The sequence below is a fragment of the Coloeus monedula genome, assembly GCF_965178545.1.
Source record: "Coloeus monedula genome assembly, chromosome: 10".
Taxonomy (NCBI): Eukaryota; Metazoa; Chordata; class Aves; order Passeriformes; family Corvidae; genus Coloeus; species Coloeus monedula.
The window spans coordinates 7276742-7348830 of record NC_138790.1 but is presented as its reverse complement, the minus strand read 5'-3'; the positions used below and the strand labels follow the sequence as shown (position 1 = coordinate 7348830).

At 40.1% G+C, this 72089-nt stretch overlaps 1 protein-coding gene across 2 annotated transcripts; it reads left to right on the top strand.

The window, feature by feature from the left end:
- Positions 1–23650: 23650 nt before the first annotated feature.
- Positions 23651–55950, top strand: SLC25A36 (solute carrier family 25 member 36). 2 transcript variants are annotated; one of them, XM_082288345.1, is made up of 7 exons: positions 23651–23739; positions 32946–33116; positions 36986–37063; positions 39720–39820; positions 47213–47279; positions 48765–49054; positions 49763–55950. In XM_082288345.1, exons 1-7 carry the CDS (start codon positions 23699–23701, stop codon positions 49954–49956), a joined length of 942 nt encoding a protein of 313 aa, XP_082144471.1. In that variant the 5' UTR covers positions 23651–23698; the 3' UTR covers positions 49957–55950. The 2 variants fall into 2 exon arrangements, with proteins under 2 accessions (XP_082144471.1, XP_082144472.1); XM_082288346.1 differs by lacking the exon at positions 32946–33116 and having other exon boundaries at positions 23682–23739.
- The last annotated feature ends 16139 nt before the right edge of the window (positions 55951–72089 follow it).

Sequence of the window (72089 nt, the reverse complement as noted above, 5' to 3'; positions counted from 1 at the left end):
AATAAACCACATCTGATGTGTTTAACAATAACATGTATGTATCTGAAGTGTTTAACACTAAGATGCGTGTTAGTCCCATGAAAGGGTCAAAGAGTTTTCAGAAGCTGCAAAACAACAGGCCCTGCATTGATAAGGAAAAAATGGGATTTCTTTCTCTTTACAAAGCAGTGTTGCTAGAATAATTCCCCTACCAGTGATTCTTTGAGCGATGCTCTGAGAAAACTGGTCTGAACTGGCTTTAAGTCATTCATATGTCCTACTTTGAGCTTCTCTGGCCATGAGATTGAGTGCATCTTTTAATTAAACACTGGTTTTAATAATTCACTGACAGATTTCTCAGGAACTGCTGGTACTAAGCTCCTTTCTACAGTATAACTCATACCTAGATCAGAGAGATAATTGATGCCCAGCTCCATCGAGACAGGCTGTGCAAACAGGGATGACTTGCAGTTTTAGTGGTCCAGTTCTTCACACTCAGAGTGCTGGATGCTGCTTCAGCACCACAGAACAGCCATAAACCTAGGTGTCCTGTTTATGTGGGATACTTTCACCAAAATAAAAAATATTATCTTCCAGATACTTCATGAGATGGACTGCCCTGCTGGGAAATAGTGCAATACAGAATGGATCTCACCATTGGCACTCATGAGGAACCAGTCACTCCAAGTACAGCAAAAATGCAGCTGCAACTTCACCTCCTCCTGCAATTGCTGATGTAAGGCCCTACAATGTGAGGCGTAACTGCTGCCTAATTCAATCTGAGTAAATCTTTAGATGCTTTTCTGCTTTCTATATCTGAGGAAATAAAGCTGTGTGAACATCTGTATTTCTAGGACTCTGATATCTGAGTGAATATAAAGAGAAAACATTTTGAAAAGTATCATTTTTCTATAGAAATCCTTGCTTTACCCACATCTTAAGTACAGCATGCAGTTATGGTCTGCATCCCAAGGACACAAATAATTAACAGAAAGTAAATATAAGGGAAACCAAACAGATCAGAAGGGTGTGTGGCACTGGTTCCTAGGTGTGCATAATTCCTAGAGCTACAGTGATCATGTACAGCTTTTGCAACAAGTACCATTGCCCTCTGTTCTTTAACCCAGCAGGAAGGGTTTTTGGCTGCCTTACTTGACAAAAGGAAAGTATCCCCACAGGCATAAGATTGACCTTAACTTTGCTAATTCCTTCCCTTTCTCTGTCTTATTTATGTAGTTTCCCCAGGGTAGTGTATCTTCAAGGATGGTGCCTGACAGCCTGTGATAGATTCAAACTGGTGTGGTTGCTTCATGAAAATTAGATCTTATTAGCTTAAATCAATTAAAAAGAGCAGGAAGTTCTAAGGGGGTAAGAAAAATATTTTCCCTGAACCAACAGTGTCCCTTTCATTTATTTTCAAATAAATTACAGTATGTAATATTATTTACTCAGATGGAAAAAGGACAGAAGACTACAACTGGTTGAGCTGAAAACCCTCCCATGGAAATGTTACTGGGTGTCACAGATTTGGTTTTGAATAGGCTTGCTCTCACTTTCTCTGGAACATGCATTCTACATGCTTCGGTATATTTGAGGAAATCTCACTCTGCTTTTTAAAGCTGAATATAGGAAATTAAATTCTCCCACACGGAAGTGGATTCTGTACAGATAAGTGAGATCCAGCTCCAAGACTTTCTCAATGCCTTGTACCTGCAGCACTACCATCTTCTGTCTCTGTTCCACACTGCACCCAAATGCGTGACTTTCCTCAGAGCTGGCATGAACCCTTCCCTGATGAATGTTCTTCACAGAAAGGAATTGTTCTGCTAAATTTATAACCTTTCTTAAAGACACTTCAATTTTACCTTTAGAAAAAAAAAAGCACAGGAAATTTGGAGATCCAAGATAGACCTGATTACTTCTGAAGGTCACATAACTGATTTTCTTGATTTAAAAGAGGTGGTTGCAGTAAACTAAAATATCTGTAAGTTTTAGGATCTGTATCAATGTAGCAGGAAAACAAAACACTGGGAAGTTGCCAAGTGAATTGTCCAGAGACTCTGCAGCCAGGACTGACTTTATGAACACTACAGGAAATTCTGGTGTCCCTTAGGCAACAGCTCAGGTGCAAGAAGTGAAGTACAAAACCTAATTACCCTGAGCTTGCAGGGCCTATGCCATCAGTCATATACTGTCTTTTAGAATGTCCATCCTCTTAACTGGATTCATTTCAGTGACTCAATTTTTAAGCCCCCCTTCAACAGTGCCCAAATTAATATGAAGAACTATGAATTCTAGGAGTAGGCCAAATTCAGTACTGTGAACTGGGCATAACTTCCAAACATAGCAGAGATCTGCAACAGCTGAGAATGAGGCTCACTAACTATCCTCCAGTATTTTATGTTATAAAACAGATAAGACAACCTCAGCACCTGGGAATGCTGGAAACATGCAATGGAAGTTAAGAATAATCAGGCTTACACACACAACTAGTTTGCTTCAAAGCCCATACCTTGGTAGTTGTTTTCATTCTTGCCATTTATGCCACTGTCTTTACTCTGGAAGGAGACCTGTTGATCAGAGCAAATGAAAAGAGAACCTGTCCTCAAACATATTTTCTGATTTCTAGCAGAACAGATGAGGGAACTAGAGTTTTTAAAAAATCTCTTAAAAATGTAACTGAAATAATACCATTCTTCCCATACCTACATTCCATCCAGGTTAGCTTTCTTTCCCAATCTGCTGGCCAGGTAATGCCATCACAGTAGCACATTTTGTACCCAAAGTACCTTTGTGATATAAATAAAACCAGGTATCAGTGAACTCAATTATACCAGAAAGCAGAACTGATGTCAAAGCAATTTCAGAGTGCCTTGCGGATCAGTGGAGTGTGGGTCTGTTTTGGAAACACTGAGAACCAAGTACACTATTACATTTCCTTGCTGTTGTGGTCAGCAAACAGCACCAGCAAATACACTGCCTGCACTCATCAACAGCACCAACCTGCTCCTTTCTGCGTGTTCCCCCCAGGACTGAAGGGGAAAAGCACAAGCTGCTCATCTTTAAACCACCAAAATGAATCCTTTTCCTTGCCTTGCTATTATCTCAATCCAAAGAACTGAGCAAGTTGGGCAGATGTCAGGCTGAGCCAAGGAAGTTTCAATAAGCATTTGCATCTACCTTAGTGTGTGTATCTCTGGTTAAAAACCTGCTGTAACACCATCTTGTGAATGCTGGTATTACTCTGAGTGAAGGCAAACAATTCATGCAGTTTTGCTTTAGTTTTTAGACGTTTGAAGGCTTGTGCTGCAAGGCATCAAGGCATGTTTCAAGTCAGAAGTCGGTCTTTTTTTTTCTTGCTAAAAGGTAAGTTTCATCTCATCCCAGCCACTGCTAAATCTATTTTATATTTGGACTCTGTGGAATCTTATTATTCTGATATTAAGTTTACATTGTTTGAGCCAAAATCTCCAGAAAAAGCATGGATAGCACATGAATGAAAGCTTTCTAAGCAGACATTGTTTGATAAATGACATCATTGATCCAGATTTCTTTATAACTCGCAGAGCAGGGTTTATATAATTTGTTACTAATATTAGAAATTAACTGTGGGGTTATTTAAAAAAAACCCACCAAACCTGTTTCCATCTTTATATAAAAAAGATTCCGACTAACAGAGGCTGTGTATTTTTTCCAATTTTTTTGTAGAGATAGCTCTGTGTGTAATACTTTTGAATATACAAATTCCAGTTCATATATGATCTGCTATCAAAGCCTTGTGAAGTCAGCAGAAGCAAGCCTGTTGACTACATAGACTCCAGGTGGACATCAGAGAGCACCATTTTGCAGCCCTTTCAAAGGGACTTCTTCTGAAGCAAAGATGTCATATAGATGAAACGACAGTTTTTACAGAATATAAATGTGCATTATGTCTCAAATCTTAAAATATGCTTCAAATAACTTGGGCTTGTACACATATTTAGCCATTGGTATGAACAAGCAGCAACTTTCCAAAGGCCACATTTGCTACAGCCTCAAGATCAGATCTAATTAGTAGTGGTAGTAGTAGCAATACTGTAATAGGAGTAATTTTATTTTTTAATGCATATTTAGTAGCCAGGAGGTGCTGTTACAATGGTTTTGTAGCTATCTGCTCAATATGTGCCTTACTCACCAATCTCAGGAGTCCTGGTGTTCCTGTTTTACTCACCCCAGTGCTCAGGACCCTTGCAATATAACACCTTGCGCTTTCACACTGCCTTCCCCAGCATTGCTGATAACAACACAACTGGCTGGTTTTCATTAAAGGATTTTTAAAGAACTTATACAGCACATAATTGCATTACTGCTTTTAAAAAGGCTACAGTTTTTAGCTCTGTCCCACTGGAAGGCAGCATGAAACACTCAATAAAGCACACGCTTGTCTGCTTTTGGCCAAATACGTCTTTGCTACAACAAATTAGTTTTAGACCCTTTCTACCACAGGTTGGGCCTGCTTCCAGCTGAAGCTGGGCTCAAAGTGAGTTGGTAAACAGTTCAAAGCTTGGTAGAGAGGAACTCAAAGGCAAGTCAAACAGGTGAAGGGTGGGGAAAGTCCATTAGGATTTAATAATGTCAGCCAAAGAGAATATGTCAGTATCTTTGTGCTGGTTGGTAGTTAAGAGTTCAGGATCAACTACCACATTCAATCCATTTTGCTGTGGATTTGTTTGCTTTGATGGGGAGCTGCAAGGATTTTGATAACTGCCTGAAAAACACTCTTTCCAGTACAAGTTCTGCCTTTCCTTATCATGAGTTGTCAACACAATTCTCTTCAGAGCTGTTACATGTCAGACAGGGGCAGAAGATAAAGGCCAAATCCGAATCCTTCTACATGTCAAAAGGAGGGGAAGACTACAATATGCCTTTAACATTATTTCTGGCCTAAACTAGGAGTTATGAATTCCCATTTTACAATTTTTTGAAAAACTGATTTTTTCCCATAATTTCTGTGTTTTTCCTAGATTAGGTCTGAGACATATCTCCTGTTGAGAAACATTTCCATCCATCTTCAGAGCGAAATACAAGCTTTACACAAACATGCCATCTAACTCCTAAGGGAACTCACCACACCACAGGGCAATCCAATCCAATCAATCATAATCTTAACTTCGTCTATATTAGACTGAGACACTTTGTCCTTCACCTCTGTGATTTTTCCAGGCAGTCCATACAACCACACTCTCTCTGCTCCTCTGTTCACAGCAGCGATATTTTCAGCCAAGCTTTTCCCAATGCAGTTGAAAGCAGGGAGCTTGTTTTGCACAGCTACCACGGATCTTCCTCTCAAGGATATCAGCAGCTGTTAGTGTTAGCAAATCCAAAGTTCAAACAACTGTCTCTAAAGCATTACTGTTCTCCATAAATTTTTCTTTGATCTTGAAATCAAACAAGTTAAGCAAAACAAGGCCTCTAGCTACTCTTTGCATCGAAGACTGTTTTCACTGTTTTCAGGATTTTCAGCTAAAGAAAACACTTAGATATATAATCTCTCATTTTGGCCATGGCTCCATAAAACAAGTTCTCTTTGTGTTAAAAATTGAAAGTTCACTCACTGCTTACCATGAAAAACATATTTTCTCTCTTAAAAAGCAAACAATGCAAAAGTAATTTACCAACAAGAAAATGAACTTCAATGAAAGTGAAAATACTCAATGCTAGGAATAAAACAACATCATGGGCTTTAAACTGTCTGACTTCCTGTCCATTCACTGCTTGACATTTTCCCGCTCCCTGTTTGAGTTACAGAGGTTTTAACCAGAGCCTACCCAACTTTAGCCAAGCTAGTCTCTTCATCATTGCATGTTCTGGCATCCTGTCACTTAGAAATGACTAGAGTCTATAAAGGTTTGGGGTTCTCAGCAGGAGTACTAGCAGGGAAAACTGCCTTTTAGAAAAGTGCTGCAGCACAGATTGTAGTAACAAATGCACTGTGACTCAAGGCAATGAATGTGTGTGGATGGATAGGAGAGGGAAAGTAGCAATGGTAGGGGGAAAATCTGGAACAAATCAATGTTTTATCAATGTCCTGCTGAAAAACCTACCAACTTTGGTACCTTCTTTCTCTGAATACAGTGCTGAACCTAAAGTGCAGCAGAAGAGTGCAGTGACTGTTCTCATGTTGCTGTGCACTTCCTCAAGGAAGGAACTGACTGGTGAGTGTGGGGACAGTCTCCAAGCACTCACCTGTCCTGCACTCACTTCCAGCCCAAGTGCTCCCCATGCACAACAGCTGGTGAGTCACAGTATGGCCACAGTCAGCAGCCAAGTAGGGGAACAGAAAGATAGGGAGGGAAAAGATATCAGCTCATCTGTTTTATCTTCTTGAAGTGCAAGCTGGTTCTCTGCGTTTAATAGGTTTTAAATATTTCTTAGGAAAGCAGAAACTTCTAATTGAACCCAGGTCTTATGGGTTTTGCTGATAACAAAAATAGTTCTTCACTTCTAGTTTTTCACTTTCTTCAAAGCACATCTCAAAATAAGTAATGGTACAGCACTAATCCTCCTCTCCCTTGGCATTCATACCCACCAGAGATCTACTGACAGTGTATTTATACTCAGTACTGCACTACAGCTTAGCCAAACTCAGACTTAGCTCTTTAGCGCTCCTTACTATCCTATGACAATTATAATAAGAAAATTTGTTTTCAGACCTATATTTCCAAATATCAGACTGGCAGTTTAAATAAAACAATTACAGATGACTAAGTCTTTGTTCTGGTAGATTTAATACACCATAAATTCAGGCATACTGGATGCACAGGCCTACCTGCAAAATAAAATTTATCATAACTGAGTTGAAAAGCTAGTCTTGGATATTTTGATAAAAATTTGGAGATATACCTTTAATGCTGGTCATTAATCAAAGTGCAGGTCTGACTATGTAAATGCCCATAATATGACCCATTCAAAATGCATGTTTTATAGGACTTCATGAAAAGGGCACCAAGCAGTGAAAGGAAGGGTAGAAACAGGCTGCCTTTGCTCTGAACCTTCAGGAGTAACTCACCAAGCCTTCCCCTAAAGCATCTGCACAGGTATGGCTTTGGGGTCACCAGATGTGCTTGAACTATTTCCTTAAAGCTTGCTAGTAGGAATGTTTCAAAAAGGAAAATGGGGGAAAATACTGTGCATTGAGCTATTCTCTTCCAATATAGCCACAAATTGATGCTGCTTTTGCAAAACATTTCCACGACAGGCAATAGCTTATGTAAATTAATAATACAATAAAAGCATATGTTAATACAGTTATGAACTTCATCGTTTACTGTAGTTTTCTTTGTGGTCTGGATTGTGGCTAGCAAAGAGTTAAAACAAGGAGCATAGACAGAGCTCCAGGCAATAGAAAGCCAATTTGCACTGCTAATTCATTTGGGGACTCTGAAGGAACTGTTCCACCTTCTGCTCTAATACGTTAAGTGATGGCTGTGTCAGACGTTAAACATAATCTGTGCTCTTGCTGTAGGCAGTTCCACTTGTGGGGCTCTTGCAGAAATGTTGTTACAATGGGTCTGCATTTGCTCCAAACCTTGCCTACATCACTGACTAGGGACAGAAAAAAGCAGCTTTCTTGCTTTGCATACTTGTCATAAGAATGGAGAAAGGAACAAACAGGCAGAGAAGAAGCATCAGTGCAGGGACAAGAAGGCTTTGATTGGCTCAGCACTTACAGAAATGCAGCCTGTCCCTGCTCCTGTCAGAAGGCTGGAACAGGAGCTCCTGCCAAGCTCTGTACAATCAGTAAGTTTCCACTCTCTAGCAGCATAAGCATGCATTTTTGTCTCCAGGAGGAATGTGAGAGCATGAGTGGTGCAGAGTCCAAAGGGCTCCAGCAGGACAGCCACTGATGCTGATGAAAACAGGGTATCTAGATAAGTTGAAAACATCAGTGATAGGAAAAGGACTTTTTTTTATCAAGTCAAATACAAGAAAGGGAACTCCTGTCAATTACAACTACTCCAGTTCCAGGTCATGGAAGTACTCAGCACTGAACCACTTTTCTGAATCCAGCTGGTTTTATCTGAAAGTAAATGCCAAGAAAGGAGGATAAGCAATATGTCCGGCCTGAGCTTAGCTGTCCCACTTCATACTGAATTCTCTGCAAATTTAGAACCTCTTAAAAGCTGTCCTCTTTTATAAGATTTAGTGACTTTGCTCTTCTGTATGGCAAAACTGGATGTTCACTGGTTAGACTCCCTGCACCTAAACCTCACTATCACATTCTCTTTTTTTTTTTTTTCCCTTTGTTACATCTTCTTAAAATTATAGGAAATGGTTATGGCAGCAACTGCAGTCTGTCTTGAAACAGCTGTAGCTTTTTAATATCCTGCACTGTGGTTCCTATAGGAGCAAGAAGCTTTCAGCAATACCCGACATAAAGTGTTGTCCAGCAGAATTGGTCTTGTAGTGCATGGCTCAGCTGAACTGCCCTGTGGCATGTAAGTACTTCACATACTTTGCCAGATGTGTATTTCATATACAAATGCCAAATGCATTTTTGGGTAATAATTTAATCATTCTAAAGGTTACCCCTCACTTCCTTCTGAAGTTCACCTTAAATATTTGATATCATCAGCACTATCATTGCAACTTGCTTGTCTGGAGCAGTTCTAGTGAGAAGCAACATTTACCTCTAGCAGCATTTCCCTGATGCCCACAATGAACCACTAACACAGTGTTGTAAAAAGGCAATTTTGGCCTTGTTTCCTGAACACCTCTCAATAACAGAAGATGAACAACTGGGCAGTCTGGTGGCAATTTGAAAACTTTCAGGGCTTCTTTCAGTTCTGGGACAGGCACTCATTATCTGCAATTAAAATGTGAAGAGCTACCTCATATATGGGGTGATAGTGCACATATGGGAAACTGTGGGTGGCAATAAAGTGAGCAGCCAGGCTCTGCAGAGGTGTTATACAGGAGCACATCACACTGCTGTCACTGGTGTTCTGCTGGCACTGTTGGCATTCTCACAGAAGGACAGTCAGTTCCAAAGCAAAGAGCTAGTCTCTCCCACTGGCCCTATAAAGTCTGATCACTTCGTTCCGTCAAATGGTTCTGTTGAAGCGTTCAAAGTACTGCAGATGACTTATCTCCAGTTTGTTTGACTTCAACTACATCCTTAAGTGCAATTTAAAACACCCCTGACATTGTGGCAAATCTATTGCAATACATTTAGGCTGAAATATATTGCTCAATATTTTGAAGATGTCTCTTAATCTGCATCTCACAGCTCCAGTTGCTCTGCCTTTTCCATTCTTCTGGGCAGGCTGCAGGCAGTGGGACTTGCTGCTACTGTAACAGCAACTCACCTCAACTGCGAGAAAGGCCAAATGGGAACAAATATGACAGCTCTTCTAGCTATTACTGTCACCACAGGACCACAGCAGGAAAAAAGAGGTAGAAAGCAGGAACAGAGATAGGTGCCAAAGTATCAGGTGTTCAGTCCCCTATTTTTCTGTTACCGGCTGGAGTAAAGGGAATCATATCTTGTGCTACCTTTCTACCAGCTGTTCCTGAAGTAGGCAAAACTTCATGTACCTAGAGAACTACATGTGTCTATTTAATATTAGTCAATTTAGACAGTGCTCAACACATCCTGATTAGAAATCAAGCGAGCTGCTCTAGCACAGGGGTAATGTAGCACTGCATCTGGTCTCTCATTCTCAGAAGTACTTAAGCATGTTACAGGATATAGGGAAAAACCCACAATCTACCTGGCCAGTTCTCTAGGACAACCCTGCAACAGAAGAAAGGACCCCTACATGTCCCAAATCATGTGACACACCAGTGTGTGATGTCACATAGCAGAATCTGTATTCTCGAGTCTGCTCATCAGTGTTGTTTCCAGTCAGGCCATGGCTGGAAGAAAGTGCACAACTAAACTTGGACACCCCCACCTAACCCATCTTCTGGAATTGTGACTCCACTTTTCAGCAGTGGCTCACTAATAGGCTGGATATGTTAATGTTTACAGCTCACCCCAAACCATTTACAACTTCCTGTTGTAAAGTTAAATTAACTGTTAAGTTGTTAAGTTTTCTTGAACTTGTTTTACAATACATGCAGAATCCCCCAGCCTGTAGGATCCCTACTGTCTGAACTAATTTTGTTGACAGCAGTAATATCTGGCCCATACAAACCAGTCTTCACCATGACAATGGGACCTACATTTTAGCAGGGTCAGTTATCTGCAGCTCTTCAGCTTGAATTGAAGGTTTGTTTAGCATTTCTAAAAACTAACTTCTCCTCAAGGAAATATATGTGATACATAACAAAGAAATAGAAACAAATTATGAGCCATATACATGTGATTTGTTCTAGGATGAACTAGAAAAGATATACAACATCTGTCCTCAAATGTTACTTTTTTTTTTTTAAGTCACTTTGGAAATTACAGAGTAGCCTAGGAATGGAAGCTTTACAATTATACTACCAACATTTGGCTTCCCAAACTTTACTGTCTTCTCCCTCATCTGAAATTCTCTGTGCTTGCTTTAATCCCAGCAGTGATTTTTCCCCCTTACTTACAAAAGGAAGAGTGTTATAGTACATTAAACTGACTGTAACAAGGGAAGGGAATTTGTTAGGAAGATCCAGTTATCTGTCTGCAAATTACCTTTAGTGCATTTACTCAGCCCTCAACAGCTCTTAGCTGTGTGCACTCTGGGAGCTCAGTTCTCCACAGAACTGTTCTCATTTTATGTTCATGTAAGAGACTTAATAAGGCTAAAACACAGACAAGTCTTTTTAGTCCCATTGTCTCTAAAAAGGCAGTAAGATTAAAGGAGAAAGTTATAACAGTGAATAATAACCTGAACACTTTAAAAAATCTCCTTTTACTCACACCAGAGACAACACTCTTTATACACATGTTGGCTATGAGATGTCATGTTCCCCAGCTGCCCTGGGTGATACTGGCACTCCTTGATCTGTTTCCAGTCCAAGGACTCTGCTGTCTGGAATCAAAGTACTGCTGAATGAACTTTCTTCCCTCTACCTGATGCTACAACAAGCAAGCAGAAGCCTGGCTGGTGTCTGTTTCCTGCTTTGCTGCAGAGGCTCAGCATGGCAGAAGCTCTAACCTCATTTTGCATAGTTTTCCGGTGCTGCAGCATGTGTGAGAGGAAAACGTGGCATCTCTCTTCACACTAAACTTTTCTGGGTGGTGATAGTGGCAAGGTGCCATTGGGGAAAAAGGAAGGAAGTGGTATGACCATTCCAAGTTTGGGAAAGAAACCACATGCACAAGTCATGCAAGATTCTTGAGTTCAGAATGGAATGATCTTCAAGTGCTTCTTCGCTTTTTACTGCTTTATAGACTTCAATGCAATAAAACTCTTTTATAGTCAGAAAGTTAACACAAAAACAACCAACCCGAGTGAATTTATCTACAAATCCAGACATCGCTGTGTGAATAACCTTTGATACCATTCACTCGGCCTTATTCCTGACTGTAATTCTGTACACAAACCTCTCTCTTGGGTGTGGAAACATATGTGGTTCCATCTGTCTCACAGCTGGCTGTGCCTTCTTGCAAAATTATTGTGCAGTATCCAATGCAATGTAAGAAATCACCATCAACTACCAGAGCGTGTTGCCTTTTGGCTAAATTTTCTAATAAAGTTCCTGTAAATCTTCTGAACTACGGCCAAATGAACACATCTGTTGTTGAGAAGAACACAACCCATAAAGCTCTCACATACTTCTGTCCTCTGCAAGCCTAAGATCACCAGCTCTTGGAGTTAGAACAACCTACTTCCTAGTTTTGAGGACAAACTCCCTGCCAAAGCACTTCTCAACAGATGTTCTGATTCAGCGGGTTTTTTTCCTGTTAAACAACAGTCTCAGCAATGGCACCTCTAACTACCAGAGGCATCATTGCTTGGGGCCTATGAAACATGGCTGGGAGCCAAAATATCCACACAACAAAAACAGAGATAAAACAATGGTATTTATCAAGTCTATTGGATTACAAGACAGTGGAGGAAAAGAGGATATTTGCATGAAATAGCCCAGATAATAAAGGTCAATGGATAAATATTGTAGTCTCCCCCACCATAGAAACAATCATTGTTGACAAAGACACTTAAGAGATAGCACACTTAGGTCCCATTACAGCCTGGAAGTGACACATTGAGGTTTGCTCAGTTTTATCCAAATTGAGGTATTTCCTTCACACACATATGCATCACAACCAGCTTTCATTTGGAGTGTTGAAGGCAGGCTGAAATAACTGAAAAAAAGCCACTGGAAAATTAATGAGGTTGAAAAAACTCAAACCATTGTTTTCTGTAAAGAAGGTTTGGACATTGATATTTTCACTCAAAATCTACACTCTGTGTTCTATGAAAGAAGTTTGAGCACTGAAGTTTTTGCCTGCCATGTCTAAATTATATTGCTTGTAAACACAGCCAATGATTTGACTGCTTACTCTAAAGCTAAATTCACACTCTCCTTTAAGAAAGGGAAACACTGTTGCACTCGAAGAAGCCTGCTGTTTATCCTGCTTTTAATTGATGTCTCCGTTATCTAACCTCTCAAAAAAGCTACAAAAGGAAACACCACAGTACATTTCTGACTCGCCTACTCTCTTCCTGTCCAGGCTGATTTATTGATTGCAGTTGAAGATTAGCCAACACTGAAGTGTAACTGATTACATTCAGTGTGAATTAGGTTCCACGCAGAGTCTGAGGAGATGGAAATGTCACATTGTTTGAGGATGGCTCAGTTTTCCAACTGAAGTATTTCCTTCACACGCACACACCAGTGCGTCACCTCCAAGACAGTGAAAGAAGTCACTTGGCCAAAGATCGTTAAAGCCAATTAAGTTGAGCCTCTATAGTGACTGCAATCCCAAATTCCAGCTATAGAAGTTCTTGGAAACTGTAGTCAAAATAGTGGATATGCTTATCTGACCTGGTGGAACATAAGCCTGTCTTTTGACCACCAAATAGTTTTGGTTTTGGGGTTTTTACAGACTGCTACCTAATTGCATATCATTAACATCATGGTATATGCTCCTTTCCAGCATTACACACCAGTACTGTTTAAAAATATATTAGCAACATCCTCTTTCAGCAGGAATACTCTTTCTTCTAAAGCAGGGACAGAAATGAGGAAGATGTTGGAGCTGTATTTCTAAGTTATTCTTCTATCTATTTCTTTCCAGAATTAGGCTGAGATTGAAAATAAACTTCCACAGCAACCCATTCAGATATAACAAGCAAAACCAACTATGTTTCTGGAATGGTACCAGCAGCTGGCAGTGCTTGGAAATTTTTCATGCATAAAAATTTCAGGATATATTTGCCATCTGATTTTAATTATGGTTCCTCCAGTTAGAAAATATCACTAATAACTACAAGCAAAAAATGCAGAAGAGAACAAATTTCAGCATATCCTCGCACTTTCAGTCTTTTCTGTGACTGACTGGAAAAAAAAAAATTGTATCTTGGACTTGGTCTAAGATGGAATTCCTAAAGGCAACTCAGAGAATTAGAAAACAAAAATCCCATCTGTTCACAGTAAATATAATTTAACTGACATTGAAAGTCTCACTGCTATCACTTAACATATGTTCAGATCTCAGGATTCCCACCCCATCCCCCAATAATTTAAATATATCACTGCAATTGGTTTTAGTAACTCTCTTGGAGTTACTAAATACTAAATAATAATATGGAATGACTGCTTCCTGTAAATACCATGGACCCTATTGCTTGTAGTGCTCACCAGTGCATTTTGAACTACTTTTCACACCTATTTTTCAAAGGTGGTTTGAACACACTCTTAATGAGGGTTCTATCAATAGCTCTTTTACAAAGTGCCAGCCTGATAACTGTAGGGGAGTTGAATTATAACTTAGAGGCTTTGTTTCAGTGTTTTTTATAAACAATAGGAAGGCAACGTTCTTATTGTGATAAATCCTTGTACTTGTCAAGCTCCGAGAATAATACATTCTCAATTTAAGCTTACCTGAAAGAAGCAGCAGATATAATAATCTTAGATCCATCTCACCATTAGCTTACTTTTCTGGAAATAATTGTTGCAGAATGGCAAGTAACTTTTCCTCCAAATGCTACAAATTCAGATTTTTAAGAAGGTCAGCTACCAGAGTACTGTCATTCAGGTGCTCGTTCCTTAAAAAAATAAAATAATTTTTAAAAGACCAGAGGTTAAAGCCATTCAGAAAGACCTTTACACATTGTTAAAACAAAAACCTGTCATTTTATTTCTAACATTTATCTCAGAACCCCTCTATCAGTGTATCTACCACCATCCCAGAGATGCAGGCTCTACATATAAATTTGACAATTACTTGAACAAAGTTGTAGTGCTTCCCCCCTTCATCCTCCCTTAGATATAAGAATTGTCCATATCCATTTCTGAGGATGATTTCAACATACAGATTGATGACTTTCATTATTTGAGCATTCTTATTCTTGATACCATAAAAATCAATAAAAGACTGTGAAGGACAATGGGAAGCAGCAGTAGGAGCTGGGCTCCTACTCCACCTTTATTCCAGTGGGGATGTCCCTTCCTTTCTTTGCAGTGGCAGATGGTGGTTAGGAAAGATAGCTTGGTTTATAGTAACTGGTGGTATCTCTAAAAAAAGTAATTCGAAACATCTGCTCTGACAGAAGACAGACCTATGCCTCAAGTTACACAGCAAGCCTCCCCTCAGACGCCAGTTCATGGAAAAATGTGGTCAAATATCTCAAAATTTCAACACTGCTCCGTTCTGGATAAAACACAGTAACAGGCAAGGAATCAAACTTCCCCTAATCTGAACTCTGGACTTGTAGGACACAGAAAACAAAGTCAGCACTGTACTACACAGCTGGATTTAGGACCATTTGAATTCTGTTTGGAGACACTTGAAGTACATGTGTATTGCATAATCTCACACAGACTTGGCTTTGTGAACACATAGACTTCTGCTTTGCACACAAGGCAAACTAAACTCAAGATAAGATTCAAATATAACTAGAAGAAATAATTAAGAGTATATTCTTAGCCATAAATTCTTGTATTTTGAGAGATGGAAATTGAAAAGATTCTTTTAAAAAAGAGAGACAGAAAATTTCATAGTATGATTAAAAATAGGGGGGTTAAAATCTTAGGTCACCATTGACACTGGGTTATGCAGCATGTCTATTTCATTTGTGGAGATAAATACATCATGTTTTATCATGAAAAGATAATAAATTCAATTTCCTCATCACTACATGCCATAGGTAAAAATTAAATATAGTTCTTCTCACCACAGTGACTAACAACCTAACTCCAAATCCAGTCAAGACTTGAAAGATTAATTTGCCAAAGCCACCTCCATCAAATATCACTCATTTCACATCACAAAAACCATTGCTCTTTTCACAAGCCTGATAAGATCAAATTCACCCAAGCTGCAATTTCATCAAGGCTAAGGCACATACAGCATGTTGTGAATGAAACTACTTGAGGTTCATTGTGTCTAAACTTACAAAAAATGCACAGAAGATTTTGTAAAGTATTTTCAAAGAACTAGGGAAAGATAACTCACTGCATTTGATTAGAGAACAGGTTAAAAAATAAGTGAGCTTGTGTTTCACAGGAGAGGAAATAACAGCACTGAGAAATGAAGAGTTACCAGGGCTTTGTATCTGAGACTGTGATGTAACCCCAGAACTTACATGAGCCTACTTGTGCCAAATAAATTCCAGAACAAATGGGGATTTCATCTGTTTGACCTGATGCCCTGTCCCAGAGCCATTAATTGCTCATCATAATCTTGTTAATTTGTTATCAAAGGTCAAGTAAATCAGTGTTCCACAAAGCCTTGAAAAAAATAGAACAACTTGTAAGTGTTCTCTTTTGTTTTGTTAAACATCTTTTAAACTGGCATTGCTAACACTGTACGTAGGTTCTTTCCATTTCTGAAAGTGCCTTTTCTAGGCAAAGGAATCACTTCCACAGGCTGTTCAGGGGCAGAAAATCAATTACAATCTGACCCTTTTAAAAGAACAAATCTAAACAAACTTTGTTCCCCCACCATTTCTGGAAGTAAATGAGATTGTCAGAAGAATCTGGAACATGACAAGACCATTCCATAGTCTACAGGAAACAGTGAAGAGTTTATACAATGAAAATAAAATTGGAAATACTATTTGCCCCATTAGGATAAACAACCTGTTAACAATACTCAACACTCCCTTTGTAGCAGCAGCTGATGTAACAGTTTTCCTTCTAGTATGGTTTCTGCACTTCAAAATTGAGTCTCTAATGGAGCTTTGTGTCATATGCATAATATCCATGAAACAAACTACACTGCACAGCTACACACCAAAACTTCCAATGAATTATCTCTTGCAAAAAACAAAGCCTCCTGGCAATGTCTTTAACTGCTTCATTAGCAATAATGAACCTTATGTCCCTAATGTACACCTGGGTCAGAAAATTCCTTGTCCAGGCTTAGACAAGCTAGAGAAATAACATCTCCTTCAGAGGGACATTAATTATTAAACCACATTTATCAAGGGAGAGCAGCAAGGCAACTGACTCCCTAGGCAACTGCCAGCGGCCTGAAAACACTTCTTTAGCCTCCATGCACATCTAGGATGGTCGGGTTTTCTCAGCTGTCCAAAGCAGGATGCTCACATAGAACACCAAGGGCCAACACAGCCCAGAGAGCAACATGTGCTGCTGTGACCCCTCCTCTGCACTGAGACTCAGCTTCTCCCAAGAAACACAACAGCGACGTGCAGGCAGTAACCACATTACTGCAAAGCTCCCTGGGTTTGCTTACTCCAGCTTTGCAAAACCTATGCAGTCACACATTCAGCTTTTCTAAATGAATCACAATTCCTTCTGCCTTCTGATAAAAAGAAAAAAAGAAAAAAAGAAAAAAAGTAGAAGTTCTGCTTCATTTAGAAGTGAGTAAATATCTCAAATATTTGAAGATTTTCACATCACTCATGGGACACTGTTTACACAGGTCTCTCAAAGTAAGCTAAGAACAAAAGCCCTTTCTATGGTGATGGGCAGAAACAGAATTGCATCGTGGATTCACACATTTCAAAAGGGGGATGCCTTGACAAGGTAACCCACCTATCTCCTCACAGTTTGAGACTCAACTGGGCATAGGGTGCATACAACACTTGAAATCTTTCATTCTACCCTCTACATGCTTTAGAAAAATACATCACAGACTCTCACTTTTTTTCTCTACCTGAATTTATTCATGACATGTGGTGACTCTGCTAATATTGACCTTTGGCTTATGTAGTATTTTACTTCTCTGGTCTCCATAGATTATTCCATTGACATATTTTTCAGCAGAAATCATATCTTTTCTTAGTCTTTATTTACCCAGTCTAAACAAAACAAATCTTCTAAGTGTTCTTTGATATGATAAGGCATCCATTCTGCAGATAATCTGAATGGCTCTTCTGTACACCTAATTCTCTGAATAAACCTGTCATAAAAACTGGAAGCCTAAGTCCTACAAAGTGCTCACCATGGCTGTCATGAGGGCTGACTATCAGGAATTAACTATTTCCTTTATTCTGTAGTAAGTACCTGCATGTTCCTGACTATAAAACCCATATACCACTCTCCCAGTCTTCATTTACATGGTACTGATATCCCACACCTTTTTAAAAGATCAGCTGTTCCTCTTTTCTTCTTTCCCTACTAATTATCCTTTTTTCCTGTCCTCTTCTCCTTTATCTTCTGAATATTCTGTAAGCTACAGACTTCAGATAAGCAACTGAGCAATAGACTTACAAATATGTATTTACAAACGTGTATTACAAAGTTTTTTATGTCCTCAAGGAACAGAGGCTGCTCCATTCTCAAGCAAAAGAAGGCCTACAGAAACTACACAGTTTTTTATCATGCCCTCCCTGCTGGCTTTTTTGGCCAAAAGGTTGTTTTTAAATCTGTCACTGATCTGTCCAATGGTTTTGATTAAACATCTGTCTTGTTTCATTCTGCTTCCTTATTTGTGAAATGGAGTTAAAAATATATTAATAAACAGATTGATAATATTAATAAAATATTAATCAAGGCACTTTTAAAATTTCTCAGTGGTCAACTTTTGCTAGGACAGAGTAGATGTCTTGTACTTTACGCCATTGCACAAATTCACTTCTATCATTTCAAAGGAGCACTGCAAACACACTCATTTTGTTCAGAATCAGTACACTTTATGAGCTAAAAAACATTCCTTGTAATATCTTTCTGTGATTCCAGATTCACGACTTAAAATATGCCCAACTCCTGGCAACAAAAATCCCAATCTCACCATTTATGCTGGTGGTATTTATCCCTGGAGTCTGAGTTGCAGAGGTCAGAAGGCTAGTTATTTATAGGACAGTCTTAAGATTTTACAGTTTATATGTCTAAAATTCTTTTCCCTTCATTGAAAAGCTCTGTGAACATACTAGCAGAGAGAAAAAGAACACTGTGTGAGAACATAACACCATCTCCCCTGTTTTGAACAGTCTATGAAAACAAACTAGATAAAATATCAGGGAAATGGTATTTAAAAGGGGGAAAAAAACCAAAAACCACCCCCCCCCCAAAAAAAAATCCTCATATATATCTCATGTAACATGTACTAAAGAAACCCATCCAGCTTCTTTGCAGAGGCTTACTTTAGATCTAAATTTAACCTTTCCACCCTCATTAGCAATAATGAAGTAGCTCAATTTCTCAGTGTCATTAATAAGCATGAGCTCAAGTCTCATTTCTAAGCCAGACATATCAGGAGATTAATGCTGGCTGTTTAACAAGCTGTACTTCATCCACTTAAAAATGTTGAATCAAAATACTTTTAAAAATGCCTTCCATGGAACACAGAAAATAATATGAAAAAAAGGAAGTCTTAATCACCCACTACTCCTTTTCCAAAGCACAAAAGTTATAATTTAAAGTCTAATGTTAGCCTGACTTCCTTGTGAGACCAGCTCACTGTTTCCCCTCTTGGAGTAACAGCCCACTCACATTTTGTCACTGCCAAGTCCTTGGGCTTTATCTCACTTTGTGTACTTGTAACGAGGCCTCATCTGAGCTGTCCCTGCAGTACAGGCTACCTTTAGTCATTCCAGTTTGGGATGTATTCTCAATACTTAATCCCCTGGAATTTACAGCCTATGATAGTTCTTCAGGCACAGACACTTTGTATTGGTACTAATTCTGGCCCTGAGACAGAATAGATGTTAAACCCTGGAAAACTGTGCCTTCCAGTGGAATATTCCTTCTTCACTCCCTCTTCACTCCCTGTGCAGTGCCTGATATACTCAATCTTATTCCACTGGAAAGAAATACAGGAGATCACACATCCTCAGGATAACCTATACCAAGTGCAATTACACAAAACATTACCTTGTGAAATTTAAAGAAAATCTGATGTAGTCTCTGACAATTTCTCAGATTGTAAGTGTTGAGTTCTTAGAACTAAAAAATACTTAAAGAGGAGAACATGAAGGTAGTGGTCACAATTTTATGAATAGTCTGCATTCACTCACTCTTCTAGAAGCTCTTGAAGTATTTGAAAGACTAAAGAAAATGAATAAAAACTTAACATCATAGGTTTGAATTCTGAGTATTCCTAATTTTTTATTTTCCACATCTTGTCATTCCTGAATACATGTGTCTAAAGGGAATATCTTAAGACATCTCTCCTTGCTTTTCATGATATTTGGAGACAAACAGAGCATGGTGAATGGGATGATCATTTAAAGTAGGCATCAAGGAGATGAGGAAAAGGTAGTTCCTAGGAAGAAAACACAGCAGAGCACCTCAGCCGAGCCTCTTCCTGTGCTCTCAGCAACATCCATAGATTTGCTTGCTCGAGGGAGATTTGTTTCTTCCATCTCACAACTCAGCAGCTCAGGGCCAGCAATTTCATAGTAATTGCTGTGCCTCCTGAGGCCTTAAAAGAGAGGCTGGACTCTGCCTCCACCCTCGGGAGCACCGCAGGCCACACGCAGCCTGCTTTATCCACATGGTGTTCCCTGAGCCAGGCCCTTAGCTGAGCTCTGTGCCACTGTCTGCTGCTCATCGGCCTCAGTGCTCCATTCATCAACAGGAAAGGGGGGGTTGGGTTTTGTTTGCGTATTTATTTGGTTTGGTTTGGCTTTTTTTTCATTCACACAAGCCTCAAAAGTTTATTGGACTGAAGGATCCTCCCTACTTTCAAGTCCCCTGGGGATACAAATCTCCCTCTCTCTGCCTGAGTATGTAATACGTACATCCATTATTGCATGATATCAACAAATAATGTTATCCCAAGGCAGGAAAATTTCATAGAAGGAGAAAGAAGTGGATTTAAATTGTTCAGAACCAAAATTCTCTACTGAATAAACCTTGTTTTCCCATTTCTTGAAGGGAGAAAATATATTTCTGTGAGCTTGATCAGGAAAAGGAATAATGTATCACTTAGATAAACAGAGCATCTAAGAATGCTAAATATTTTAAATAGGTTGTTTCGTACAAATATTGTTTTCTGTTGTTTTATGAGGGTTAACCTTGGTACTGGCAGAAGATAGCAAGTGCTTGTTTGAAGAACACTATAGGGTAAACAAAGCTATGACTACACTAAATCCATGTTTCAGATGGGGAGTAATGGTCCCATTTCCTGTATATTTTAAATTTGTGAAATGTGGTCATATAAATATTAGAAAAACAGAGGGTCATTATAACCATAGTAAGGAGGATGTGAATCCAACACAGTAGTTCTGAAGAGAAAGACAAATGCAATTTTTGGCAACCCAATGGAAAAAAGGCAGCAGAGATTCTGCTGCATGGGAAGACTCTATTCTCCCACCTTAGGTTGCTATAAAGGAGCAGAAAAAAACCAGCTGTTATCAGGTATTCTAATGTATTCTATTACTCTTTTTGACACAGAAAGCCAGTGATGAAATTTAAGAAAGGGTGTGTTCTGTTCAAAGACTACAAGAGGAAAAGTGCCGCACATGGTACGTGTATCTTGAGGAAAAGTTAGAAAAAAACTGAAACAAAGTCTTCAATTTTTTTTTGTCTCCTATGACATCTTTGTTAAGTTCTATTACACATATTCTGCTACATGAAGCAGAATAGCAAAACTAAACCCAAATCCCATCCAAAAAAATTCTATTTTAATTTATTATTTCTAAGAAATCAAGAGGTAAAAAAGACTGAATATTAAGTAGAAGAATTAGTCAGGTTTTTGCAATAAAAGTATGGAAAACCCCAAAATCTTACAAAGTCTTGTATGAATGAGATCTTTTGAAAATGGGATTTCATGCAATTTGGATGTTTTTATTTATGGTCTGCACTCTCGGGTGTGATCCCACGTGTCAGCTCCTCTCCACACTTACCCTGATGGATGAAAGGGAAAATATGCTGTAAGAATCCATATCCATCAAATATTATGGATATGCAGTCCAGCCAGAAATCCCAGCCTAACAAGGAGAATAGAAGTGGTATTAAAGTCAATTCTCAAGAAATAGTGCAAAATAATTTTGAATCAAAGTGCTTCAGACTCCTAATAAAAATTGAAAATATTTCAGTTCAGACCCTTTAAACATTTCAATGGAATGTCTAAATTTTCCATAAAATGATATATTTTTAAAAATTACAAAACATCCATTTATGTAAAGAAAATGTTTCAACAGCTCAACTCATTCTAGCTATTCAATAAGTATTCATGAAAATAACCACATTACTTTTTCTTGTTTGCCACCGTGGAAGCCATGCATGCCAGATGAAGTTAAAATTTCCCAGATTAGGAGTTCACCTATACAGAGACAGAATAAAGCAGAGCCTGTGTCTAGTATTGAATCTTCTTTTGAGTTTACTGGGACACATTCTCCTGGATGGAATCACATGGCCTGCAGAAAACCCATCTTCTGTTCCTTTTTAAGCTACTGAAAGAGTTTGAAAAAAATTGGACCCATGACCTCACATGAAGTATTCGGCATATGACCATCTTTCATGCAGGATTTAATAAAATCACTGTTGAAGCTTTCCAATACTTTCAAAATAATGTATCTGTTTTAATTAACCAGAATATATTTACTCTTTTCAGTGTGAAATCTTGTGCCAAGCAGCATATGATGCTTTCTCACTTTTGAATATTAAATTTAATATATCTCGTACACACATACTACAGGCTTGTGAAAGTCTTGCGTGTTTTTCTACTTTGTAACAATTATTCCTCTGCCATTCGCTAGTTTCAACTACATGCTGTGCCCAGTGGTAATGCAGGATCCCAGCTGCAAAATCATTGTCCTACTTTTACTTGTCTCAGTGCAATGTAACAATTTTCTTCCCCATCATCTCCACATCTCACACTTGTCCAAGCCTTCTCCCATCCAACCTCCTCCTTAACTCCCACCACACTTTCAAAAATCTCACATTACATTTCCAACTTGTCTTCCACATGAGCTCACATGCTCAGAGGAGCATTTCTCATTTAAGACATAGCTTTGAAAATGCAATCTTGTTCTGTTCTGCTGTTATGAAATATCTGCTTACATTTTGGGGGAGGGTGGGGGGGATGTTGTGGATATTCATGAAGATTTTAGCAAGTCATGTATTTGTCTTTAGGTACTTGGATTTTCAACATATTAACTCTGATGACAATTTTACACATGATGTTAAGTGTTTTCCTGTTTAGCCTTATTTATTTTCCCTTATCCGTATGTTTTTGAGGAAAACCAAGATGAAAGCCACTCAGTGAGCCAGGACACTCCCTTCAGAAACACCCCAAGGAGCAGCGTTTGGGTGCCTCTGGGGAGACGCATTGCTTCAGCAGCTGAGGGGATGACCCCTAAGTCAAGAATAAGAGGAAACAAAAACTAAGGCCACCACACACCTTACTAGTGCTGCTGTTTGGGGTTGCTGAGGGCCCTGGGGCTGGCTTTTCATACCTTTTTCCCCACATTTTCTGCACTTGCTGGTTGTGACCTTCCCAGCCTCAGCGGCTGCGGGTGTAACAGAAGGGGTCAGGTTGGAAGGGACCAGAGTGGGGCATCTGGTCTCACCTCCCTGCTCCGGAAGGGTCATCCTAGAGCACAGGGAACAGCACTGTGTCCAGACAGTTCTGGAATGTGAGAGGTGGGACAGGGCCCGCCACAACCGCGCCGCACCGGCTGCGCCGCCGCCTCACGGCTCCCCACGCCAGCCCGACAGTCTGAGGCAGCGCCCGCGTGACGTCACACCCCGGGGCCAATGGCGGCCTCTGTTTACTTGGGGGCGAGGAGATTCGTTGCATATTCACGAGGTGGGCCCAGTGCCTGCCTGACGTCACGCTTCCGTAGCCAATAGCAGCATCGGTTTTCTGGGGGCGGTCGTTGCATATTCATGTCATGCATATTCATAGCCACGCACTCTAGGTGCCGCAGCGGCCGCGGCGAGGGGCGGGTCCGGCTCGGCCCGCCCCGGCCCCGCCCCGCCCCGCCCCCTTCCCTCACAGGAAGCCGCTGCCCGTGTGCCTGCGGAGCCCCGCCCGCAGCGGGAGGCGGAGCCCGGCCCGGCCTCCGTTCCTTCACAGGAAGCCGTGGCCCGTGTGCCTGCGGAGCCCCGCCGGCAGCGGGAGGCGGAGCCGGCCCGCCCGTATTTATGCTGAGCCCTGCCAAGAGCGGCGCTGTGAGCGTGGGGCGGAAGCGCCCGGCACCTCCTTCCTCCCGCCCGGGTGCAGGCGACGAGGATGAGCCAAAGAGACACCCTGGTGCATCTCTTTGCCGGCGGGTAGGTGAAGCCCCGGGAACGGCTCGTGCGCTTTCCCGTCCTCCTCCCCGGGATGCGGGTCTGGCCCCGCTGCTGGCTGGCCTGGGCGCGCGGGCGGCGGCGGCCTGGAGCGGCTGCCTGGGGACATCTCGGTGGGGCTGTGAGGGGCTGCCTCGCTCCTCTGTGCCCGAGGGGCCGCGGGGAGGAGAGAGGGGGCCGCACTCTGCTTCCCGCCCTGAGGCCCTTCCGGGCCCGCTGCGGGGTCGGGCCCGGCCCCGGGTGTTGCGTTGTGTCACGGGTGGAACGCGGGCCCCTGGGGAGGCGGGGCGGAGGCTTCGCGTAACACCAGCCCGCTCCATCTGATTGCGGTTCCCGGGTTTGTCCCTTAATCTGGCGTTTTCGTGGAGAAGCACGCAGGGCCCACTGTGCAGGGGCTACCCCTCTGTACGGAGAGGCTGCCGGGACTCCCCTGGCGGCTCCGCGGGCTGGGAATGTCCCGCTGGTCACGCTCGTGTCCAAGGGCCGCTGTATCCATGGAATGCATTTTAACGCTCCGGTATGTGCTGCGCTTCCGTGTGGAGCTTTGGCACGGTCGTACAGCTCTCCACCCACAAAGGCAGAAGAAATAGGAGGGAAGAATGTTCCCAGAAGTAAAGATGTAGCCTTAGTTCGGTTTGAAGTAATTTTTTTACCTTTACAGCTACTAATGAAGTTTCAAAATGTTTGTTTTTAAGTTTCAAAACTGTATTTCAGAAGCCTGTGGTCCTTCCAGGGGCAGGTTGGGAAGGGCACCCAGCTTCAAAGGGAAAGCTGGGGGACCTGGTGGACTTGACTGTAAACGTATGTTTGGGTAGTGAGCATGGCTATGCAGAAGTGACAGGGGACACACCTTGCATCCCATGAGAGAGCTTGAAGCTGTGATTTCCCTTTATGCTCCTGTGCTGCTTCTGGACTGAGGTGTTTGAGGTGGCAGAACAGTGTATTGATTCTGAGCAAGTCTGAGTGACTTGGATACATGTGAGTACTTTCTCTGCTTTTGGCACACTTTGCAGCATTGTGCACCTGATCCAGTGCCTGTGGGGGGGCTTTGTCATCCCCTTAATTTCTTGCACTCTGTTTAAGAGGGGAGTGGTTATGCAGCAGGAGGCCCAAGATGCAGTAATGTGTACTGGTTTCTTCAGACTTTGCATCCTTGTAAGCATTCAGAAAAGCAATAGCAGGAACTCAAGCAGGATAGGGAGCTGCTGGAGAGGGTCTGGTAGAGGGCTACAAATATGATGAGGGATCTGGAGGATCTCTGATATGAGAACAAAGTGCAGGAGCTGGGCCTGTTTTCTAGCCCAGTTTGGAGAAGACTGAGAGGGGATCTCATTGATGTGTACAAATATCTCAAAGAAGTGCCAAGAGGATGGTGCCAGACTTTTTTCAGTGATACCCAGCTACAAGACAAGGAGCAGAGGCCACAAACTGAAACACAAGAAGTTTCACCTCAACATGAGGAAGAACCTCTTTATATTGAGGGTGGTGGAGCACTGGAACAGCTGCCCTGGGAGGTTGTGGGGTTTCCCCCTCTGGAGATGTTCCAAACCCACCTGGACATGTTCCTATGTCACCTGCTCCAGGTGACCCTGCCAGGGACATTAGACAATATGATTTCCAGAGGTCCTTTCCAGCTCTAAGGATTCTTTGTGTGGCGCCTGATTGTAGACCTTCAGCTTGACAGCTCTGCACTGGGGAAATTACTGGGCAGAATTGTGCATTATGTCAGAAACAGGTTTACAAACCTGAAACTCAAGACCAGATGAAGATTGCTCAGCTCAGCTTGCTGATTCCTATTTATTGCAGAGCAGTCTGGTCAATGGTTAGGTGCTGGCCAGCTGGGTCAGGGGTTATGCTGTGACGAAGAGGTTGAGTACCAGCCACATGTTTCCTGTAACTTTAGTTCAGCCAAGCTAGCACTGTCTATTTGGTCACATTTTGCAGTAGAAGAGTTTTTTGGGGTCATCTCATGACTTTGCAAGCATGGTGCACTACAGATCACCTGAGTGATCTTTAGTCTTCAGTGAAACTTAGAGGAACGGAACTTTGTTTGCATTTAAGTTGCACCAGAGCCTCTATGAAAACAACATGATTATCTGTCTGCTGGCTTTTGGCTTTTTTTTGTTTTGTTTTGTTGGCGTTCATTCTTCAGTTCCTGCTTTCTGTAATGAAACTTCAACAGATGATACTGCTGGCTTAGTAACGTAAGCGGGGCCATTCTGGGATCTCTCTGTGGCTGCCTAGGCTGTATGGGGTTTTTGTGTATCTTCTCTTTTTCCACCACACAGTCAAATAGCAGCTATTATCATTGTAGACATTATGTTGGTAGTATAAACTCAGGTCCTTTTATTGTAAAGCAAGGATACAGTTGAACATGCTCCATTCTTAAATTAAAAAGTAGTGATTGAAATATAGGATGTAATTAACATTTTTTGTTCAAGTAGTAAGTTATAGTTGCTTTTCTAGTTGTTAGACTCATTTAAAAAAGTAGTAGAAAACCTTAATGTTTTGCTTTATAGGAAAGATTAATACGTTTTGGATGTTCTGGCTTGCAGCCATCCAGTGAAAATTCAGGTGTTGGCTACAAAAATAGTGTTCAGGTTTTCATGATTTATTCTTCATTTCCAGAAAGTTTGACAGTAATTCTGTATCATACAAGCTTCCATCAGAGCAGTGAACTTGTGTGAGCATTGTTTCCTCAGCAAAAGGAGGGGATTGGGTTAGGAGGTGGACAGCTGCTTTTCCGAGTTCACAGTTGGATAGTCTCAGGTTTGCTTCTTTTCTTCACTCTTGGCATTTCTTGCAGAAATCTGGCTGTTTTCTAATATAATGTGTGAGGAAGTATAGGAAGGAGCCTCTTTATTTGTTTTGATTATAGAATGGTCTTAAATTGGTCTGTAATTGTAACCGCTCTGTCTGACAGAGGTTCTTGGCAAATCCCTGCAGTGGCTAAAATGGTTAAGGTGCAGAAAATGTATTTAAGTGTTTGAATTCTCAGCAAGATCAGACACTGTTGAAATATATGAAGTAAAGATTAAAGATCCTTGGGCTTTTTCTGATTTCAGAAGATAGTTAATAATGTGTAACACGTATTATGATAGTGGGGGCTTTTTTACTCCCTTTCAGAAAACAGCCACTTGAGTCATAACTGAGTTGCTAAGCACTCAGCTCCTCTCTGCCCTAAAATACATTCCTGGCATAACCCTGGATGTGTTTCAGAACAAGTGAGAAGGAGGTTAATGCTCTTCTGTCCAAACTTGAGGTTATTTTTATATTCAGATGCATTTTTGTGTGAAACAAGACGGTGTTTGTTTAAAGCTTGGGGTTGCTCCATGGGGTTACTAAATTGCATGAAAATTGCTGTCAGTACTTGAGAAACCGTGCCACTGGTATTTTTCTCATATTTCTTTCTAGATGCTTTGAGCTGTTTTTTCTTAATACAAATGTTATTGTAAATATTTATTTACCCTGGCTCCTAATAGAAGCTACACTGTTCATGTTGATGTTTGTTTTGAATAATGGAACCCAGTGATGCTTGATCCTGTGGTGGTGTTTTTCCTGTTTTCACTTGTAAGTTTCTGTGTGGCAGCACATCCAGGGCAATTTTATTTTTATACTGTTAATTAGAAATAGCAAGTTTGATTAGTATTTGTAGTTTAAGGATGTGAGCTTAACTTACACTTTCTAAGTTTCAACAAAGAAACATAATTGATGAGTAAGGTGGGTAAAGGTTTTTGGCTGCTAGTACTCAAGTTGAACAGTATAATAACAGGAAAACCCTGAAAATTCAGGATTAATGAATGCTGTTTTTGAAAGCTGTACTTGCTAAAGCCCTTCTAAACTCTCTAAAGACAGATACTGTAAAATTAATATACAAAGCTGCAACTTTGTTGATGTGGAAGTTAAGACAGCTCATGAAACTGCTGATAGACTTGGGACCTGAATTTGCAGTAAGTGATAAAGAGATAGAAAGGTGCTCTGATTCCAAGTTGTTTGGATAATTTTCTTCTTTTTTTGACAGAGTTTTGAGCTCAGGTTTCTTGCTGTGTCTTTTGACAGCCAGTGTTTGCATGGAAGTTTCATTTTCGTACAGGAAAGATAAGTAACTGGTAAAATACATGAATGAATGTAGACCTAAGATAACAGGGTCAAGGGTTATCTTTAAGTCTTTGAGGCTGTGGTTACAAATACTGTGAAAGGTGAATCTGAACCTAGCACTAGGCAGCCGTGGCTTTTGTTTTTGTAAAATACATCATTATCTCAAGGAATTTAAGAAAATGTGCAATGTCAGTTTCAGTTCTAAGTCAGCCTGCACTGGCATTTGAAATATTAGTGTGCTTTAGAACATTTCTAGGCAGTCCAGTGGCTGAATTTGAGACCCTCATTCATGCTAGAGCTGTCTCTGGTGGTATTTGCAGGGCTGATAGGTACCAGTAGAAGATACTCAGCTGCTCTGGACAAGGGCGGTGACTCCTTAGCAGATACCTTCACCTTGCAATAATAAGAGAAGACTTTCTTGTGTAGCCATGTCTGGAAGGAGAACTTGGGATGTGAAGGCTGAACAGGTTTAGGTTTTTGAAGCATGTGCATATTTCTTTCCTTGGAGTGTCACACAAATAATGCAGGTCTGTCTGAGGACAGTGGTTGTCAGAGCTGTATCTGTTGAACTGTTAGGAGAATTTAAAGCCCGATAGTTCCAGGTTTGTTTCTGTTAAACAAGTGAGGTGATGGTCTTCTAAATTGACATTTGGGATCAAATTAAATGTGTTGTGGGTGGTTGGGGTTTCTTTTGTGTTGTTTTGGTTTTTTTGGTTTTTTTGGTGTTTTTTTTTTTCTTTTTTTAATGGATGCTTTTGGAGGAGAAATGTCTTCCTTAGTTTAGGAGAACATTGCCATCTTCCTAGATTCTTCAGTCCAAGAGATGTCAAGTAGACAACTGTTCTTAGTTTTATTGTTTTTCTTTTAGGTCTGTCATGATCCTGCGGATGGTAACTGCATCTTGTGATGTCCATTTATCTTGTTTCACTGAGTATGACGTCTCTTAAACTATACAAGAAGGCTCAAGTTGAAATTTTAATTTTCTAACTTGACTGTGTTAATAGTAGTGGGATTTTGGTCTTCCTTTTTTAACCAGAGTGTTTATTTCTGTGGATTTACCTACTGATCTCTGCTTTTCTGCCCTTCAAATTACTTGGACCCTACAGGTGGGTTCTTGTAGCCTTTTATGATCAGATGTTTCTGATGAAAGTCAGCTTTGCAAGCTTTTTTTAATACTCACTTGGTAAAGCTGAAGAAGGCTTGTAGTAAACATTGATGAGAGGTGAATATCACATTTAAGATAGATAAGATGAGCAACTGGTCTTCTGAACAGCATTCACTGGAAACTGCAGTAAGCATTCAGACACAGGAGTGTCTCAGGTCTTGCCATTCTTCACTTCCCATTTGTACTGTCAGCAGGAGTGTATTCGCTCACCTATGTATGCTACCAGGTGAAATTCATTTAATCCTGGAGAAAAAGCTACACATTAATAAGTGTTCCTGCAAGTCACACTTGTTGGGGCCTGGTGCATGCATGGCTGGAGAGACTCAAGCCCAGAGTGGTTTTAGGTAGTTGAAATTTCTGAAGTAGTTTACAAAATCTCACCTGCATTTTCCAGGAGAAGAAATCTAATATTCTTCAAACTGCTTAAATAAAGTTTTTCTGAACTGTTCTAGTTCCTAATGTGTGTTAAGCCACAAGCTAAAAATACTCCCCTTAATTTGAGCCAGTGAGGAGGGGAGCAGGAAAAGTGGCAGCAGTCTGCTGGCAATTTATAGAGCACTTGTAGGCTGGAGCTGGTGGCTGGCTGTTAATGGCCTGCAAGGACTTGAGCACAAAAACATAGCTGTCTCTGATGGTATTCCCAGTAGTGTGTTAAATAAGCAAAGCTGGAAATACATTTCTAAGTAAAATACACTGTCATTGATGCTGGTGACAGAACAGCTGCTATGCTTATTTGTACAGTGTGCATATTCTTGAATTGTTTCTCTTCTTTATTTACCCACAAGCTCTGTTTACTGACAGTTTTTCATAAACAGATTTTTGTCAAGCCTTGTGGTGTTTATCTTAAAGGTCAAGTGAAGTAGACAAGTCAGGGTAGTTACTGAATTATGCCTTCATTTAGTAGTTTAATTCAAACTCAGTGGATCTTGTGGCCATGGAGAAAGTTCTGGTTCCTCAACATATCAAGATGTTTCTTTTACTCCTTCAGTTTCGGATGTTGTGTCTATTATATGGGGCTTTTTGGGGGCTGGGAAAGTCACATATTACTTTGACAGAAGTAGAAATTGGGAATTTTGCCAAGACTTGAATTACAGAACAACATAGCACTGTAAAACTTCTCAGCTTTCTTCAGCAATTTTAACTAGCAACTTGAGGTCTTGAAGATGGGAGACAGAAGTTTAATTAAAACTGTCAATAGTGGAAAACATTAAAAATATTCTTGGGATTAGTCAAGACATCTTAAATTGTTTAAGAGAAGGCTAACCAAAGAAGCACAACAGCAAGAAACTGCCAAGGGTGCTGATTATTTGAAATTACCCGAATGGCAGAATGTGGTGCAGGAAAAGGCTCTTAAAGAGAGCTTATGATGCGTGTGATCATAGTGCTGGCTGCTGTTACATCTGCTGGCTGCCACTGACCAGTGCCTGCTGTAGCCAAAGTTACAAAGAGCAACCACAGAGTAGCTGTGTATCAGCCCTCTTCCCAAGTAATCCATTGCTGAGTGAAGGACGTGTGACCCATCTACAGTGGATGTCTGGCAGAAGTGTTGCAGTCAGGCATCCCTTGTGATTTGGGTGTGGTGTAGGGGAGCATCCAGGTCAGCATTAATCTTCAACTTTAGAAAATTTTTCTGCTCTGATGTAGCTGGAGGGAGCTTAAGGGCTCCAAACTCCAAGCCCTGTTCAAGAATGCAGGTCAAGTTTTTTGTCCTCATTTCTTCCCCACTTCATAGCATTTATCTCATTAATATAAATCATACCATGTACTTTCTCTTGTGATTACTATTGCTTGAAAACAAGTTCTCGTGTAACCTGTCCAAAATGAAACGCAGAAATGTTTTCAAGAGGGTAAGCTCAAGGGGAACAGAAATGTAAGGATTGCAAGAAAGGAAATAAACTCTAAAGCCCACTTCCTACATTGCCTGCATAGGCACGTTACTATGGGGTGGACTCTGTTTTGAACTGCAGGAAACACAGGCAACTTTGTCTCAGAGCTTTAGAGCTTCTGTAGCTTCATGTCAAATTGTTTTGGGAGCTGATCTGCCTGTGCTTCTCACATGCTGTTCATAAGGAACCTTAACATGTTACATGCTCCTGCTTCCAACCCTGGCTGAAATAAATATTAGCACATCTACTCTCTCTTTCTGCAACTCTAATTTTAAAATAAGTTTATATGTACCTTACTGTTAGAAACAAGTGAATTGTTCATTCAGAGCAGGTTGCTCTAAGGTCTGTGTGAGGCTGTAACCACATGTCTGCGGCACATACTGAAGGACTGTCTTTCGTCTTCCTGTGATAACACTTTTTTCCAGACTGGCAAAGAAACTCATTATCTTTCCCCAATTAAACCTTGGAAGAGAATAGACTTCAGTCTAATGTTGGAGTTAGGGATGGGCAAGATGCCTTTAGGCTTAGTAATGGGGTACCTCTAGGTCACTGTGTTTAAATGGAGTGTTAAGTGAACATCATCAAACTTCTGCTTGGCAGCTCTACTCTCAGTTCACTTCATACAAACAGAGTAGGTTTGTAGGGTGCAGTGTTATATTTTTTGTATTCCCTATGGTAGAAGAGAGTTGTCAGGCTACCCTCCTATTAAAATTTATAGGAGATCTTGAGTCTTAGCTGTTACTCCTACTCTGGACTGAACTCTCTGTTGCATTTTGGAAAACATTTTAAAAAGACTTGAACAGGCTTACAGCTTATTAAAGGGTTTGGGGGTGTTTGAGCTTCTTGTGTTACAAAAAAAAAAAATAGCTGATAACTATCTTGTCAGAATCAAGCACTTCTTCTCATTATATATATATGTTGTTATATTTATTAGGGGAAGCAAATGCTTCGCCCTTTGAATTTAGTACAAATTGTATTTATGTGTTAGTGCATTTCAAACTGAGCTGTAGTTAGCATTAATACCTGAATTGAAATCTAGGTTTGCTTCCTTGGGTTGGATTTTTAGTTAGTTAGTTTGTTTTTTAAAGGAGATAGTGTCCTGGCCATAGTTTTAAGAAGGGTGTTTAACAATGTTAAGAATACTGATCTCTGAAAATGTTCAAGAGACTGAGTCTTGGAACTCAGAATTTGTGGATTTGCTATTTTTCCCTCTGAGGCTCTAGTTGCACAACTAAGAATGTAGCTATTAATCACTGAGTTCTGAGGAAGCCCAGGAAGGCTCTGAGCAGAGCTGTGCAGGGCAGCTTGTTCCTGGCTGCGCTGTGCTCGAGCAGAACGGCAGGAACTGCTCTGTCAGCACAAGCTGTGCACAGCTTGCCTTGGCTCGCTCTCAGAACGAGAGGCAGACTGAAGCAAACCCTGCGACTCTTCACCTGGTCAGCCGTGTGAGCTCTTCTGGCCTTGCAGGTTCTACTCTGCAGTACCTGGTCTGTCTTTCTGAAACGGGCAGAGCTCAGGAAGCACTTGCACAGCCGCTGCTTTCATGGTACAAGGACTGAAATGCAGTCGGGCTTTTGAAGATGGTGTTAAATTGCCGCACCACAGATTTTACCAGTTTTTACATGTAGCCCTGTGTGCATAGTGCATAAACCTCTTCTGCCCTTAAGGATTTTTGGCACCTTGTTTGTGGTCAGGAGCACACTAAACATTAAAAAAATAAAGTTAAAATTTACCATAAAAAGTTAAACATTTAAGCTACTGAGCTACTTTCCAGAACTGATTTGAACAGCATGTACCGAAAGCTATGTACCTTGACTACTTTTTTTTCTGTTTAAATTTTCACTTCAAGTTGTGGGGTTTACAAACTGACTTAACAGTTTACTTGCCTTCAAGGGCAAATAACTGTCATTGTGACACGTGTTCCTGTTGGTTCTTCACCTTTGCAGTGTGACTGTGTTGAGTATAATGTCCATTCTATGTGAAGGTACCCTTCAGTTACTTTGCAGTTAAAAATGTGGCGATCCTATTTACCTTTGCAGATGTGGAGGCACTGTTGGTGCAATTCTGACATGTCCACTGGAAGTTGTAAAAACACGACTGCAGTCCTCCTCTGTGACTCTGTATATATCTGAAGTTCATCTCAACACTGTGAATGGTGCTACCGTCAACCGAGTAACCAGAGTTTCTCCTGGACCTCTCCACTGTCTGAAGTGAGTGTAGCTGGCACAAAGGTTTGGGTTCATTTTGGGGAGGGAGGAGGACAGGTGTGCTGAACAAATCTGTGTGAAAGATTGACTCTTACATGTGTCGTGATGTTACTAGGAGATGACTTCCCATATTTTGCCTTTTAACTGTTCCCAAATTTTCAAATGTCCTTCATGCTTGAGCTTTTATCTTCCAAGTAGCCAGAGCAGATTTACCTTGTACAACTCAGCTCCTAACTTCGTGCTGGCAACATTGTAACATTTACATGCCAGACTCTCATGTTCATTCTGAAAAAGTGTTAGTTTAAGACTTTTTTAACTATTTTGTGTCCAAATCATAGAAGTAACCAAATATGGAGGCAATTAAAGTTTACTCAGCCTTTTAGTCTCTTTCAGCTTTCACCACCCACACATTTTATGCCTTTGAATGTGTTCTGGTGGATGTGTGATTAGTAATACTCTTTTAGAGCTAGTAAGAAATAGCTAAGGTCAGCTTTTGCAATGATCTGGGATGTCTTGCTTGTGTAGTGCCTTACTGAATGAGGGCTGCCTCTCCTCTCCTTGCTGGCAGTGCTTGTGTAGTTCAGGAGCCAGCAGGAAAGTTGTAAGGTCACAGTTAAACTGCTTGTAATGCTCACAGGAAGGGTTCACTTCACCCTGGGGGGCTCGGGCTCACCAGTTAAGGGGAGGGGAGGTACCTTCAGTATTTGGGGAGGAGGGGAAATTTCTTCCAGGAAGGACCTGCTACTGCTTCTTGCATTAGAAAGTTGGTTGAATCTTGACAAATTCTGGGTTTCAAGTTCTTTAAATACAGTAAATGTGAAAAAATACCAAGTGACATGGCAATGGACTGTGACAATAAAAATACATAGGTGCAGGACATGGTTACTCTTGTTTAAGGTACTAGGGCTGTTTAGTGGGGAAATAAAACTGGATTCCTTTGTCACTGTCATGCCCTTACTGTCACTTGATATTTTTTGACTCATAGTTGTCAGAGTGTGGTTGTGTCATAGCAAATTCAGTGCAGTGCTCCAAGGCTCACATTATTCAGTCTAAAAGCAGCGTGAATCAGGCAAATTATGTCAGAATTTCAGTGAACTGATTGCTGTAGAATCATTTCTGCATCTTAAGCATCAGTGGAGGTGACTTCAAAGGCATCTCTGTCAGGAAACAAACTCAGAATAACAGGTGACTCTATTGATTGGCAACCAAAGCAAATTCTTTTGTTCTTAGATATGTGTTGCGTTTCATATTCCATATTCTCATCATTCATCTTGCACAATTTAAACCTGAGGTCTTGCTAATGGAAATCTCACCAGCCTCCCAGTGCAGGCTCTCCATGTGACATAAGAAGGTCAGTTGAGGTTGTATGGGGCACTTGTCCTGCTCTTCCAACCATGAATTTGCCCTTAACTGCTTTCAGTAAACAAGTGCAGGCTCTGGGATCTGCTCTTTAATGTAAAAGTTTGTGTCTTATTTTCAGTGCAGCCTCTGGCACTCCTCCAGCTGGTGTCTGTGAATGGAAAAGAGCATCAGTAGCTACCTCCAATATAATCCTGTCTGTTGCAACCTCTCTTTAGCTCTTTGCTCTCTGTCAAATTCTGGGACTGTAGATCCGAAAGAAGCAAATAGACCTGGTACACTTCATTCCTATGTTTCTAAGACACTGAGATTCCTGCTGCTTTGAATACATGTATAGCTTATATGTGCATATATACACGTGTAACACATGATGTGGTGGTAGTGAGTTTTAAGTAGTGGTTTAAGTGAACACAGATCATGTTAATTGGGTTCAGCATTGCAAGGCATAAAAATGCTTTCAGAATAACAAAAACAAGGTCCAAGTTATTTGTATTTCCAAGGTGTCTTTGAGTATGCGCTCAATATTCCAATTACTGCTGTGGAGCAATGCTGCTCACATAGTGAAATGATAGGTACTTGTTATGGACAGAAAGCTGGAATGTTGCTGGACACCTTATATGTCAGTATTCCTAAATAGCAGTGGTAACTGCAGAACCACTGTTTTATCTTTGCTTAGTGAAAGTAAAGGCAAACTTTCAGTTTGATTTAGCAGCAGAGCAATTGTGAATCAGCTGCTGGAAGTCAGAATAGGCTTGGAATCTCCTTCAGTGCTATAGATTGCTTTCACTTGTTTGTTCTCGTAGTAAATTCCAAACAAAATGGCCATTTATACAAGGGTAGTTTGCTTTATTGAGTAATTGACTTGTCATTAACCTGCATGTCTCTTTGAAGAAGAAATATACAGGAGACCTATTTGTGTGCATTGGCCAATGCTTCTAAATCAATAAGCACAGGGTTCTGTTTTGCAGCATCTGGGAATGTAGTTAATTCTTAACTTTAAATCTGGTTCTAAAGTAATTGCTAGAGCAATTTGCAGTAATGGGATGCAGGTAGTCCTTGCTGCTCTTCCCATGTCCTACCATACTTTGTAAAATACCAGTGATTAGCATCTAGATTGTGGGGCAGATTGATTTCACTAAAACTGAATATTAATGCATAGTCTCTTGCTGTGCCAGGGTACCTTGCTGCATAAAGGTCTTCAACTCTTCCTAAAATCCACAACTACATGGGATCCATATTGCAAAACTAAAGGACTAATAATGCCTTATTTGAGGTCTCAACTCACTGCTTGTATCCCTGCTTCTCTGTAAATTCCACAAATGGGGAAGGTTATACCCTGCTGCCACCCAAGCAGTCTTTCCTGAGCTGTGCTCATAGTAGACCTGGTATAGGAGATGTGAGGACTGTACTGTGGCTGTGACTCTGCATGGGTTGCACTCTTGTCTCAGTTACTATCAGTGAATTACCTTGTGTGGACAGGTAAGGTTTGTCTTCTCTGGAACAAGTCAGAAAGCAAAAAACCACTGGCTCCACAGCCCAGCAGCAGTGCTTGGATAGGAGCACACAGGCAACAGTTCAGAGGAGTAGGAGGAAATACCTGCCAGCCTCTAGCAAGGGCCACTTTTCACACAAAAGTTTTCAACTTCCTTTTACTACAGGCAAAATAATCACCATGCCTTAAAGAAAAAGCTAAGAATGGGCTACTAGTTGAATACTTAGTGGATTTCGGTAATTTATGGGTATGAGAAAACCAGAACATGGAGGAAAGCAGCCTTACAGATACAGATACAAACTTCTGCCATGGAACTGTTGGGAACCTTATGGAATCAGTGGGGTAGCACATGCAAAGCCATGTTGAGGTCTCTCTCTTTTTGAGAAGAGATAATAAATTGCCAAAGGTGTCCTTGGCTGGGTGTCATGAGCAGTAGAGCAACATCTTCCAGAGTGGCTCTTGGACAGCAATGACTCAGTGAAACTGAACTTCTGAAGTCTCTTTCCTCTCCTTCTCTTGCCCTTTGTTCTCTGGCCCTCCCACTCAAAAAAGATCACAAGCATTGGGAGCTGAAGAGTGGTGAAAGGAGTGTAAGTGTAGAAAAAAGTATTTTTGTTTCCTGAGCAATCTACAACCTACATGAATGGGAACATTTCCATGCTTTGTATCTTGTCCCAGATTCAAGGAGGCTTTCTTTAACTTCCTAACAGACAACTCCATGCATGTATGTGTTCCTGCATCCATATTCCATGGATGCATGTACATGCATCCATGTATACGTAAGTTAAACCTGTATTGAGATGTTAAGTCTTACTCCTGCATTTAGTTTATGGTTTTCATGGTATGTTGAGCAATAATGTAATTTTTTTATGCTGATTCTAGGAAATGACTAATGTTTTTTATGGTCAGCACTGTATTAATATCAGTTACTATGAAAGCTTTTCACACAATATAGTTTTGGTGGTTAGTACATTCCTTAATTTTGCTGTGAATGTTCCAGTATTGTCTTTTTGTTTTCTAGGATGATCTTGCAAAATGAAGGCCCTCGATCTCTATTCAGAGGGCTGGGTCCTAATTTAGTTGGTGTTGCACCTTCCAGGTGAGTACGGATATGCACAATAAATGAAATACATTAAGGGATTTAAGGTTTATTTGAAAAAAGTCTTGCATCTGCAGTTGTAAATACTTAATTGGCAGCAGGTAACCTTTGGTTCCTGGGGTAATTTTTTGCCTGAGGAATTGAGCCATTTATGTACTCCAGACCTCCAGCTGTCTCAGCATTTCTTATACTATGTGCTACTGTAGTAGTATTTACTGTTGTGTACTATCCCTTGTGCAGAGTTTTGTCCAGTTAAAAAGAAAAATTTGTAAGGAATTGCACATGTAAACTACAAGTTTGGATCTTGGAAAATACAAAGGTATACTTAGCTTTCAGTTAATCCTTCATCTTCAGGAAGCAATTATGTGACTGTATCCTCAAAACACTGGGTCTTCCTTCCTGAGTTCTGGTGAAGCACTGCCTGGTGCTCCCCTGCAGGAGGAGAAAGCCTGTTCTGAAACCTCAAAAAGGTTGAGACATTGGGTACGATGAGAGACTCACCAGCTGTCCCAGAGAAAGCAGATCCAGCAGTGGGCTGTGCTCCAAAGGGTACTGGGGCAGTGCAGGGCTGAGGATGTAAATCTGATCTAGTTGGCAGTGGTGTTGCTATTGTCTATTGCTCTGCATCAGCACAAATACTCCAGCTCCTCAGCTGGTGCTGGCAGGCAGAGAGAGGAACAGATCATGCCAGAGTTTGAATTTATCCTTACATAGAACTGCTAGCTGAAGTTCAGTCCAAAAATAGGAGAGTACATAGGAAGAGTACAGAAAAAAGCTGTGTAAAAGTAATATAATTCTTTAGGCCTGGATGAGGATACTTGAAGTTGTTTCCTGGCTCATAGTTTTTCTTTGTTTAAGAGAAGAGCCTTTATGCAGGGGGAATATATTCCACAAAGGTTTTATTCTTTCCTTGACTTAATGCCCTGCTTTTGTTTGTTTGTTTATTTTGTTTGAAGAGAAAACATTCCTATCTCTTGCACACTGTTGGAGAGTATCCTAACTTTTCTGGTTTGAGGTACTGGGATGTTTCTGAAAAATATTACTAAACTGAACTTTAGATGTGATGAGATAATGTTCTTTAGATCCTCTGCATAAATAAGAGAAAAACACAATGAAGGAATTAGATTATCTTTATTTTAGCAATTTTTTTTAAGGATTTGGGAATATCTGAGGTATTTTCTGATCACTAGATTAGCACCAGTCTTTGGAAAAGCTGAAGTAAACCCAGTAACGTTTTTGTTCTTGACACCTATGGGATGTCAGCACTTCCTAGTCTGGAGAGCCTGTACTTTTGTACAATAGACCAGTCTGTTCTGTCAAATCTTCAATATTGATATCACTTTAATAGACATTTTTACCCAGGAGTGGGATCCATTGCATAAGTGTCTATCGTCCATGAAGAATATCCTCAGCTGAAAAAAACAAATTTTTTTCAGTTAATTATATGTGAAACCTTCTGTTCCCCTTTGGTTCTTCCCCCAGGTGAAATGCTTAGCTTGTTGCCTCCCATCCGCCATACCAAAAATGTCAGCTTGATATACTGTGCAAACCTTATTTATAAGCACATCTTTATTTCCCTCTGGCTGATTCTGTTTTCAACCAGTACTTCATTTCAATTAAGCATTAGCTAAGTGGATTTAACATCAGCTCTTTGTTTAAATAAGCTGTAGAGAAGCATGTTTCCTAACACATCCAGTGTACTTAACTGAGTACAGGTTCCATTTTAGAAATTACACCCACAAAACAAGCACTTTATCTTTTTTGTAATAAAGAAAAACATGTTTGCACAGCTAATGATGTTAACGTTCTGCTCGGGAAAAGTGGCACATTCATTTTTTTTCTCTTGCAGAGAGGTGTCTGTAGATATAAAACAACTGCGTTACAACCTGAAATGTGAGGTTTAGATGTGCTTAAAATAAGTTTTTTAGCTTTAATGACCAAAAGCAAGCATTTTTCATAATATTGAATCGGGCTGCTGACTTTGTTTGGCTTTGTTTTGATACCAGCTCACAAACTTGAGTGTGGCACAAGTTTACAACATTTTTCATGGTATATTCAGAGACAAAAATCAGTGTCTATTATAAATACAGAACTCTGGAAACAAAATGTGAATTGCAGCTTCACAGCTGTTCTAGCATTTAAAGCATAAATATTTATAACCACAAGTTAGCAACTTTTAAATCTTAAATGCTATAGTAATAAGAATGTTTTTTGGTTTTTTTAAGAAGCTACATACTTGCTAGTTCTCTTCAAATTGTCCTGCTCTTTGAATGAGTTTAGGTCCATTAGAAGAAATTTGTTCTATTATTAATGTTGAAGAATACTGAAACTTTTTTAGTGTTTTTCTTCCTTGGCTGAACTTCCTAGTGTCACAAAAATCACTGCCATATTTCACACTATCTGTCCTTCCCCTCACTAATTGATAATTGGAGCTGTTGTCTGGGGGGAAAAGAAGTTCAAGTGTCATGTTTAATTTTTTCTTTTCCATTCCTAGTATAGTCCCACTACTTTGCAAGAGTTAGTCCTTGAGTAGTTCTTTACTGAGGAAGGAAGTTTTAGCCCAAGATAATCTTCAGTCAGTGAAGTTAATGGCTCTGCTTGTTAAGGATTTTGACATGTTAAACATAACATAACTTGGATTTTGTTCTAATTTTAGAGCAATATATTTTGCTGCTTACTCAAACTGCAAGGAAAAGTTGAACAATATTTTCAATCCAGATTCTACCCAGGTACACATGATTTCAGCTGGTGTGGCAGGTAAGGATCTGTAACTTTTTAGCTTCATCCTACAGTCATATCTGCAAATGAGAGGTGACAATAAATGTGGAAAAAACCCCAACAAAACAGAACATGTTCAGTAATTGAATGATGTCTTTTTAGTGGTTATCTGCCTTGGCCTCTCATTAAACAGGCTCTCTAGAGAATTATATGCATGAAACTCCACTGAGTGATAAATGTGTGTGAGCAGTCTTCTCTAGAAAACCTGCATGCCTGCTTTTTCAGTTGTAAATTTGTGAAATGAAAAATGTAACCTTTCAAAACAGTAACTTGTTGCTCTGTAAGCTATAAACATTGTTTGCACTGACTTCTGGTTTAATTCTTCTTAATCAGTTTTTTTATCACCACTTTCTGCTACGGCTTTGTATATTTGACTTATTTTTGTCTTTCAGAAATGTGCCTGCAGTTATTTGTGTAAATTATATGTAACACTCCCCCCTCCTTTGTTCATATACCAATCTGTGAAAAGCTTGCTCTACCATTAAAGAGTCAGAGAAGAGCAGATTTTTCATAGTTTTCATGTGTTTTCATCTCTGAAGAAATAATTCCTATTTTATATCTGCAGTGTAACTTTGGTGTATTTTAGCAGCTACCAATATTTATTGCTCTATTTGTGTATTTTGTGCTTTGGGATCATTAACAAGGGGGAGTTAAAGGCAACTGAGCTATGGTCATGAACTTGTGCTGGGAAAATCAAAACTTGGGCTGGCAACATTTTATCTATTGTTGCCTGTGCCTTTCCTGCACAAAAACAAATTTTCATATTTTTTTTATAGGCCATGGGCACTTCACAGATGAATTCTGACAATTTAATTGTTGAAGTTTCTAATTCCTGTCAAATTTTACAACCAGTCTATAGAATGTGAGTACCAGCAATCTGGAATGGACTCACAGAGGTGTGATGTCAGAGTAAGGAAGAGGATTGGTTTTCTATTTAATGCTTGCTAATAATCTGATACATAAAGATTTTATATAGCATATAAAATATAAGTGATGTTAGCTTTATACCTAAATGACTCTAATGTTCATCTCTGGCACATGAAATGTTGTGGCAGGTTTTAATCTTTAAGGTGTAAGAAGAGCTCTTTTATTTCATCTGAGTCAGACAAGGACAATGCAGGGTTTGATTTTTTGATCATCCAGAAGTGTGTGTTTTTGTTTGTAGGTGAACAGCATGGGGAATGGGATGGAAGGGGATTTAATGAAGAGTTCATCCTAATCAGTTAATTGCATCAAGAAAAATGAAGAGTCTTCAGGTTCTTGTCAAGGGAATAAAACATGTCTTTAATTTGGGGGCAGGGGGAAGTGTGGGTGATATAAACAAGTCTGTCCTCAGTTGAAGACAAATGAAGGTGCTGAGTGTTCCTCACCTTTGGAAGTTCCTGCCCTCATTCTGTAGTGAAAAGTACATTTATGGAGATGTGCTGCAGTGCCTTTTCCTGAGTGTTTGCAGCCTCAGGCTGTAGTTTGTCATGGAGCTCTGTAGCAGCTTCCCTTCCAGAAGGTTGGTTGTGTGTGTTTGTATGTACAGCTGCAGGACACTGGGGAAATGGATTTGAGCCTTAATTGCTGTTTGCCTTTTTTTACTTTTGTGTACAAGTTTTAACATTGAACAGCTCTTGGGGCTGTTAACTTTCTCACACTTCCCAGGTTCTGCAGTTGTATTTCTAAACCAGTAAGTGAAATGGAATGGTTGGTGCAGGTTCACACCACAGGTCTTGGCACTGTACAGTACAGAAATTCTCAGGTTCTTTGACAAACAACATTTCAGTTCTCTGTTCTGGTGTTATTCTGATACATGAAAAGGACTCTGCAGTTAAAATTAACAGTGCTTTCTTGGGAATGTGCTAACCTTGTTTTGTAATTCTAATATATTTCAGAAAATGCACTTAAACCAGCTATTAACAGTTTTACCTGCAAGGTTTGTATTGCTGTATGATGCAAATCACCTTAAAGAAATGGCAAAATAACAGGGAAAAGATCAAATGTGAGCTCTTATTTGGCTGACAGGTTAATACAGAAGATCGTTGCAATACTTGCTTTGGAACCTAAGATTTCAGAATTGGCAAGGTGGATAAATACTTCAGAATTAGCAAAAAATAATCAGTATTGGTGTTTTTCTTTTTCAGCTGCCATTGGTTTCAGTAAGGAGTTGTGTAATTCAGTCTTAAATGAGGGTTGTTGTTTTGTTGGTGGTTTTTGGTGGGTTGGGTTTTTTTTTGGATATGACCTTGCTGTTTTGTAAAGTCTAATACCTAATTAGCATGAAGTGGGATTTGCACTTGCAAAGCTTTTCCTGTAGCTTGCAAAATACAGTAATGATACAAAAATACATTTAAAAAAAAAACAATTGTAACATTGTTTTATGAAAGTACTGCAAATAGTGAACTTCGGTCAACTTTAAGTTCTGTTTATTTGTATCATGTGCTAATACATGTCTCAGGCTAGACTGATGTCATTGTTAAATAAGGATTGTTTCATGCACATGGTGTTTTTGGGAGTGAAAAGCTGAGCTATAGTATTTTAAGCATTTTTTCCTTTGTTGGTTGGTTTTAGGCCTGATTCTTCTCAAAATGTGTATTTATGGTTTTAAGATTCTTCTACTAAGTTTGTTTTATCCCAAGAAGAATGAATTAGTTACATATTAGTAACTGATGCCTTATGCAAATAGAAATGAATGCTGTCTTCTTGCTGTGCTAGTTTCTAGCATATAGAGCACATCCCCTTTATACCTAAATATATCTGTGTTGACATGAAGAAGTACTCAGCTACTCCTCAGCATATCATGGTTCTCTTTTTGCAAACTAGGGCAGGGAACATATCTGAACTTACTGCAAGACTGAGAGTGTTTGCTTGTGTGAAGAGTGTTGATTTCTGGACATTTCCAAGTTAGGCTAAATTCTCAGATTCACTGTAAGCTCTGCCTTCTCATTGCACTCAGCCTTTCTTACCACAGAGAAGAAAAGCTGTAGAGAACTGAATGATATACTTGATTCCTGTATGGCTTTCTTGTTTGCTTTTTTAATGATTCACAGCCTCAATCAGACAACATGGTTGCAAATCTGCTGCAAAACTACTTTGCCTTGTATGCTGTTGCTATTTTTTCTAGAACTTTACTGGCAACCCAACCCAAATGCAGATTTTTTTTTTTTTTAATTTAAAAATAATTGGGATCACCTTATTATATAGAGACACATTACTTTTGTAAATTTTCAGTACTATGCACACAATTAATTCATACCAAATAAAATGCATATTTAGTTCACTGACCTTAGAAAGCTGGATTTCATAAGGCATCTATCTTTGCTTTTTCAGTCCTAAGACTAGGCTAGCTTTTGTGAATAATATTTTCAAGGGAGTGGGGAAGGAGGAGGGTTCACTTGTAAATTTGCTATATAGGTAAGTATTTGGAGATGTAAAATTAAACTGCTGCAAATGGGCAGAAATTTCAGTACTCAGTGCATTTTACACATCTATTTTAATATCTGTGGCCTGTTTTGATTATTTTTCTTTCTTTTTTTCCTAAACTTTTACCTGCAAACAGTTAGATCTCCCAATAATTAATTGACAAATCCTTCCTCTGGGATTCGATTTGTACACTTTGTGTCTGATGAGGTCACTGCTTGTTGTTATGATACAGAAAAGCCTGTGTCTATTTTAGGCATTTACTGTACATTTCTCCCGTGAAAAGAGTGAGATCGTGTCATCTCATGCTCCCCCTCCGCAGGTCACTTCCTGCAGCAATATGGACTAACTTAAACCTCGTGAGTACTGAACTGAGCGTCTCTTGCAGCCTCTAGTGTAAGAACCACACGTTGGGTTTGTGATATCTATTGAATAAACAACATATGGGGAAGACACTTCTAGCTTGAACTCAGATGATGTGCGTTGTGCAAAGACATCACTTTTCATTAACTCTGTTTAGAGTGATTTTTTTTTTTTCTGTGCAGTTCAGGGAAAGGTAGGAAATACCTTTCACTGAGAGCTGCTACTGTATTTAGCTCTGGCTAATTGAAAGCCCCTGCTGGGTTAAACAAGGCATTTTGGGGGTTTTTTTCCCCAGTGTTCCAGAGCTGCCTTTAAAATGCTGCAGCTGATATTCTGTGTTGTCACGTTTATTTCAAAGACCTCTTTTCTTTTTCTTTTTTAATATGTGTATATAATCTCCTTTCTGTCTCTTTCTGTTTATTCTTTTGGTTTGTTTTTATTTTACTACTTTGGATTTTTAATTCATCATTCCATGTTCACATGCGTCTGTATCAATTACGTTGGCTTATAGATTAAAAAGCACCAACCCTATCCTTTGAAATATGATGCATAATAGGAATACCTGGGATCTTACCTGTCAGTAGCTGGGATAGCTGAAAAAGTAGATTGAGGTAATCCTCTCTGAAACTGCAATATAATAAAATAAAACATATAAAACTACAGGAGTTTGTAATACTGCTAAATTTATCTGTACTTGTCATGAATCTGGGATCTTTCTTGAGGATGCAACTCATTGATAGGCATTGTAAAGCATTATAAAGATCATTGAGGCTTTTAAAAAGAAAAAAGGAAACAATTGATGGAGCTTCATGCCAGTTGTTGAAAGCCCCCAAACTTTGTTTTAACAAATATTTTTGCTACAGATTTTCTGTACTTAAAAACCAAAATTTATCTTCTCAAGGATCCCAAATGGTGTGTTTCATGGTTTGGAGGGCTTTCCTTGGTGTCAGCATCACTCAAGTCTTAATTTATTTTTCTTCACTAACTGCATTTACTACATTAGCTGTAAGAATTGACCTGTAGTCATCTCATCTTGAAACCTGAATTATTGAAGGCCCTTTGATTTGAAAACTTTGGTCTGAATTGTCAATTTAGACTTATGACAGCCCTGGGGAAAAATATTGGCCATGTTGCTGAGTGTCTGATCCTGCTGTTGGAGGTGCTGCATTTAAATAATGCTTACAGTGACCCCAGGAGTGCAGTTTTGAATAGAGTAGGGGCTGCATCCTGTGCCAACTACTTTTTGCTGGAAATTTCCAATATGCTTTTCCCAGCCAACCTAGAAGTATCAGGCTGCTGCTATGGGTGAATACAGTCACTGCTGTCACTCAGCCACTGCCACTGATGGTACCTATGTGTTGCCTGTTCCAGATTCAGGATTTGAAGAGACCCTTATTTTGAGTTGAATATGAAGGACAAAGACTGTATGTTACGGTCTAACTAACAAAATTCCAAAACATGCAACTTAAATAGGAATGCAAAAGGCTTTTTGGCTTTGTTGATTTGTAATTAAGAACTAGGAGTGACTTAAGAACTAATTTTGGTTTTTAGAGAAGTCTTTCCTGGAAGATGTGTTGGTAGGGAAAGTGAGTGGTTTTTCCCCACCTTATTTCAAATCCTTTGTTGCAGTTCTGTGCATTTCCTAGTGCACTTCATGCCACAAAGATTCTGATTGGAAGTCAAAGACAATTAAAACTTTATTAGTGCCAATGTAAAGAAATAAAAACATGCAAGAATGAAGTTTCCTTTCAGTGTAGTTGAACTCAGGCTCAAGCACTGTTGGAATCCGTGGAGTTTCTGTGACATTAAATGTCAGGTCAGACAGGCTCTGGCTACTTGAGCTACAGAACCTGTTTTGCACATGGGGTGTTTTAAAAACATCCCATGCTTTGTGTGGCAGAGTAGTTCCCCCACTGCTTTGAGTTTTTTACATTATTATTTACCTTCATGAAATAGAGATATAAAAGTCTTGGCTTGTTAGGATTTCTCTCCATCATATGAATGGTCTGTAAGTACTGAGATAGGAAAAATGAGTAGTGAATCAGAAAAAAAGAAAGCCAACTCCAAACCTTTATTATCTACCACAGGAAGTTGCTTAATTAAGAAGTTTGAGTCAGTTTAAAAATCTGTTTAATCAGAAGATTGAACAGAAACCTCCAATCTGTTTTTATTCTTTTGGTATAGAAAACCATCTCAGTCTTAGTAGCTGCCAAATCTGGTAATTTTTTTTTTCAGAGCTTGAACTGAAAACCATAATGACCTGTTTAAGCTTTGGGGGTGGGCACAGATCAAACCTTAGAACAGTTAAGATCCCCTGGCATTTCCAAGTATTGCAGACCTTTGTGTGCAATGTAAACCTAGATTGTGATTGAACAGGAGTAAGATGTATGCAACCAGTTCTGCTAAATCTGTTGCTGTGAGCTGTTACTGATCTGATAAACGAGCTTATCAATAGCCTGTTGCTGGATAAGTACCATACCCCAGCAAAGCACTGACTGAGGTAACTGTCCTTCCCCACACCCCCAGTCTGTCCCCGTCAGGAGAGCAGCATGTCGTTGTAGTGATATACCAGCCATGTGTGTCACTTAGAGAGCAAGTGTCTAAATTTATCATCTCTTGCCTGGCCATGTTCCAGCTTTTCCTTTTTCCTATTCTCTCCTGCAGACATGACACCTCATTGATGGTGCATGTGTGGTATTACAGCTCAAGATGATTTTTTAAGTTTTACTTTTTTTCAGAGCTGCCTTTCACTCTGCTTTCTCTCTCTCTCTCTCCACAGTTGTGCAGAAGTAAGAGTGATTCTTACTTCTTTTTTTTTCTTTTTTCCTTTTTTTCTTTTTTTTTTGTTTCCTTTTTTCTTTTTTCTTCTGTTTTCTTTAGTGGACTGAAAATCAAAGCTTTAACCCTTGGCCCTTATGCAAGCCTGAGTAGTTGCTGTCTGTCTGAACAGTTAGAAGTCACAGTATTTACTTTAACAATTTAAACACTCATATGCTTGTAAAAGTATTCCAAGGCCAGCCAACAATCTCTGCTTTGAATACTAAATAAAAGATTAGCACTCAAATTTAACTGCTCTTTATAGTTCAGTATTAAAAGGTCTTTTAATTTACAGTAATAAATGCCTTTTAACTGCACCAAAAGTAGTATTTATTCAGTCTGCATGCTTTTAAACTCGGATTGTATTTCAGGTAACAAAGTAAATTGAGACAATGTTTTATAGCATTTCAAATTGCTATTGCTGTCTCTGCAACTCTTATTGACATTTTTGTCCAATTGGCTGATATTTGTCTAGTTGGCATTGGTGTTCTGTGGTGTCAAAACAGGGTTGGTATTAGATAGGCAGAGAACTGTACTTAATTTGGCTTATTTTATATGGGGCACCTCTTGCTAAGAATGAAACTTACTCAATGTAAAATTTAAAAACAATCTAAGTGTTTATTGGCTGTATGGATTCACAAAATGTCAGTAAAATGGGGACTTTGGAAAAGTCAGTATAGTCCGAGTTTTTGCATCCACTGTACCTTACTGTGTGCATTTGGAGCTTAGATGCAGCTGTTCTTGTGATATTATCACATCTAATTTTGTTCTTTTTACATTTTTTAGGCTTTACTGCGATCACAACAACTAATCCCATTTGGTTGGTAAAGACACGATTGCAGCTTGATGCAAGGTAAAGTGGCAATGGGAAACCTCACTGCTCTGATAAGATTGTACTCAAGTGTTGTTAATCTGTTCTGCATCCCAAAATAGAACGAATTCTTAAACATTCAACATGGCAAATTTGGAAAGTTGATGCTGGTCTCTCTACAAGTTATCCTATCATTTCTCTCTATTTTAATCCATTCTGAGACATGCTTGAGGCACTATAGTAGACTGACCAGCAAATTTGGGTTGAAATTCAAGGTTAACAGTCTCATTAAAATCATGTTCTACCAATATGCTTACATTTTCATTGAGTAATACATTCTCTTTAACTGTTGAGCTAAACATTCCTGAAATATGGATTAAGTATGATAGCAAATGTTTAGAAAAAGGCCTTAGACATCCTCAGGGGCTTTTTGTTGTTGTGGCTTTTTTTTTTTTTTAACATACAATGACTTCTAACGTTTAAAAAGGGAAGACTTCTTTCATGGGTAGAAACACAGGAACTGCCCTAATGTGGGATAGTCAGTAAGTTGTCTGGACTTGGCATAGAATTTACTATAGAAACTGCTTATTATAAAACTTGCGATGAAAATAGAATTTTGTGCAAATAGGAAGGAAGACAGACCTCTATATTCCCATCTGTTTAAAACTGTAGGCAGACACTGATATGATTCCATATGATATGTGTCCGTATAAGTTACCATAACTCCTTAGAAGGTTATCTGCTGTTCTGTGCTGTGACTTGCTCGCTCAGACCTCTGCTGGCACAATCCATGTGCCTGCCCTTGCAGCTGTAGTGAAGCACATCTCATGCAGTGTTGTCGTGGGTTTGCATAGCTGTGTACAATATTTTAACTACTTCGATATGCACAACTCAATTCAGTGAGCAAGCTCAAAATGGGAATAAGCCTTTATTTGCCAAATACTGCTTGAAACAGGTCTATCTAATGAGCATTTTTCTTGACATCAGCAGTGGCTTAGTTCAATCAAATAACAGCTCCCAGTGTTGTCTTGGTTGCTGTGTCAGTTGTTTACTGAGAGCTGTAATGCTGAGGGCTGCTGTTTGAACTCTTGGCCACTGAATGCTGTAGAGCTCTTTATTGAGGCAACAATTAAGGCAAATCCATTATGCAAAAGGAAATGGTCATTTTTCTCATGAGTCACTGACATTGATAGCCCATTTGGGAGTCTGTTTCCAAGCAGTTTAGTGTATTATTGCATGAGAATTGGGGAGGCCTAGAGCTGCTCAGTGTTTCTATGGGATACTTTTTCTTTAGTCACTGTGTGAAGTTTGGCTTGGATTCTGTGTAATGCTTTACCTGCATTTAGTGCTGAAGGCCTTTGAGGGTTTCATGTTCTATGTGTTCTTAGCTGTATCTGACTTGGAGCCCCTCAGCATCAGTGCTAGGTATTTCCCAATTGTTCCAAACAATTGTTCCAAACCTGTTTAATTATTTTCCAGTCTCACTGGTTGCACCATTTGATATTGGACTTGTTATCTCCTTTTTAGGAATCGTGGAGAAAAGCGAATGAGCGCTTTTGAGTGTGTCCGCAAAGTTTATCGCTTGGATGGTTTTAAAGGCTTTTACCGGGGAATGTCTGCTTCCTACGCGGGCATATCTGAGACTGTTATTCACTTTGTCATTTATGAGAGTATTAAGAAAAAATTACTGGAGTATAAGACTGCTTCTGCCTTGGACAATGAGGATGAATCAGCAAAAGAAGCATCGGACTTCGTTCGAATGATGATGGCTGCTGCCACTTCCAAAACGTGTGCAACATCAATAGCATATCCCCATGGTAAGTGGGACATGTGCAGCTGAGACCCTGAGTCAGATCCATCAAAGGGAGTCATCTCAGTGAGATTCGTAGCCAACTTTGGTTTACTTGCTCACAAAATACTTCCCTGTCTAAATACCAGATTTTGCAGGTCAACATGAGTATAGTATTCAAAAATGGAAGTGCAGGGCCTTTTCATAGGCAATGTGTATTTTGCCAGGGTATGGCCCAAGGTACTCAAAGAGGTACTTTTTTCAGTTGGAATCTTTCCATAAACTCAGCAATTTTCCATAATTTGCCAGCAAATTCTTGTCCCCCTTCTAGGGAAACAGGCTGTCTAGTTTGTTTCAGTTGGACTTGATCTTCCTGCAAAGTAGTTGTCTATACATTGTTAATGAACTGAGTACTGAACCAGTGTCAACTTTGGAGCTAAAATGTAAGCCCAAGCAATTGTCCTCTTCTGGATTGTAGCTAAGCAAATCAATTTGCCTTGTTTAGTCAAGTATCTAATACTGCCAAAAATGTAACTCATTCTGTTCTTACAGATACTTGGTTTGCTACTTTGTTCGTCTTCCTCCTCCTCCTTTAAAAGAAGAGTTGTGAGATTGAGAATTTGGGGAGGGGGATTTTCGTGTAAAAATCACTGATTGGTTGCTGGGAAAAATAATTAAAAGTGGTGAAAGTAACCACTCATTTTTTCTTTTTTCTTCACTGGTTTTCTTTGTACAGAGGTTGTACGAACAAGACTAAGAGAAGAGGGAACAAAATACAGATCTTTCTTCCAGACACTTTCTTTGCTTGTGCGAGAGGAAGGGTACGGCTCCCTGTACCGAGGTTTAACTACACACCTGATCAGACAGATTCCAAACACGGCTATCATGATGTCCACCTATGAAGTTGTAGTCTACTTACTTGATGGATAGCAGTGTGACAAGGCTTTCTGGAAGAAGGTGGAAGATTGAAAGACTGGAGTGGACCACTGAATGTCAATGCCAATGTGGTGGGCAAAAGGAACGTTGTATCAGGAACTAGCAGCTATGGACAAAACAGAAGGTTGATTGTGGGCAACTCTGAATAATTTTGCTGCCTTTGTGTGGTCTCATGTCAATGTGACAAATGGGAACTGCCCCATAGGGAATGCCTTCATACATCTCTTAATTCAGAATTATTCCTTTATTTTCATCTGTTAATCTAGACAAAGCCATTGAGTCATCTTCAGAGACCCAATGGGTGAGGGAGGGGACGTGAAACACGTTCCTGAGCAGCCCTATTCACTTCTCTTAGTGATTGCTCTCAACTACATCATTTTTGTTCTGTTTTACTGCACAGTAACCTGTTGGAAGAATGGGCAAGACAGTACTTTTGTAGCTTTCTATACCTGAAATTTCCATTTAGTTGCTCTGAAGATTCATAAAGAGACTGAGGTAGTAGTCAGTGTGTAAAGTTTTCCATGTTGCTACCTCAAGACAAAATATGGTGCAGGGACCCAGAGCAGTTATTTCTTTGCTACAAAAGGTGATACCTGGTGTAGCTTTTTTGTTTGGTTTTGATTGTTCCTTTTTTCTTTGGTGTTTGAGCAGTGTTGTCGGTTAGTGAGAGAGGGTCTGACTGTTCAACTCTTCAGGTTATCAGTCTGTTAATGTTGGTGTATGTGGACTTCTAGTCCTGCTGCATCATCCTTTTTCTTTTCTGGAACTTATCTTAAGTAAGAGACGCCTATGAAACACTGTCCTGTATCATCAGTTTTCCTTGCCAACCTGTTCAGGTCACTCACACAGCTAAGGAAGAAGTTGCTGAATGCTACTTTATAACCTTTTTTAAGGATTTGTAATGTGATGAGAAATCTCAACTAATCCAGCCTCCCATTTGTGAAGACAGGATTCACTCAGATAGTTTCATGCTGCCTAAGCACAAGTTGTATTACCCTTAAATGTCTGGCAAACCTTGCCTTGGATTACTAGTGTTTATATGGGAATACTGGGGGGAAATGCATATCACCATGGCTAGGGTGACCAGAAAGCAGAAACCATTTGAAGCTGTGATAGATCTTGTCAGTGCAGACAGGCTGTGTGCAGAAGGATGGAGAAATTATAAATGAGATTTTCTTGAAAGCATTCCCCTTGATAATTACTGTATCACTTCTGTCAGCTTGAGCCTGTGTACTGAACTGCAGCTGACAGTATAACCTTGTCCTCCATGTTGTCTGATTATTCAGGCATTGGTTTTATTCTGTAAGCCAATTGCAAAATAATGCCTTGCATTCAGCAGTGAGGTGTAGCTGGTTTATTCTGTCATAACTTACAGAGTTTTCCAAAATCATACAACTGGAGTGTCAAGCAGTTTAATGTTACGGGAAGTTTTACAGCTTTCCAGACAGACACCTTTTCAGTCTGCATCCATTATCCTTACAAGGAAGATGATCATTATAAATTGGGGTCAATAGCTTTCTCCAGATAGATGCTGCTACACTGGCATGGACAGAACTGTGCTCTCAGCTCTTCCAGTGTGGTACTTCAGTACACTTGAACTGTGCATCATGTGCAATGGCTTTATTTTATGAATGACTTCTTATGCACTTTGTGGCCTTCTTAGGGCTTATAACTTTTCTTCCTCTTACTGATTATCTGGAATCAAACTGTGTTTGAAACATGCAGTTTGATTTTTAAACAAAGCATGTGGTTCGATTTCTGTGTAAGCTGTGCAGGAGTTTATGCTGTAAATCCATAGCATCTTTGTGGCAGTGGTTCTGTAGGCTCTATGTAAAACCTCAAAGCTTGCAGAACAATCAGTCTGGGTTTTTCTCCTTTGCTTTCCTTTATTGACCCTTGTCATGTTCTCCAGACAGTGTCAAAGTATTTGAGTATTTCATGTAATTCTCTGTATTAATTGCTCATCCTCTAAAAGCCACTCATAGCAAGTACAGCGACCTTGCAGTGTTGTATTGACTTCCCTGCTTGGAAAATGTTCCCTTTTTAAAGACATAGCATGGTCTGAGGTGTGACCATGGTGAACCTGATTGTCTCAAAGAAGTGAAAGGAGTGCTTAAATGTGTTTTAAAGTGAGCTTTTTCTAGTGGTCTCTCTAGGAAAAGACTGGAGTATTTGACTGACCTAAGCCTTGATGCAATGCTTTTGTTCAGATAAATAAATGCAGGAATAGTGACTTACTGTAATTCATGTGATGTAGAAAGTGAGTCAGTCTTCAGGTTATCCATATTACTCAGTCACAGCCAAAACTTAAATTGGCAAAGACTATACTCAGCTTTGGAGTTGATGAATACAGTGAACACTTGGAGTAGCCTAGGCTTCATGAGTTTGTCTCCTCTGTTTGGATACATTGTCCCTTGGTTCTGTGTTTGTCTCCTATTCCTGGGTATTCCCTGGAATTCCCTGGGTACTGTGTGTGTCTTTTCTGGGTGAAAGCAGAGCCCCTGGAGTTGATAAGTAGGACACGTTAACAAGGACAATTGAATATAGGAGATAACAGCTAAAAGCAGACAATCGGCTTTATTACTCCACCTCTTTAAAGGGTGTTCCAGCTTTGTTTTAAACTTCAGGGGTGATCGTTTTGGCTTCCTTTACATAACCAAACATAACCCCAAAATTTCTTGGGATTTTTCATTATTTTTAAACTACAAGCACCTGCAAAATTACCTCTGATATATTTCCCAAAGATCTTTGAATTATTTATATAGTTTTCTTGATATTTATTATAAAAACTCAAAGGGAATAACAGGATGCTTCATTCAGTAATATCTTTAGCTACAGAGCTGAAAGCAGTGCATTTAAACTTTCAGTAGCTTGGTCATCTTGACTCGTGTTTGGATGTCATGTATTTATGTCAGCCTTGTCTGTGCTAGAGGAAAGGATCTGTGAAGGGCTCCCAGTGGAGAATTCGTTCCTCATTTCCCTGGCTGTGCTCGGAGCCGAGGTTGGTGCGCGGCGGGGCCGGCAGGTGGCGCGCCGCCCGCGGGAGTCGCCGCAGGTAAAACCATGGAAAGCTGATCCCGGGAATGCCGTCCCTGAGCCCCTCCTAGCCCTGCAGCGCTGTGCGGGAACAGGCCAGCTGTGCACGGGGAGATCCGCTGTGCCTGGCCCAGTTTCTGCTCTGCGTGCTTGGAAGTGGGTAGTGCGAGGGAGCTGTGGAATCTTTTGGTTGTTGTAATTGTAACCGAGAGGTCGCCTGTGCACTCATCCATTAACACTGGCCCTGTATCTGTTTACATAACGCACTCCGCATCTTCCCTTGCTGATTGAGATGTTAATGACAGCGGATTGTTTGTTTGTTAATGGCAGTTTCTGCTGTTCGGTTTTTCTTATGACACCTGTAACATTCCTCAGACTGTAGCATTGTAAAAGAATGCTTCCAGAGACAAAAGAGTGAAGAGCCTTTATAAATGTTGCTTCCTGTTTAAACTGTTCAAATTTGGAAAACAAGCTGTATGCTGAAGTGTGCCTAGGTAAATGTACTACTTTTTCCAACTTTCTGTCTGTTAAGACTGAGTTATGTAAGTTTTTTCAGTTCTTCTATTTAAGAGTCTGCCTACCCTGCATATGTGAACATAACTATGCCCTCAGAGTCATAGCTAAACACTCACAGATGACAGATGGAGAACACTTCAGTACTCATGTGAGGTTTGCTATTATTCTTGCATACATGTAGTTGGCTGTAAATGTGCATTTACTCTGTATTTATATAGTTAACTTTTTGTTTGGATTGCTTTAAACTTCAAAGCAAATTAAAATTATGTGCTTCTATTCAAGTGTTGCCTTCTGTGCTAAACTGTATGCTATTTTTAACCTTTTAATTTTTCTATTATTGATGCACACCAGTGCCTGGATAGTTGTGATTAAAAATGAAAAATTCATTAGGAGATCCCAGTGAATCATTTTATCTTGTGCCATTTTATAGTAGCTGAAAATAAGGCGTGTGTATTGTACCTTTAATATGGCCTTTTTGGAGGGATTCATGGATGACCTAAACTAGTGGTATGTGTTGTGCAGTTGGATTTGAATACAGTTACCCCTGCAGAACTAAGGGGTCCTGTCTGTCAAGTGAGATTCAGGAACTGGTGACCACAAAACTCGTGTCCATTTGAAGTGCCAGCTAGCACAAGCTACTGCTGACAAAACTGATGGGGCAGTAATTCCTTAAAATACTCAGAGTTAATATAACCAAGTCCTTGAACCTGACACATTGTTAGATATTTATATTGTTTTTCTTACGGTAGTTGGTGCTTGATCTGAAGTCTGTCCTCAGCTTCCTCACAAATCATTCTGCAAATGCATACGTGGGGTTTGTTTGGTAACTGTGCTGTTTTTCCCCCTCAGTGTGTGTTCTGGAACTGAATCTCTGCAGGCTCTAATATGGAGGCAGGCTGGATATCTCTGATTTGATTCTTACAGCTATTCAAAGCTACTTGAAAACTTGCATTAAATCAGCACATCTGTGATAACTTTTTTCTTTCGGTAGGTGTTAATGTGAATTGCCCTTTACCTTGCTGTACTTTCTAGCTCCCAGGCCAGCCAGGCTTAGAGGTGATCAGTCCTCTGGAGCCACTACAGGCAACCAGTGTGCTTATCCATGACACATCTGAAATTGTGCCTCTAACTGGCGTAGCTGGAATCATCTGTAACTGATCTTTCACTTTACCCTCCAAAGGAGGCAGTCTGGCAGGGCAGAGCTCAGGGTAAGTCTGTGGGGATGTTTTGATGTTCATGCTGCTTTACAACCGCTTCTGCTAGAGGGGTTATGTTGAGTTTGCCATGGTCAGAAAGGTTGTGTGTAAAATGAAGTTGTATTTGCAGTGCTAATTGGTTATGACTTGGCATTAATGCAGCAGTGCAGTCTGACAGAGATGCAGCCTTAAAGCACGTGAGGCTTGACAGTGATGTCTTTCACAAAGGAAAGCCCTTGAATTTGCTAATGCACTTACACTAAAATAAAATGTACTTCCAAAGACAAACACTCATCTTGTATGTGCTGCTGCCAGCCTCTGTGCTCTGTGCTGACTCAGAACATCCTTATCTTCCTGCACAGCTTCTGTAAAAGGCAGGAAATGCCAGGACTGGAATCCAGTTTTCATGAGCAAATTGATGCAAACAAAATGGTGTCTTGAACTGTGAAAGACAGATTGGAGCACAGGAGCTTCTGTTTGTGTAGATGGAATATTTCAAGGGATGTTCCTAAGACTGGGCTCACTACTGCAGAGACACCTCAGTGATGAGGTTGTGTGAAGCTGACTAGAAGCTTTCCAAGACAAGGTCCAGATGGTGAAATGCTGATTCTGTGTAAACCTCTAAAAAGGCAATGTTTCCTCCATTATCTGTGGCTGTTTGAAAGTTGGTCGCTTTTCCTAATCCTGCTCTTTAGAAGACACTGGGGATGGGACTGAGGGAGTATATGTTGGAATTGTCTGGAGTGTAACCAAAATGCAAAGCAGTCTGTTCTGAGACTCGGTCATCTATCCAAACTTCTGAAATACAATATGCAAGTGAGGCAGCAAATACTTTAAGGATTCTGTTAATGTAGGAGTTTAACTGTGTAATTAGAGAGTAGATAACATAGAACCTGTATTTAAAGGGGAAAACAATTAAAGAGGAAAACTATAGGTTCATGTGTCTGTAGCAGAGTTCTAAGTACATCCCTCTTCTGTATGTATGTATGTTACAGACATAAAGGTAAATGGCCAGTAAGCAAGAATTGCTGGTGTTAAAATAAGCTGATGATTATTTGTGATTGTCTGTATTTCACATGAAGTAAATGCAGGAGAGCCAATCTATATGGGGTTTTTGTGGAGCTATGGGATGTGAAGCCACGAAGGAAATATCTTGTTTATTCCTACATGGGTAAGATCTTGATTAAAGATCAAGTGTTTTGTTATGGGCACTGTTGGATTGCTGGTGAGTACTGCGTGTTCTGGGTGGCCTCTACTGAAGACTTTGACAAGAACTGGTCTTGGTATTGTGAAAATCATTTGGTGTGGTCAATTTTTTTTTTTTTTCCTTTCTCTATATATATGGATATTTTTAAGCAGTTCATCACTTGAACTGAACAGTATAAGTTATTGTGTTGGTGATCTGAATCTGTCCTTGTCCAGTGCCACATGATGCTTTTCTGGCAGCAGTATATTTCTGTCAGTGTCTGAGGATTGACAGAATGACATTGTCATATGCTAAGATGTTAGGAGAGACTATATGGCTTTCATAGGGAATGTTCTGAGCTGGTTCATCCTGGTGCATTCCTGTTTGCGTGTAGTGAGGGAGAGTTTCTGCATTAAGCAAGGATTTGGGGTGTTGACTGGGGGAGGTGTGTGGGCATTGTAAAGTTTTCAAGGGAACTTGGTGAGAAGCTGTCCAAGTTACAGGCTGAGAATTTCACAGGAAAGCATAAAAGTCTGGAAGTTGGACACATCTGAGTTAGAGCAATAGAAAGCAGTATCCCTGCCATAACAAGAGAAACAGGTAAAAATAGAGTGAAAGAAGTGAGTAGGTAATGTGATTGGGTTTGGTTTTATTAATGTTTTTGTGATTTCAGGTTAGATGTGTAACAATATTTTTAAATGGAAAAGGTGTCCCCTTTGTCAGCAGTTCTCACCCAGAGGAAAAAAGCTCTCCGAGTACAACTTTGCAGAATTTTTATCCCGATTTAGCTGTGCATGGAGAAGGTAATATTATGGATACTTTTCAGGGCCATATCAGACTCTGTGCTATTTCTAGCTCCTCCTAGAAGTTTTTCTGTGAACTCAGATCAGTCCCCTCTAAAGAGAAAAGGCCAGTTCTCCTAGGACTGTTCTATTTCTCTCAGGATAGACTTTGACTAAAATGAGCACCAGCAAGAGCCTTTTGGATATGGATGCTGAAGGGAGAGCACACCTTCTGACTACTTTCTGTAGTTTATCCTTTGGATAGGAAAAGGAAGTAAATGCTGAAGAAATAATAACTCTGTTCTTGCTAAGAAAGCCCAGTAAGTGTGAATCTGTTCCCAGAAGTGGGTCATGCTTCAAGGAATTCTGTGAGAACTCACAATGGATTTGCCTAGGTCTTCTCTTTCAGTCTATCTGGGAGCAAGGTCTGCTTGGGGAAGAGTTTCCTTCCTCATTCCCTGGAAATAGTTGGAGACAGATCATGCTTTAAGTTAAGACTTTCACTGCCCACAAATGCTTTTTCCTGCCAAAAATTCTTACTGAAGTGCAAATAACTTTTTTTTTCCTCTGTCTGCTAAAGGCAGGCAAGCAGAATTTGTTTCTAAGCTGGTAAGTTTTCATTACAGTTCTCAGTTACTTTCATTCTGTCATTTCTGGAGGTGTTTGTTTCCCTTCTGTCTCTCCCAGAATGCAGCTAGCAGCAAAAGTTTAGAGTTCTGTTATCCTGCACTGCCACTGTAAATGTTTCTGGCCTTTGCAGGGACTTGCAAGTTGATTTGAGGAACTCCAGCTGGATTTGTGCTGGATATGCTTAGAGACTTGGAAATATGCTTTGAATTACTTGAAACAAGAATGATCTATTATCATTCACACATTTTCCTAAGAGACTACTTGAGGGGAAATACTGAAAAATGACAACCATTCAGCTCTGCTTGTAGGGTGGTCCACTATTATTCCCTAATTCATTCAGGCAACAGACAAAGATTTAAAGTGCTTTATTTGCAATACTAAAAATTAAAAAAAAATATCACAAAACCAGTATGAAAAATATTGACCTTTCCCCCTTTGGGAGAAGAATATGTGCCCTAGTCCCTAATTGTTATAAACCAAGGAGACCATTGCCAAAACTTTATAGCTTGGATGTAAATGGAATATTGCCTCTCGAGCAGGAGCAGCCTAGAACTGTTAAAACCACACACACACTTGGCCACACAGGGCTGAACCAGTTAGAGCCAGCATTCCCCAGAGCTCAGGGCAGCCAAAACTAAACTTTCTTCCCATCACCTTCTTTCCCAGGGTAAAAAATTGTTTCCTTATGGCAGGGCAGGGACACTGGAGTGGTCCTCAGGTATTATTGGGTATTTCTGTGGGACAGCATTCTTCTAATTCTCAGGATCTGAGCTTTTCACTTGGGCTGTCACTTACCTCACCCTTCTCCCCCTCCACAGAAAGGTGATCAGAATTAATTTGGGAAGGATGGGATTTTTAGAGATGACAGACAGGGAAAGAGGCTGAAAGCTCAGTAAAAGTATGAGAATTCTGGCTTACCAGGAAAGACAAAAAGATATGACCACCCCCTCCTTCCCAGATAGCTTGAGAAAGATTAATCTTTGTGAAACTTTGAGCTTTATTAATCCCTAGCTATGGAATTACTTGTTATTCAAATGGAGAGTTGGCAACATGTGGTGGCAGTATATGCCAAGCTTCCTATTCCTGAAGAGGGAATAAGATTGAGATCCAGCACTTCCTAAAGATGGATTCAGGCAAGGAGACAGCACCTGGAGAAGGCAGGGAGTTTCAACTGCTTCTCTAAGTTCCTGAGATGAAGAAGGCTCTGAACTGAATTCAGTGTTACACAGTATATACACCTTACTCAGTTATATCCAGTCTTTCCAGTTTGCATGTTCTGGAAAAGGAGTAGAGGAGCTTCCTTAGCACCTGGTTTCTCCTCCTGCATGTCCACATGCAGCCTTGAAGGGCGATGGAACAAAGCTACAGTGATTCCCAGGCCTGCTCTTTGCTCAAGCCAGACACAAAAGTCAGAGGGGTAAAGGGTGACTTTAAACTGTTAACAAGGAACAAAAGCTGTGTAGCTCTCCTCCTGATTTGACTGCATCTATTTCCTAAATGTTTATTTCCTGATGTGTGTTTGTACAGTTTTTCTTTCAGTTGTAGATTTTGATGATAAAAGCAGTAATGGATGGAGAAAACAGGATTATCTCACTAGGTACAGCAGTTTTTCTACAAGAGATCTGAAGTAGCATTGCAAAAAAAGAGCTTCTAACAGAAACATCCACAAACATCCTGAGCCCATAGACTAAACAGCATTCTCTGGACTGAGCAAGAAGCCTGGCAGTCTCTGCTAAAGTCAGGGGTAAGAGTGGAATGTCAGCAAAGTCACCCTGAAAAACAATAGGTGGGCTATATATAAGAGAAGGATAAAATGGGTTAGGCTGGAAGGAACCTTAAATTCATCTTGTTCCAACCTCCCTGCTATGGACAGGACACCTCCACTAGACAGTTTTTCATACTGAACCTGGCTAATTCACTCTTTTACATGAAATTAAGGCAAAGACAAAAGGAAAAGAATTGAGGTATTAGTCAGCTGAGCTTTGCATAAGGAAAAATTAATTACCAGCTCACTCCACTGCAGGGAACAATTTAGCAGTAGTGTTGTCAAAATGGTTTATTATGCTTAAGTAGGTATAGAGATCTTTCTGCAGAAAGGACTGATGAGGTGATCATAATATAAGGTGATTTAAAACCTCACTGTCAGCTATAGTCTCCTATGGAATTATGTTGAGAGAATTTGGATTATGATGAACATTATTATTGTAGCATTGAGGAGTGTTAATCATGAAAAACTTGGTTTAGTGGGAGGTGACCCTGCCCATGGCAGAGGGGTTTGGAATGAGACATTCCTTCAGGTCTCTTCCAACCCAAACCCTTCTGTGATTCTATGAGCAGGACATCTTTGTGCAAGCTACAGATGTGCACCTTTGGAATGTCAGCTGCCTTCTAAGTGGGCCCCAATTAATGCAGAATATTTTAGGTTACTATTAATGCATGCAAATTAATTTTCTGCAAACTAAGTAAGAAAAATGGTGTAGTCAAACTAATTATTGATTTAGCTTTCTCTTGGTTTAGTTTTTGATGATTTAGGAGTGTTAGTGGGAAGAAAAACATTTCCACCTGTAATAGCTGATTTGATTTAACAGAACTGTAATTTAGTCTGTTAATTTGAAGTGTTCCAAAGTGGTTACTTGTGAAAAAGCAATGTAAGTCCAGGAGAACCAGAGGGACTGGTGAAAAGATGCCTATTTTTTTAAAAGGTCATTCTGAACTTTTGCCTCTGAAGCTGAGGGATTGTTCTTGATCTTGGCATTTCTGGTATCTGGACCAAGGGTCATTAAGAATGTTGAAAACAGAGCTATAGAAGACTACCCATTTTCACTTATTGTGGAAACTGATAGTTTTTCAAGTATGTGAAAATTTGATCCAGTGTACAGTGTGCTTTTTCTGCCAGCCAGCCCTCCTATTCATGGTGTAAATGACTGCACTTTTCCCTCTGGGCGAAATGGTGAATTTGTTCAGGCCCAAATATGTCTTTCCATGATGAAACTTTGCCCCTTCTATCAAAAGCAGCTTTTTTTTTTTCATACAGTAACATGGTTTTCCCACTGTTTTTCTAGTCATAAGAATTTCAGTGCAGAAACAGTGGTGTGGTGTTTTGGGAATTGCATACCAGCTAAAGCAATTCCAGTCACTGTTCTCCCAGCTGTATTTCCACCCCTCCGTGGACCCCCCACTTCAGCTTTTCCAGGTTAGTGGGAAGTCAGTAAGAATTAATGAAGGTAAAATTGCATGAATGCCTAAAAGATTAATTTATGCTGATTATTTCCTTGTTTACAGGCAATCAAATAGCTCCTCACATGAACAGAAAGTCTCTAACATGGTGAAAAGCCTGATACTGCTTAAGAAAGCACTTTGAAGGTTAAAGACAATGTTAATATCTTACAGTCAGAATTATGTGCAGCACAGTAGGGTCACCAACAGTAAACCATGAATGGGTCATAGCACTTACAGAACAGAAGTACCACATAAATTCACATTCATGAATAACTTATGCAGTCCTATAGAATAGGAAAGGGAGTATATTTGAGCTTTCTCATATTTTCCCTCAGTATGTGAAACGTTATGAGAATTACTTCTTTTTTAAGGTGATTAAGTGTAAAGGGGTGTACATATGAGTTACCGAGATCAAGCTCTTAGGGTTGGATTGTAACGTTTTGTTGAGCTTATTATGATTGAGGTTCATTCTGTACTTGTATTTTCTGATTATATCAACCTAATTGTCAATCAGAAAATCTTGACCCATGCTGCTTAAGATGTATTTGGCACTAACAGCAAATTTTAGAAATAACAAATCAAGTGAACTATATGTGTGTGTGTGTGTATATATATATATATATGTATATATATATATGTATATATATATATATATACAGTTATAGTTCAGTATATATATATATACTGAAATATATAGTTCAGTGTGTATATATATATAGTATATACATATGTATATATATATATATATATATACATATACTGAACTAACTATCCACTGTTCTTCCTACACAGTCTATTTGCAGACCTCTCTGTTTGATATGTCCCTGCCCTCCAGAGATGAGGGCATAAGACACTAGAAAGAGGTGTTGTTTCATATAACTAGTCAATATAAAAGCATGATTCAGAGTGGGAATTCTAACAAAAAGCAACAAAGCTAAGACCCAGGTCTTGAATAGCCTGGATAGAGCTTGAATATATCAGTGTATAAAGATGTTAGTGTTTTTCTTTACGTGACTTAAATGTTTGGAAGTGGATATATGAGTTGAAAGAGAGATTCTCTAGTAGGTCATACTTCTAGTAAAGTTTCATTTTTGATATTTTCTATACAGGCTGATATTAAGGATAATTTTTGTGGTTGATAAACCTGGTAAATTCTAGTAAATCAGTAAGTTGCTTATGACATGAAAGTGTCTAACACCTTGTTGTGCTGTCTGCTGTACTACTACTGTTTATGTAGATCATAATAGACCTCCCAAGGACTTATACAATTTGCAGAAATAGGACCCTAATGTGCAGGTTTAGTATTACTACTGAGAAACACTGTGATTTGCAGGTGGTTTATGGCTTAAAAGTGGCCTGGGAATGATGACAGAAGGCTACACAGTAGAAGCTTAAAGCCCATTGGCAAGGTAAGTCATTTGTTCCAGTTCAGAAGTATCCTTGCCCAGCTCCTCAGCAGGGCCTTGCCACTCAGCTAACCTGGTACAAACCTGTATTGTTACTGTTCTGTGACTCTTGTGCAAGGCTTGAGTAGCAACCAAGGCACCTATAGGCACATAAGAAATTACTCCCCTCTCACTTAGCAAAGCAGCACCAAACAGGGATTCTTGTGTGATTAAATCCAGGTCCTTGTCGTGGGAGCTTGTGGCCTATACCATTCATAAATCTACCAGGCTTCACCTTTAAACTAATTAGGTTACTTGTTAACACTGGGAGGTTACCTCAAAACCTGGCTTTCTTGTGTTGAAACTGCTCTAATTTACTGTCCTAGCAAGAGTCCATGGAAATTGATATCACCAGTGACAATAAGTACCAACAGCCCTCTAAAGAGTCACTTGTCATAGGCACTTTGTATTGGAGACAGTTTCCTTGATTTCCCTTTTTCTGCTGGCTTTCTTTTACTTTTGAGTAGCACAGGAGAATATCTTGCATATGGAAAAGTGGCCTGGGTTGCCTTGTTCTTGGATTTGCGTAGTAAAAACGCTGTCTTATTTTTATTTTAAAACAGTTCATCATGTTTGTACAAACTGGCTGAATAATCAGCCAGCTATTGTGTCTTACAGTTAGCAAATAGCACAGCTGGCTCAGCTTCTGTGCACCCCAGCAATTAGTTCAGACCGACTCTCTTGGATTGTTTTTGCTCTATCTTGGCTCTCAATTGCTGGTTTGCAGCAGTGACTCACACATTCTGTACAAATTTTTCTGTGGCTCTATAGACACTAAATTTCCTTTTGGTTATACATGAAATTATGACACCATTGAAATGCAACCTCATAATATTTTTGCTTGCATCCTTCTGTGGGCCTGATTCTGCTCTCCTAGCTTGCCTAAATAAATCCTACTCATTTGATGCCATCATGCCAGCCTACTACTGCTCTTTGAGCAGCACAGTGTAAGGCTATCCTGAAAAAAAAAAAAATTCCAGTGGTTTTTAGCTCTCCTTCATTGCTGTACACCTATAACTGCTCCTGTAGCTTTGGGGAACTGTTGTCCTGATGTTATTGTATTGTGTGTCTGACCTTCAAGCCTGCAGAGTCCTTCAGTGGTGGGGTTGTTTGAAGTCATGGGAGAGTCAGCACTTCCATTCCTGGCTCTGCAGCTGTGCACAGCATGTGTAAATCACGTTACCCTCTCAGTGGGAATTAGCCACGCACTGACAGGCTGTGGATATAAATAACGTGTGTGGAACGTAAGGTGCATTCAACTGATCTGTCTGATAATGAAATAATTCACTGGCAGCTGGTCTTTATTACAAATTTTGTTGCTGTTACTGAAAAAGCTGAGTTATCATCCCTTTTTTTTTTTTTCTGAGAAAGTTTTCCATTTCCCATTATTTCCTGCTGGGAAGTCTATAATTCATAAAACAGGTGACTGCACTGTACTGATTGAGGTTAATGCCAACAGAAAGAGTCTTGAAGGGGAGGGAGAAAGGTCTTCCTGTGGGGGAGAAAGCTGTTCCTGTAGAGAGTTAAATCACTGCTTCTTATTGTTTTTTTTAAAAATCTGTCTTAATTTGTGCTACTCTCAATGCCAAAGAGAAATAGATTTACAGGTATTTTAGTGAACCACAAAAAGCTGTCTCTTACTTTCCCCTTTGACAGAAATACCCTTCTGCTAATTTTAGAAAGGCCTTCTCTGGACACTGTAATTAGAGTGGTTTCCTGGATTCCTCTAGATGAGCTTGTTTCATTCAAAAGGGCTTATACATCTTGGACTCAGAGCCTTTAAATTAGAGCTGCCTAAGTGTAACTTAATTTATGCCAGCATTCTCTGTCCCTCAGGCTGTTATCTTGTGCCCTCACATAAGGTGCTTTCACCCAACCAACTGCAAGTCCTAACACAAGTCTTGCGTAAGTGAAGCCGTTAAATTGACAAGACCAAATGGGGAAAAATATTATAGGTGCATAGCAGTCAAATTATAGACTTAAATGAGCCAAATCATAATTAATTTTCCTTTCTATTTTTAGAATTTTGTTTGGATTGTGTGGGGATTTGGGGAATCCTATGAAGCTGAGGTAAATCCTTTGATGTTTAAGAGTTTATGAATATTTGTATCATGACATCCAATTGCCATACTCATGCTTTGAGATTATTTTCTTCATGAAGTGAAGTTAGTTTATCATTGAAACCATACAAAACTCAAATAAGTAGCAGATTCTGTGACTCTAGTGCTGGACTGCTTTCAGTAAGGATTTTTCTTTGTCATTATTCAGTTGAGATTTTGCAGATGAAAACCTTTTGCATTTTCCCCTCTTCTGAGACAAAGGCAGAGAGATACCAAAATTTCTTCAGGGTCTGTGATAAGTGAGCGCATTGGAAATAATCTTTGTTTTCTCAACCCAGAACATTTCAGAACAGGACTGGCTTTTATCTGAGGCAATGTATTGTCATCAGTTCTCCACACATTTCCCTGCGCTTCTCTAGGTCAGGCACTTTCAAAGACAACCCCTGTGCAGGAAGATGAACTGGGATGTGGCTGAGGAGTCTGAGTGAGAAGTGACCAAAAATATTTGAAAGGCATCACATCTGGTAAGGACACAGGACAACTCAGCTGCTCCATGGGGTGGACTTGCAGGGAGGGAGAAGGGGAGCAGCTGAACAGATGAGTATTCAGGCTATTTATAGGCTTCCTTCCAAATCTTGTTTGGAAGGCTGGCTTGCTTCCTAAATCTTAGTGAAGCTATCAGATCAGCTGTATTACTTGTACAGATTTTTATTAATAGAACTTCTGGAGAGACTTTTGGTTTCTTGTGCCAAAATGTAGAGAACTATCACCACAATGTAAAACAAAAAGCAGGCTTTTTAAAATCACCACACAAAACCTCAATGGTCCTGAAATGAAACTATAAGTAGACCCAGAGAACAAGTATAAAAAAAAGCATAAATTTTGTTGCATCAAGCGTGCTGTTCTGAAGGGGAGCTGTGACTTCAGCTTTGAATATTTTCTTGTCATAGGGGTTGCTGTGACCTTCACAGTAATGAAGGGGAAGGAGCTGTAGATTGAAGGGAGCAGGGCCTTCTTTTCCTTGCATGAGTGTCTGAAGCTCTCCAGTTTTCAGACTGGGAGGTTGTATTTGACCATTCTGCACCCAGTTCTGACTGCCCTGCAAAGAATGTTCCTGGAGCTGCCCATTCCCCTGGCCTGGTAGCAGCAGTGCATAAATAAAGCTGTATTTGTGTGTGCCTCTTCCTGAGCCAGGTTGAAGACTTTCTTTTCCAGCATGGTCCATCTGCTGTCACCATTCCCTGTTGAAGGCAGTTGCCACTTGGGTGTGGTGCCATGCACATCTCAGTGAAGCTGCTTTCTAACACAAATCAGTCAGAATACTCAGAACTGTGCTTTTATTTAACTGATCATTTTGTCAGGAAGTCTTTAGAATATGCTTATGTGTGGTGTCTTGTTGCAGTAAAAGCCAGTGATGGGACAAGCAGCTGGGGAGGGGATTGGAGTGGCTGTGTTTCAGTGGTCTGAGCACTTGGACACACCTGCAGGTGGGTATCTCCTAAAGCTGTGCTTTAAATGTTAAATTTTCTTCCTTACATAAATAGTAGTTAAATACTTAGTTCCCATTGAAAGTCATGCTGAAGGTCAGGAGCTGGTGTTTAACTCCCATTTGTGTCTTTTGAAAGCTTCCATTTTTATTTTGCCACTGTGCAGCAGCATTAAAGTCCAGCAGGCCCATCTAATTTTAAATACTCAATATAAGAAAAAAAATTATAATGTGAAAATGCTGTTAGATTTTACAAACTTGCTTTGCAATGCAAAACTCATTCACAGAAAAGAAGTTGAATCAAAGGCTCACCACTGCCAACTAATTATTTAATGTTCTCCAGCTAATGTTGCTATGCTGCCAAAAATGTGTGCTTCCATCTTTTTCTTTTCTCATTAGAAGAGGATAAGCTCATAAATTATTTTTCTGCTTGAGTTGTTTGATTTGGACTAAATTTTCTTTTGTGAAACTATATGTCTGCTCACCAGCAAACTTGGAAAAAATGGCACATCATCTCTTTGTTGCTGAAGGTAGAAGCAAATATATTTTAATTGGATTTTATCACACTTTTCAAACAAAATATATTAAAAATCTTTATACAAGAATCCAGAAACCAAAATGAACGTGTGACTACTTGTTTCTACAAGGTCTGAATATAATGGTACAAAACAAGGTGTTGGTTGGTTGCTTGTCAAAGACTTCAGAGATTTGCCTTCAGTTTGCCTCTGCTGCAAACCATTACAGGTGCTGTAAGATTGCTGACAAGTAGCATTAGAAAGGCTTTTCTTAGTACACACAAGAGAACAAACCCTGGACTTCAGGTGCAGTTCAGAGGTGTTCAGGGTAAAGCGGGGAGTCTAACACCTGAATACAGATGCCCCTCAGTACCACCTGCCACCAACTCAGGGTGGCTTTGCTGCACACCAGGACTAAATAAATGATGCCCTAAGAGGCCTCCTAGAAACAGAGACTGGACAGGAGTAAAAGAATAAAATAGGTATTTATTTGAAAGGCCTTCAAAAGTACCCCCTGGGGAGCCAGAGGCTATTGCCGAGATGGACCCCAAGACGGACAACAGGTCACGAGTTCTTCACACCTTTATAGGTTTGGTTCATTTGCATATCAGGGTTAATTCTCCAATTAAAGCTTGAGTTTAATGATGTAATTTCCCCTCTGCTTGCCCCCCTTAGAGGCTCTTTGGTTTATATTTTTCAGGCCTAGGATGGTCTGAGCGTCCTTGAAGAGCTGGCCCAGAGAGGCTTTGTTATGTCTACCTAGCATGAGAGCAGAAATTAACAGGCTACAAGAAACTTCAGAGTTACATACTAAGCAGTACAGAATTTGAAAAATACAAAAGTTAAAACCTAAGGCATCACAAACACAGACATTCTGTCTGTATAAGTTGGGGGCTGTTGATGTGAGTGCAGGTATGATCCCCTGGAGCAAATATGGTTCTCCTTCTTGCAATATCCAAAGATAAGCATTTTCTAGTAGAGGTTTATTCTTTGGACACAGCAGCTCATAGCTCTCCCATCTGGAGCTAGGATTTCATCAGCTTTTGTAAACAGCATATTTCAGTCTGGTTCAGAGGCTGGGAAAGAAAGAAAAATCTGGAATGTTACTGCTGTGATTTAGTAAATCGTGCTATCCTCCTGTTCCAGTGCCACACTGTGCTTCCCTCAGAAGGGACAGTGTTAGTTGTCAGATTCCTGGAGATCACAGGTGAGGAGAACACATCCATAAGGTGATGAAGGCTTCCTGTGCAGTATTTCAGTGACACCAGGGCACAGCAGGGCAATGGTTGGAAACAAGGGCAAAACACTGGGCAAAAGAGGAGACTTCTCATCCAAACAGGTACTGATCCCTTACGTATCCTTAGTGCAGAGACAGCTTGCAATGGTCAACTGGAAGTAATACTGCAGTTCAGCTAAAGCAAACCTGAACTTATAGAAATAAAGATGTTCCTATGAATAGGAAGCATTTGTATTTGCTTTGAGAAGTAAAGCCAGCAGGAGATCCCTTTGGGCTAAGAGTCAAGGTCTGAGATCTTCAAACTGAGGTCTCACGACAAGGCATTTCTAAAAATGTGTAAATACTCAGCCTGTCAGATTTTTGGCAGTTTTTGCTTATGTCTCCATAGTGAACCTGACCATTTCAGTGCATGGAACTGGTCAGTCAAAGAAGTAATTGAGGCATTAAATGGTTGTACCCCCAGATATCTCATATCTGTCATAGCTGGATTCCTGTAAGCTAAATTAAGCATAAAACACTCTATGGAAGTAAATGTCTTTATTGCCATTGGGGTAAATGGAAGTAAGAAAAGGTGAGTTGAGGTATTGGTGACAGTGGTTGAAGAATCTGAAGCAGAACCTGGCAAACCTGTATAACAAGCTTGGATTTATCAGATCCATTTCAGCAAATGGATGTGTGAGACGTTAGTCTAAATGCTTGAATTTCATTAGGGGAGAAAAGAGACAATGCTGAATTTCCACAGGCAGGGAGATGTCTCTGGATCCTAGCTGACTCCACACATAGTAGTGATCCAGTGGCAATTGAAAGTATGGCAGGAAATTTCAGATTATTATACAAATTCCAGTCCTGATAAAGACAAGAGGAGAGGTGGTTGGATTTTTGGTTTCTTTTTTTGGTTGGGTTAAACTGTATTTTTGGATTTATTGCTACTTTCTGGCTTCTGAATAAGCAACGTGTTTGACCTCACACTGCATAGAATTTGTAGATCAGGTTCCTAAGTGCCCTTGGCCTCCACTGTGGACGCTCTGTTGCAGTTCATTGTAGTACAAAAGGGGGGAAGATGCTGCAGACATTCAGATGGCAAGTTAACTTTTATAGAAAACTTTTTTTTTTTTTTAATCATGGGCAACTTTAAAGACCATACACAGCACCTGCCTCAAAACTCAGGCCTCAGAACTCTGGTGTTCTGACAGTGATTGAGATGGTCTGTGCCTGAACCTGCTGAGTTCTGGCTCTTTAGGGGCATTACAAATGAAATCACAGCACCCAGGAGAGGCCTTGTGTTGAGTAGCCTGAGTACAATCCTAAATTGTAAAAGCCTCCTGGCAGCATGGCACGGAGCTGGAGTGTTGATCTCTTGTTCTCCAAGTCTCCATATCCATTCATATTGTCAGCTGGGACTACACAGGACAGAAGAATAGAGAAAAACCACAGAAAATACTCAAAGTGGTACAAATGTAAGCCTTTTTTTCAGAGGTTGCTGAGCTTCCATGTGCCTATTTGCCATCTTTAACCACAGCCCTGCAGGCATTTAAGGATGGCTGTGTAGCTGGGAGGGATTGAGCAGTGCATCCAGACTTCCAGCCTCCTTCTGCCTGGGTTCCTGGCATCAAGAGATGCAGTGCAAGTTCTGATCTTGATCAAGCTCATAGGAGTTGAGGTGACTTGCAGGGCTGAGCAGTTGGGATCCTGGGCTCAGTAAAACTGCATTCACACTCACTTGTGTCAGCATGAATGTGTGATATCCTCAGGAAAAACACTGGGAGTGAGAAGAGAGCACAGCAATGCAGTTGTATGCAAAGGAAGAGACAAATTCCACTTGGATGCTTCCAGGTCACTTGCCAGGTTTAACTGCCAACTTCTTCCCCCTCAACTTCATGACAACCTTTCCATTGCAGTGGCTATGTACATATCTAACAATCTGAGTAAAGTGGTCTCTCTACAGTGGATATTAAACAGTTTATGCCCCAGGCAGTGAGTGCCCATTTACCCTCTCTTCAGAAGGCTAAAGGAAGTCTAAAAAGAATTTTTAGCAGAGCTGCAGTAAAATCATTCAGAGCCATCTTATTTGCTGTCCTGAGGTTCTCCTGCTGCAGCTGAGATACTGCTCTTGCTCTAGGAAGACGTGGCATTATTCCAGCTTGCAGAATCAATTTCCCTGAGCTGGTGCTCCTTGGTGGGTGGTGACTAATGGAATGATATCCTGAGAAGTGCCGCCATAAGGCTCAGGGATGCTGAGAACCATCTCTGGGGTCAGTAACTGCTCGCAAGTAGCTCTGTGTGTAACAAATGTTTCCATCAGGGTGAGTGGGATTCACCCAGCTGTGCCCCTGATGAGCTGCTGTGAACGTGCACTGTGAGCTGTGATTTAAATTGGCAGAAGCATCTAAATTTGTAATGAAGAATTTTTATCTTCCATCCATATTATTACATAGCTGTGTCCCATATGCCTGCTTCCCAACTGCACTTGTGGCACTTGGAAATCTTCTGTTTCCTCCCAGCTGAGAATCAAGTAAGAGAATGGAAATACTGAGTTACTCTTTATTCAATCCTTTCGTTTGTTTCTGGTAGCTCAGAAGCAGGTTTGTGGAGTTTGTTGCTGGTCTTGCTTTTCATTTACAAATGCACTCTTGATAGAAGCAGCTGGTTTCAAAATGCATTAAGTAAGACAGGCTTTAAAAAGAAGTTCAGAAATCATTGCAGAGATGACTAAAGATTTTATTTTGTAAACTGCATGCTTTATTTTAAAATGCTGCCAAGTATTGATTATATTCTTTAAAAAAAATCCAAAGGACAGAGAACTTAAGTCAGGGACAGGATATTAATAGATACATTATCAGGTAAAAATAACAACTAATGTTTGGGGAGAGAGGGCATTTTCCTATTTGTTCACCAAATGCCCTATAAGCAATACATTAAACTCCTCTCTTCCACTCTCTTGGCTTTCTGGTTTGCCAGGTCTCTCTAGTGCAGCTTTGGAAGACAATGAAAGGCAGAAATAGCTGTAGGGTTTGCACCAACTCCCTTTGTGCCTTTGACACCTTTTGTTTCAAATTCCTCCTGTAGTATTTGACAGAGATGCATCTGCCTGCAGGTAACTTAACAGCCTGTGCTGCATTTAAATGTATCCTCTGTCTGTGGCATTTAGAGTGAGCGAGCAGGGGAGGGATGGATTGTGCCACTGTAGGCAGCTTCCAGTTGTTTCATTGTACAGCTCGCATCGGAGGAAGTTCTCCTGCTGGGACCTCCCAGTGAATCTGCTCCACTGCAGTTGCTTACATGCAGAAGTGCTTAATGTGGTTTCCAGCTGTCCTTTGATGTGTACCAACAGATAGATCCTACAGGGAGACACAGTGTCATGGACACAAAGATCTGTAAGGAAACTGTGTTCCTTCCAAAGGGCATTTTGTTCTCTGCTCTCCTAATTATCCCTTCGTTTGGGCAGCCTTGCTGTCTGGGAGGTGTTCCCTTGGGGCAAGCAGAGGTGGAAGATCTGGTACATCTGGATGCACTGAAGCACAGTTACTTGATAGATAACACACTTAAGGTTTTACTTAATGCAATTGGAAGTATAATTCAAAACTGGCATGAGCCAAGGTCAGGGTGGTGGTGTAGACTGAAACATCAAGGTCAAGAGCAGAGTGGGTCCATTAAGGGTCTGTGAAAACTTCCAAATAGCTTTTTCCTGCTGATAACACAAATGGTGCTTTAAGACTGTACTGTTTGACAGTATTGCAGAGGATGGTGATGAAAGAGGATTATGCTAGAACTGAGGGCATATGTTATCTAATTAACATTATATACATGTATATAAAATTCTCTGGTCTTCCAGTTATTGATAAGTTTGGCACTATTTTCAATTTTCCTTTTAATTTAAATTAAAAGGAACTATCTTACTCTTTAGAATCATGCACGCTCATTTTCACTTACAAAGCTTGTGCATTTTAGCCAAGAAAAATACATTTGTGCAGACTGAGAACTCCTCCTGAACTGAATGGGAATTTTATCTTTGGACTGACTGTGCATCACATAGCATTTCTGCAGGGAAGATATCAGAACGTTTCATTTGTGTGCACTCAGGAAAATGTATCCTGGATAATGTCTCTGCTTATGTCTAAAGCTGGGTCTTAGAATTGGCTTTCAGAAAAGGACTGATACAAAGAATGCAACACAGCCTCCAGATCTGCAGACTTTTAACCTGTCTGTAATAGCACCCACCCATAACTTACACTTTATTTTACCTCTGAAATTAGCTGGGTTTTTGTTGTGGTTCTGTTTCACAGCAGGGATACATGATACAGTTCTGGCTGGATTGTGCAGGGAGTTCTGTGCTAGGACAAGTCAATGGTGTAGCGGTAAGTCCTACCTTACACTTAGATCTTTCTGCAAAAACATTTTTAAGAATTTCAATTTTACTAAATTGAGGGGATGGTACCAGATTTACACAGACTTTTGGGGAGGCATTTGGGTAGTTAAGTCTACTGCTAGGGTAAAAAAAAAAAGGGTAGAATCTCCTAGGTTGCAGTTCAATCATTTGTATTCCTCTAATGCAGAAAAAGCCAAGGAATTGTCTATGCCTTGCATCAGTTTCATTGGAGATCTTGGCCACCTAGGACTGGGGTTTGGGTTAGGGCTTGGCTTTCAAAAACAGGGGAACAATCAGCCCACTCTTAGGCAGGCTTGGAGAGCCAGCATGGGGGCTGCTGTAAATGCAGTTTGGTTTCCATGGGAGAGGTGGCTGCTGCTTCTGTTTCCAACTAAGGCTCATTGAAAGTTAGTTTCAGAAAAGGACTGACATCTCTTGCTACTTTTTGCACAG

Excerpts from the sequence above, each read along its gene's own strand:
- SLC25A36 (XM_082288345.1), top strand. The coding sequence starts at position 23,699 with ATGAGCCAAAGAGACACCCTGGTGCATCTCTTTGCCGGCGG. Across the intron at positions 23,740-32,945 it reads GTGCATCTCTTTGCCGGCGG|ATGTGGAGGCACTGTTGGTG; the intron begins GTAGGTGAAGCC and ends TTACCTTTGCAG. Across the intron at positions 37,064-39,719 it reads GTTGGTGTTGCACCTTCCAG|AGCAATATATTTTGCTGCTT; the intron begins GTGAGTACGGAT and ends TTCTAATTTTAG.